This window comes from Bos mutus, chromosome 9 (assembly GCF_027580195.1).
Source record: "Bos mutus isolate GX-2022 chromosome 9, NWIPB_WYAK_1.1, whole genome shotgun sequence".
NCBI classification, from domain to species: domain Eukaryota; kingdom Metazoa; phylum Chordata; class Mammalia; order Artiodactyla; family Bovidae; genus Bos; species Bos mutus.
The window spans coordinates 99,116,044-99,188,132 of record NC_091625.1 but is presented as its reverse complement, the minus strand read 5'-3'; positions in this window follow the sequence as shown (position 1 = coordinate 99,188,132).

Genomic DNA, 72,089 nt, shown 5'->3' with positions numbered 1-72,089 from the left:
CTTCTGGATCGGAATGCCTGAAAAGATGACCTTGCTAAAACATAAACAGTCATTTACTGGCAAGTACAGACGAGAAGAGGAACCTGAGGGCCTCACGCAAATTCTGAGCATGTCGCCCGACTCAGTTGTTGATGACTCTGCTGAAAAGGAGACAACAGATGTGGCATTTACAACCTGAAAAATTCCCTGAAGTGATCTTCCTGGCTCAGAGATTTATGGGTCAGTGTGAAATTTTTATCTTCTCTCCTCTAAGTCAGTTTAGAGACTCATCATAAGCAGCAAAACCATCAACCTAATAAGGCAGCTACTTTCTTTCTTCCTCCCTCTTATTTTTATTCATATTTCCCCCCACAGCACACCTCACTCCTCAGGACTGGCCCCCAGTGCCCAGCAGCAGCCATGACTATGTCTTCACGAAAGAAGATGGATAAAATATTACCATAACCTCAGAGGCAGGAGCAAAGCCCTTATTAGAATTCAGACCTACAGCTGGAAGTTCCAGCATGGGGCGGGAGATAAAGTTCCCCATTGTTAGCACACAAGTGCCTCAGACTTCCTGGCAACGGCAGTGAATTACGCAGTCATTTATGCAGCCCTTCAGAAGCAGTCCACTGTTCCCAACAAAAAAGGCATTCAGGAAGAGAGAGATGGCTCCCCGGCCCCAGAGAGCTGGCTTTGGACGGTGAATGGACGCTGGGCCTCCCAAGTCAATGGCCCCTGTGGGAAAGGCAGTGATGTCACCGCGAATGCATTTTCAGGGTTCTGCCCTGCTCTCCCCTGCTCTCTCCCCCTCTAGGCCGATGTCCCGCTTTATTTTTCTCCTTTTTCTCTCTCTTGCTGATTCCCTCTGGATTCTTTGAGGCCATTCTATTTTTTCAAAGTTTAGAGCTCAAACCCCAGCAAAGGCCCACGACAGCATGACTGCCATGGCAACACTAGGGCTTCTACACTTCAGTTTTGGCATAAAAAGTAGAAAACGCTCTAAAGGGAGGGCAAGGGAGAAAGTGGGGAGGAAGCCAGTATGTCCCCCGTGGGGGCGGTGTGGGCCAGGAAAGCAAGGCGCAAGGAGCAGGAACATGTGAAGGGGCTTTTGGGAGACAAATCTGTAATTCTTCGCATCCAAAACTCAAAAACAAAACAAAACAAAACAAAACCTGTGCTTCTGATGGACATGTAGAAATGCAGAGGAAGAATAACAGAGCTTCTGCAAGAAATAAGGTCATGCTTTTGAAAACTTGCGCAATGATACGGTGTAGAGGATGCTTTCAAAACTTCATCTAGCTTTCTCCAAAAGAAAGACAGGAAAGGAAAAGTCTCACATGATGTGTGACCCCGTGGAGAGGGAGCCGAAGACAGGCTGACGCATTTGAGGCTGCCCCAGGCTCTGGAGTCCCTGGGTGTCAAAGAACTGCAGACATAAGCTCTAAGGTGCTGTCGTGTCAACTCAGAATAGTCGGTGGGGAATAGAAAGGGCCTTTCATTCCCCTGCTTTCTTCTCCCAGAGAATACTTACCTTGAACTCCCACAAGAGAATAAATACATCATTTCTCTGATACGCTTTATGTCCCTTGTATCAAAAAGCAGATATTAAACAATCTGAAGAAAGCAGCTCCTAGAAAACCCAAACTTCTGCTCCCATGAAAACCAGGCCAGCAAACTGGGCTGTTCTGCTGTGAAGGCACCATCTGGTCACTCAGGGCTCCTTTTCGGTGTCTGCCACCTGATCTGTGTGAGCTTGCATCCAATTCCTGGGTCGTCCTTAGTCACTGCTTCTAATTCTCTCTTCTACTACTTCCCAAATATTTAATCAGCTGTGGTTTAAACACTATATTCTCCATTTGTAGAAGATACAATCTATTGGACCCAGAGCCCCCCTCCAAAAAGCTGCAAGACTAGTCAAGGAAGATAGAGCCCTCAAGAGGGGATGGATTGTTTGGGGGCATCTGCTAACAATGGGGCATGACTGCTCAGGGGCCTGCCCCAGGGCCTGGCCTAGACTCCCTGCCAACCACCTTCCAGTCCAAGTTCTTCCCTCCAACCCCCTTCTTCCGTTGTGTCCCTGGAGAGCCTGGGGTCTTCACTACAATCTGAAGGTATCTCTGGGCTGCTCACCCTGTCCCTCCCTCTGAATTTCCCCATAATTCCTTGCATGCTATTGATATTGGCTGAGTTCTTCCAAGTCATGTGTGGGCATTCAAACCCCAGGACTTCAACAGAGGTAATCAAGTTAAAATGAGGTTCTTAGGTTGGCTTTAATTCAGTATGACTGGTGTCCTTATAAAGAAGGGACATTTGGAGACAGACATGCACAGTGGGAAGTTAATATAAAGAGGCACAGGGGAGAGGGGGCCATCTACAAACCAGAGACAGAGGACAGGAACAGATCCTCAGAGAAGCCAACTCTGTAGAAGCCTTGATCTTGGACCTCTGGCCTCAGAGCGGTGAAAAATGATATGTTGCTGTTGTTGAAGCCAGCAGTCTGTGGTACTTTCTTATGGCAGCCCTAGTAAGCTACTATGCGTGCCTGGTTCTGTTCTGAAAACTGCTTCTTGGAAGACCTGAAGTCACACATATGGTACCAGGAGTGTCTGGGGCAAAAAAAAAAAAAAAAAAAAAAAACATAGGCAGTAAGTGGAGGATTGGAGACTGACCAACCACCGTGTTGGTGTTAGACCTCTGGCCTCCACACCCGAGGGAATTTCTGTTCTTTCAGGTTTTGGTGCTTTGCTCCCCAGGAAACGAGTGCAGCCTCTGAGACTGCAGAAGGGCCAGCTCGGCGGCGGGGTGGCAGAGGAGAGGCCACCGCAGAGGGGCCGTGAGAACGAGGAGCCACCCCAAGGCCAAGGCACTTGGTCACACGAAGCCCCTTCTTCTAAGCATCTCCTCAGGAAGAGCAGCTCACAGGGGCGGTGAGAGGCGCTCCCCAAACACACACGAAGAGGTGGGTCTGTGCACTGTGGGGGATCCCTCCACACAAGTGTCGGTGGAACACTGGAACGGAGCTGACAGTTACCTCCAGTCTTCACACCTTCAGATCCACCCTTGTGACTATGTCCAGGTCACGTGTCCTGGGCCACCCCCCAGACAATGACAGAGCATGGCCAGGCACCAGGACGAGGGCACTTCTGCCACCACAGGCTTCCTCTCCCCTTGGGCTTGACCTCTGCTCAGGACTCCCAGTGACCGCTGAGCCTGGCGCAGACTGCGCCTGTGTCTGAAGCTCCTCCACCCACTTTGCTTCCTCCCTCCCCTCTGGCAGATGTCAAAATGGCATCACCGTCTGAAGCCTCTTCACCTTCTTCCGCCCCTTCCCCTCCCCTTACAGACACACTCATGTTCATCTCCTGAAGAAGTGATGCTCTCTTGGCATTTGCTTCTCAGAAGACCTGAATTAACCCAGGAAAGAATTTCTATAACACTGTCACTCATAAAAAGGATCTCATTGTAAATCAAATTCCTTTAAGCTTCAGAAAAACTGATCTCACCTCTCTTGATTTAGTCACTCAGGAATACACAGAAATAGCTAACACTCCAGGGCTCAGAGCACTAAGAAGTGAACACAACCAGGTTGACAAGCTGTGCCCACCTTCTGAGTTCTCTTGATTAGTTCTATCAACCAAGTTCCAAAATATAATTGGGCAGCTTCCAACTGGGGCTGCAACCAGAGATTCTTTGGGGACTGTGGTCACTCACTGCCTTCTAGGGTTCATTATTACACTAGGGTATTGTGTATCTGCTCAAGAAAGTAAAAACAAGAGAGAGAGAGAGAGATGGCACTCAGTTTGCACTTTTTAAATAATCTACAATGGTCGAGTGGCAGCAAGCACCATACCTCCTGCCATAGGTCAGCTTAATTGATGTAGAAAAGTCCACAGCCAACTTTCTGTTTGATTGCTTCCTGGTGACATGTTGCTCTGTGTGATAAAAATTATAGGAAAGTGACATTTCTCTACCCTCTGGTCTTCTAAATCTCACAGAGGGAAATTCGTGGGTTTGTGGGTGTGGGCTCAGTCACTCAGTCACGGACTCTTTTCTACCCCAAGGACTGTAGCCCACCAGGCTCCTCTGTCCAGGGGTTCTCTCTAGGCAAGAATACTGGAGTGGGTTGCCATTCCCTTCTTCAGGGTATCTTCCCAACCCAGGGATCAAACCTGAGTCTCCCACATAAGGGGCAAATTCTTCACCATCTGAACCACCAGGGAAGCCCGGGCTTAAGAAAGGTACGTGCTATTTCCTTATGCCAAGTTTGGAAACCATGAAGCTGAAAGCACCACTTGCAATCCCATGAAAACTCTTTTGGGGATTTGGGGGAACCAGACCATGAACACTCTTTGGGGACTGGGGGAGCCAGAAAACAGCACTAATGAATGCAGATGAAGAGAAGGGCTGATTACCGTAATTACTAACATTGTAGGGAGGAACAAATGCTGACTAAGTGCTTTTCCATTAAATACGTGGGTATCATGGCTTCCAGGAAACGTGTGAGGCTCTCGTGGAATTAAAGAATTATCCCCTAGTTGGGGCACATTTCACAGCAGATTCAAGTAGACTACAAAGGTACTGGCCAAAGAACTAAAATTAGAATTTCAAAGAGAAAGAGATTTTGTGCCAAACAGAAGATTTTGATATAGGCCTTGAAAAAAGAGTAGGAATTCGATAATAAAATAAGAAGAGCAATCCTGAATCCAGATGGAACTCTCACTGACGCTGGCAAGAAAAGAGACAGCATGCTTTAGGACAGGAAGCCTGTTGGTTACCTGGGCGTTCATTGACGTTGACATGTCAAACTAGAAAAACTGAAAACAGACAAAAAGTCCCACAGATGTCAGACTTTATTTAAATAAAGTGTCTTTTGAAAGGAAATGGTGTGGTCATAAGACAATGTGGCATTTTAGGATGGTCTCTTTTTAAAAATGAACACTTATTTGATTGCCTATATTTTTTTTAATTTATCTGTTTGTTTGTTTTTAATTCTGTGGTGGTTTGGTCAAAAGATACTAGGCCAAAAAAAAAAAAAAAGATACTAGGCCAGCTTACTCAACCTGCTGCCCAGAAGCTGCCACTTCCAGGCTTGAGCTTCTCTCAGCCAACACTCAAGCAAATACCACCAGGAATGGCAAAGGGTTTTGTTTTGTTTTCCTTTTTATATATTTAGAAGAGGACACTGTAAATATACTATTCATTTCACTAAGTGTCCTTGTTTTATGTGACCTACACCTACCTTTATTTTCCACTTTTCCCCGTCATAATTTTCATCTCTTTATAATCTTCATTCATTCTGATTTTATTATTTGTATTTGATCATTTTCTGTGTATGTGCAAACATACAAGCACGTTCACACATTTTGTCTTTGAGGGCACCATTATGTAGAAAATAAATAAGCCATAAGGACCCCTAGTACAGCACAGACAATATAGCCAATATTTCCTAATAACTGTAAATGGAATATAACCTTTAAAATTGTGAATCACCATGTTGTACATATGAAATTTATATAATATTGTACAACTATACCTCAATACAAAGTTAAATAAATAAAATGAGATTTATATGAAAAGACAGAGGCAAATTTTGCAATAGAAAAGTGGGAGGAATTAATCTACCCAATTTAAAAACTTACTAAACAGCTACAGCAATCAGCGTGAGAGGTAGACACAGAATAAAGAAATCAGACATAGATCCACACCAATAGGCCCAACTGATTTTTTACAAGTACGAAAACAAGAGAAGGAGGTTAGCTTTGTCAGTAACTGCTACCAGAACAACTGGATAACCATAGGCAAAAAATAATAAGAAACTTCAATGTAAGCCTCACATCTTATACAAAAATGAACACAAAATGAATCATAAACTTAAGTGTAAAATGAAAAATTACAGAGCTATCCCCAAAGTGAAAAAATAGGACCCAAGGCTACATAAAAAGTGACTAGCCTTGACATGTAAAGCACATGTTTTCAAAGGAAAACAGGTAATATGCCTGATCAAAATTAAAACTTTTGTTCTACCAACGATCTTGTTAAGAGTACGAAAAGACATAGCTGGTTAAAAAAGGTTTTCCAAACCACATATCTGACAAAGGACCCCTCACTAGAATATATAAAAAACTTACAAATTCAACAGTAAATAAACACTCTAATTAGAACATGGACACAAAATGTGAATAGACATTTTACAGAAGAAGGAATTGACATGACAAGTAAGTACATGAAAAGATGTTCAGTATCATTAGGCATCAGGGAAACGCAAATTAAACGCAAATATGATATCACTACACACCTCCCAGAATGACTGAAATAATAACAATAAAATATAGTAAAATCACCAAAGATTCATAGCAGTTTTATTTCTAGCAACCCCAAACTGAAAACCACCCAGCCGTCCTTCAGTAGGTGAATGGTTAAACAGACAGTGGTCCATCCACACGTGGAATCCTACTCAGCATTAAAGAAGAATGCACTATTCATGCCAGGGATGACTTCAATGAACCTCCAGAGAATTATGCTGAGCAAAAAAAAGGAAATCCCAATAGATTACATAGCACATGATCCCATCCATAGAACATTCTTGAAATGATAAAGTTATAGAGATGGGGAGCAGGTTAGTGATTGCAGGGTTTAGGGACGTGATGGGTGGGGAGGAGGGGAAGGGGTGTGTAGCTCTTACAGGGAGCAGGAGAAACTCTTATGGTGAAAAACGCAAGTTCTGTGTCTTGACTGATGGTTACACAGATCTGCTCATGTGATGAAACTGTGTAGAACTAAATGCACACACACACACACACACACATACACACAGTTCATGCATACAGCCTGGTTGTCATACCCGTACCACAATCATGCAAGATATTACCATCGGGGGTGAAGGGTATACACTACTACTCTGTGGTTTTTCTTGCAACTTCCTGTGAATCTACAATTATCTCCAAAGTAAAAAATCCTTAACAAAATTCTAGCAATCAGAATCCAACAACACATTAAAAAGATCATACACCATGACCAAATGGGCTTTATCCCAGGGATGCAAGGATTCTTCAATATCCACAAATCAATCAATGTAATACACCACATTAACAAATTGAAAAATAAAAACCGTATGATTATCTCAATAGATGCAGAGAAAGCCTTTGACAAAATTCAACATCCATTTATGACAAAAACTCTCCAGAAAGCAGGAATAGAAGGAACATACCTCAACATAATAAAAGCTATATATGACAAACCCACAGCAAACATTATCCTCAATGGTGAAAAACTGAAAGCATTTCCTCTAAAGTCAGAAACAAGACAAGGGTGCCCACTTTCACCACTACTATTCAACATAGTTTTGGAAGTTTTGGCCACAGCAATCAGAGCAGAAAAAGAAATAAAAGGAATCCAAATTGGAAAAGAAGAAGTAAAACTCTCACTATTTGCAGATGACATGATCCTCTACATAGAAAACCCTAAAGACTCCACCAGAAAATTACTAGAAATAATCAATGACTATAGTAAAGTTGCAGGATATAAAATCAACACACAGAAATCCCTTGCATTCCTATATACTAATAATGAGAAAACAGAAAGAGAAATTAAGGTAACCGTTCCATTCACCATTGCAACGGAAAGAATAAAATACTTAGGAATATATCTACCTAAAGAAACTAAAGACCTATATATAGAAAACTATAAAACACTGGTGAAAGAAATCAAAGAGGACACTAACAGATGGAGAAATATACCATGTTCATGGATTGGAAGAATCAATATAGTGAAAATGAGTATACTACCCAAAGCAATTTATAGATTCAATGCAATCCCTATCAAGCTACCAACAGTATTCTTCACAGAGCTAGAACAAATAATTTCACAATTTGTATGGAAATACAAAAACCTCGAATAGCCAAAGCGATCTTGAGAAAGAAAATGGAACTGGAGGAATCAACCTACCTGACTTCAGGCTCTACTATAAAGCCACAGTTATCAAGACAGTATGGTACTGGCACAAAGACAGAAATATAGATCAATGGAACAAAATAGAAAGCCCAGAGATAAATCCACACACATATGGACACCTTATCTTTGACAAAGGAGGCAAGAATATACAATGGATTAAAGACAATCTCTTTAACAAGTGGTGCTGGGAAATCTGGTCAACCACTTGTAAAAGAATGAAACTAGAACACTTTCTAACACCATACACAAAAATAAACTCAAAATGGATTAAAGATCTCAATGTAAGACCAGAAACTATAAAACTCCTAGAGGAGAACATAGGCAAAACACTCTCTGACATATATCACAGCAGGATCCTCTATGACCCACCTCCCAGAATATTGGAAATAAAAGCAAAAATAAACAAATGGGACCTAATTAACCTTAAAAGCTTCTGCACATCAAAGGAAACTATTAGCAAGGTGAAAAGACAGCCTTCAGAATGGGAGAAAATAATAGCAAATGAAGCAACGGACAAACAACTAATCTCAAAAATATACAAGCAACTCCTACAGCTCAACTCCAGAAAAATAAATGACCCAATCAAAAAATGGGCCAAAGAACTAAATAGACATTTCTCCAAAGAAGACATACAGATGGCTAACAAACACATGAAAAGATGCTCAACATCACTCATTATCAGAGAAATGCAAATCAAAACCACTATGAGGTACCATTTCACGCCAGTCAGCATGGCTGCGATCCAAAAGTCTACAAGTAATAAACGCTGGAGAGGGTGTGGAGAAAAGGGAACCTTCTTACACTCTTGGTGGGAATGCAAACTAGTACAGCCACTATGGAGAACAGTGTGGAGATTCCTTAAAAAACTGGAAACAGAACTGCCTTATGATCCAGCAATACCACTGCTGGGCATACACACTGAGGAAACCAGAAGGGAAAGAGACACGTGTACCCCAATGTTCATCGCAGCACTGTTTATAATAGCCAGGACATGGAAGCAACCTAGATGTCCATCAGCAGATGAATGAATAAGAAAGCTGAGGTACATATACACAATGGAATATTACTCAGCCATTAAAAAGAATACATTTGAATCAGTTCTAATGAGGTGGATGAAACTGGAGCCTATTATACAGAGTGAAGTAAGCCAGAAGGAAAAGCATCAATACAGTATACTAACGCATATATATGGAATTTAGAAAGATGGTAACAATAACCTGGTGTACGAGACAGCAAAAGAGACACTGATGTATAGAACAGTCTTATGGACTCTGTGGGAGAGGGAGAGGGTGGGAAGATTTGGGAGAATGACATTGAAACATGTAAAATATCATGCAAGAAACGAGTTGCCAGTCCAGGTTTGATGCACGATACTGGATGCTTGGGGCTAGTGCACTGGGACGACCCAGAGGGATGGTATGGGGAGGGAGGAGGAGGAGGGTCTAGGATGGGGAACACATGTATACCTGTGGCGGATTCATTTTGATATTTGGCAAAACTAATACAATTATATAAAGTTTAAAAATAAAATAAAATTTTAAAAAAAGTTTAAAAATATAATTTCTAATCGGCTATAGCCCAGAACAAAATTAAGTGTTTGAAAAAAATAAAACAAAATATGACACAAATGAATATACCTATGAACTAGAAACAGACTCACAGACAAAAATCAGTTTCCCTGGCCCCTTCCTTCACTATCCGGATGAAGTAAGTCTGGAGTGAGGTCCAGTAACGCATATTTCTGACAAATATTCTGATTCCAGGCACGTCCTGAGAAGGATTGCTCTAGGCTTTTCTAGTTCTTCACTTTGGACTTTCTGGCAGGACTATCAAATTTGACCAGGATGCTGAGTCTGTGAGGTATGACCTAAGAATTCTTCACAGAGTCCTTTTTACCCATAAACAAATATATCAGCTTCACGGTAATGAAAAGAAGCCCTCAGGCCCATTTCTTATCTAATACCCCATTTTTGGGAAAAGAATAAAGCAGTCCTTTTATTTAGCTGAAACATTTTCCCCATTAGAACCTTAAAAACAACACTGTTTTACAGACTTCTTATTATGGTGTTTTATGGTATGTGGTCAAAATTTCAATAAACTTTCTTAAGTTCTATTCCTGGCTGAAATTACCAGTCATCTCTTGAATATCTGTGTTCTAGAGTTGAGGAGAAAAGTTTATCTTTTGAAACAGCCAATGGGATTTAAATTTTAGGAACTACTTTTGCACTTCCCTACCAAAATCCATAATGTAAAGGAATGGTTACACTACTCGAGGAGCTCACAGCTATATTTCATCAGAACTAGAAGCTTGCAGAACAGGTCCATTCTCGGGTAATGTGCAAGGTCAACAGGGAGGGGATGTGTGTCCTCAGAGACAGGAGGGAGTTTTCTCCACAACGAGGCACAGCCTAGGGTCCTGACCCAGCCCAGGGGCTCCAGGCTCTGCGTACAGGGCTATCCATTAGATGGTCATCTCTCCTCTTGCATGATTGGAACCCTTTGAAGGCAGGGGCTGGTGGCATTTCTGGTCGGTATCCTAGTACTTAGCAGGGCAGGTACCATAGGGTAGATGTTCCACATTACTTTTAAATGAGTATAAGTGAAAAAAATGTGAGAGTGTGTGAAAAAGCATTTTCAAGGATAAACCCAGAGAGAGAGACTCTGGAAGGCCACGTGATCCCATCCTCAGTCACAGAAGGAGAAGCACTTAGCACAATGACCTCAAGGCCTGCACTAGAGCTGGAACGTGCCTGGAGATCTTCCCTGTCGTTCTCAAAGATTTCATTCTCAAAAGATTTCTCATCTGTGGTTTTCTTCTGTGTTTTATAGTAGCATAAAAGCAGTCAAAACATACTAACAGTCAAAGATACATTCACATACTTAAATATTGCTTATAATTTCGTCTCTCACATTTGATTGTACAGCAAGATTAGACAAGCCATTAAATATGTGTGGTCTCAAGAATTGATTTAAAGTTGTATCAACACAAATTTTAAGAGAAAAGTGACAACAGACTCGACAATGTAGATCCCCACCTGCATGGAACAAAGAGCCGAAATTTAGCTGAGAGTCGCTCTCCATCTGTGCATTTTAACAGAGTACAGCTACATGTACAAAAGGCAGCAAGAAAGGGAAAGGAAAGCCTATTAATAAGTAAGAAGTAGCTCAGATAGTAAAGAGTCCACCTGCAATAAAGGAGATCCAGGCTCAATACCTGCATCAGGAAGATCCCCTGGAGAAGGGAGGAGCGACTCATTTCAGTATTCCTGCCTGGAGAAGTCCATGGACAATGGAGCCTGGCAGGCTACAGTCAGTGGGGTTGCACAGACTCAGACGCGACCGAGCAACTTTCCTTCTTTCCACGTTTCTAGGCATGGGTTCTCAGAATTTCACAGAAGAAAACACTTTCCCTCAATACCGCTTTTAAATTGATAAATTCACCAAACTTCTCAGATAGAAAATTTGTTCTAGGAAAAGCTTGATTTTAGCACCTCTCTACATTCTTTTACTTGATGAAAGTTTCTAAAGAGATATATTAAGACAATTTGTCATCTGTACACAAATAAAATTTTAGATATATTTCTTTTTAAACTTTTCCTTCTTGTTTCCATGGAGAAGGGAAACGCTACCCACTCCAGTACTCTGGCCTGGAGAACTCCATGGACTGTATAGTCCGTGGGGTCACAAAGAATCAGACACGACTGAGTCACTTTCACTCACTCTCTCTTGCTTCCTACCGTGATCTTTTGTTTAACCAACAAAGGAGAAAGAAATAAGACTTTTTCCAAAACCACTAGCCTTTCCACTACAACCATGAGCTTTTCCACTACAATGTCACTTTTTAAAATATCACCTCCCCAGTGGTAAGTGCTGAGGAGATGTGGAGTATTGCTTTGATTCTACTTCTTCTGCAAAATTAAGTTAATTCTTTAAAAATTAGGTATCCAGTGGTTCTTAACAGAGCACAATGATTAAAACAAGCCGTTAGTCCGATGATTTTTCCCCTGCTTCTAGAAAAGAATCAGAGTATTCTAAACAGAGAGTGCTAATCCTCATGGCCCTTATGTAAAAAGCGCCTGCGGCCGGTGAAGGGTTACTGACCCAGAACAAATAAATTCATAAGCTTTAATAATCACATTTGGGTCACTTTATTTTAAAGCATGACATCAACAGCTTCGGCCATCCTAGTGCACTGGATAGCTGTGGCCAGATGCTGGGAGCTCCCTGGCACAGCAACGATCTGTGAAGGTTCTCAGAAGTTTTTCATCTTAGGAAAGTCTCTTCTGTCTTTTTGAAACCGGTTGTCGTCTTCTTCCCTCTCCAGTGCTTTAGGCCAACAAAGCCTCTCAGCATTCCTTTTGCAGATGACTGGGAGATTTCATGCGGATGAACAGCGACGAAAGGAGCTTGAGCTGGGCAGGCGTGCATCGCCGTTCAGCGTGACTCCTCAGGAAGAAGGCGCAGTAGAGACCCAGACCCGGGTCGATCTGTGGGCAGTGACGCGGCTGGAGGCGCAGCCGGAAACCGCAGGGCGCTGGGTCGGAAGTGCCAGGGCATCATGTCATTGAATTGGGTTTGCATGATTACTGAAGGGCCCGGGTTATGCACGCTGGATGAAGTTCCCGGAATGCTGGGGAATGGAGAAAGCTGGGGGTCAGAGAAAGGAGCCCTTGGCAAGGCGCGGGATGGAGGGATGAATAGGAGGGAGGAGGCGAATCTGCACTGATGGCCAGGACTCTGGCCTTGTGTTCGTGCAGATAAAATCCGCTTCACACACTGCGTTCTCCTGACTCTCCACTAGCCTGGGACCCAGGCATCCCCAACATGAGAAACTCCAGGTCCTCACAGTGTCCTGGGTGTTGGCAGGTACAGCTTCTGTTCTCCAAACCACAAGAGGAGAAATATTAAAATGGAGGAAGGGAGCAAAATACAGGCATACTGTAAAAAAAAAAAAAAAAAATCTGTGAATGTTAAAATATTTTTACAGCCCTAGCATGTTTTAGCAAAAGGAAGTGGGGAAATGCTATTTCCACTCCCCCCCGCAACAGGCCTTTAGATAGAAATATTTTCTTCATTTCTCCAGAGGCTAATATTTATTTAACTGGGGTTTTGTAAACTGAAATTAGAAGGCCTAATAGTGAAGAAATGAATTATATATACACATATATAGTAATTTTTATGTATGAAAGGATACAGAAAGTGGATTAAATGCATTTTTGCAGAGAGTATTATTTTTACCCTAAACCCTGAAGTATACATTGATAAGATGGAACTCTTCCATCACCACAGCAGTTATCCACTTTAGGAAATTAACACTGATTTACCACTTTTATATAACCTACTCTGATTTTTGAAATTGACCCAATAGTGTCCTTCAAACTGTTCCATCCAGGACAGGATCCAGCATGAGTCAGTTATTGTATTTAGGTGTCTTCAACCCTTTTTCATCCAGATCATTTCTTCAGACATTTTTTATAACCTTGATTTTTTTTAATTTTATTTAATTTTTTTAAATTGGTAGAAAAATTGCTTTACGGTTTTAAGTTGGCTTTAAATTGAATTTTTTTGTTACAGTGTCCCTCCTCCAATTTTAAACAGAGCATTCTTCACATTGTCGTGTGATGTTTCTGCAGGACAGGACTCAGGATGTTGGTTCTCAGCTAGACCAGGACAGAGGAGCTGCTGTGTCCTTCTCAAGGCCTCGTCCCTGGGGGCACACAGCCTCCATCTGTCCCTCAGTGATGACAGCTGCAGACACTCAACCAGCGTGGTATCCAGTGTCTCCACTGCATGGTTACCTTGTTTGGAAATGAAAAAGAATGTTGCAAGGAGCTACTTGATGCTTCTCATCAAAATGTCTTCCTGTATCTGTCATCCATTGGTGATTCTTGCATGATCCACATTTCATTTTGATATTTGAAAAGATGTTAACTTTGCAAGTCTGCCGTAGTCTCCACATTTTCCTATTGGCACATGACATTCTGCTGCAGAGAAGAGCTAGCCCTTCTTCCCTTTTAGTTTGTTTGCTTACTTGCTAACCTATTTATTACACTCGTGAGTTTGGCGCTCAAGGTCATATCAGGTCTGAAATAAATGAATAACTTCTGTGTGTTTTAGATCTCATAAAATAAATTATATGCACACAAATATAAAGCGTGTGTTCACCTGTGTATGCGTGTGCATCCACCCAAGGATGGCGAAGGAACACTAGAGGAATATGGATCATGTTGGCAGCACCACAAAAAATTACAAAGAGCCCGTCGAGTCTCATGGATGGCATTCTACCAATTTAAAAAATATATGTCGGCATTAAGTAAAACACATTTAGATTATTATCAGACTAGACAACTTCCAGGCTGCTCAAAATATACAAAACTGGGGGAAATGAAACGGTTGCTAGACTGTCTCCCATAGCGACTCATGGAGGATGCTTCTGAGCAAGACATTAAAATCCCCATGATTATTATTTAACATTTATTTGGTACCGTAAAAGCACACAGAGCTGTGTGGTAAATAAAGCCGTCCTAGCCCATAACACTGTGCCCCGAGGAACTCAGAGCCATGAAGGAATGGCCTAATTGGGCAGAGCCGCATGTGCCGTGGGAGAAATTTCTTCAGTGTATACTGCTCTCATGACATACTTAGGAGGTTGCAGACAAGGTTTGTTTTGTGGTTTTAATCACTATCATGTTCACCTCTTTTTTGACCCGTGGACTGCAGCCCACCAGGCTCCTCTGTTCATGGGGTTCTCCAGACAAGACTTCTAGAGTGGGTTGCCATTTCCTACTCCAGGGGAGATCTTCCCGACCAGGGCTTGAGTGTTATCCCACTAGATGTTGAACACACAACTCTGGGTTTCTTTTCACTTTACTTTTACAGTCTCCCTATTTTAACATTATTCTTATATATGAGATGTTCTGTTGGAAATGTTTCAGGGGGGACTCAGGGAGATTCAGTGAGGGGTCCTTGGGACTCACCAAGCTAAAAGGACAGTTCATTAGATCTGGTTATGCCATAAATTACATTTGTTTCCTAAATATCCTTCCTTTTTTTAAAAAAGGGATTAAAACCCCTCTCTTCATTGTGTCCTCCTCCACCAAGAAGACTGTTTCTCTTACAAACTGGATCAAATTTCTACACCTTATTTTTCCATCACTTCTGCTGTGCTTAGAATCTTCTATTTTCTTATCAAGTGCTAGTATCAAGTGCTTCGTAGATGTTCGATAGTCTAGATGGATATAGATATTAATGCTGTTAGGAAAATGCTAGTGCTTAAAATTGCATAATCTATATACAACTATAGAACAAAATCCAAAGGGAAATAATACAAATAAAAGCTGTTTTGATCCCTTCTCATGCACAATTCTAACTCTTAAGTGCCATTATTGTAGAACAACTTTTCTTGGATTCTCCAGCTTAAGGCTCTAAAAATCATTTTTAAAAGAAGTCAGATGTGTATCAAAAAACCAAAATATAATAAGAGGGGATGTAGATAGTTCTTAGTCCTTAAATCATGAAAATACACATTTCAATGCTAATTTCAGGCCAATATTCAAAATTATATCATTCATTCTGACTGTTTTATTATTAAATACCTGATATTCTGAAATTATCTCCTCAAAAGGCTTAAAGGGACTTCCATCTCTAGGTGCCCTGGATGACTTTGATATTTTTGATAAAACAAAATACTGGAAGATAGATAATATTGAGTCACACTGTTGCACTGGCATAGAAGAAGGAATCTGCTGAGCTCTGAACGAAAATGAAAGCAGAAACCTGGAGAATAAGCAGGAGCCAAAGTTGGCTTTGCCTGGGATTTCATCAGAAACCTGGAGGCCTTGAACATCTGCTTCAATATGAAGGAAGAGAGAAAACGTAGGCCTGACCAAGGTGAGGAGTCTCCAAGCATGCTTCTCCTCATGAACCTGAGATCCTCAAGGAATCAAACCACTGTCCAGAAGGGAGATTGCTTGACTGCAATTTTGGCACTGTCTGGTTGGAGGGAAAAGTATTTGTAATTTCACACAATGTATAGCCCCACGTCACAATATTTGTGTGGAAGGAAGGAAGGAAAAAAAGAAATAAAGAGTGAATTTAAGGTTGTTTCAGGTTGTCAGGATACCAGGCCACTGGCAGAAGTAGGTCCAAATCCCAGCTGAGTGAACCAGGTAGGAGACATTTACACACATAAATCCAGGGGAAAGAGCTGACATTTGCGTAAGCATGAAACTCAGGCAGAAAGAAAGACACCATGTAGGAAAGCCAGCTGAAACTGTAGACAGCAAAAGAGAATCCAAAATGGGAATTATCAGAATATAAATTTTGTCTCATATGTTTAAAGAAATAAGAGCTTGAAACTATAAACAAGCAGCAAGAGTTTATTCAAAAGCATGAAAGTTTTCAAAAGAATAACATCATAACTTTATCTTCTACAAGTGAAATTAGAATTAAATGAATGCATTAGACAGAAAATTGAAGAAATTTTTTTTAAAAAAGAAGAAGAATTAGTGAACTGGCAGATAAAGAATGTAGCCACAGAGAAAAAATGATGAGGACTATGACACGGAGATTGAGCCACAGGAAAAAATGTGAAAAGTTTTGATTTCATTTAACTAGAATTCCAGAAGAAGAAAATAAAGAAAGGTTAAGAATCACTATTTAAAAGATAATGACAGCAGCGAAAAAGTTTCAGGGCTGTTGTGATGTATATCCAGGAAACCTATTGAGTTGCAGTCAACGTAAGTGAAATTCATAAAATTCATACTTATTTTTGTGAAACTGTGGAGCAGCCAAGGAGGGAAGACAATGAACTAGCCCCCAGGCTGACGAATGATTTCTCAATGGTAAGAACAGAAGACATTGTTGTTTAGTTGCTAAGTCGTGTCCAATTCTTAGTGACTCCATGGACTGTAGCCCACTAGGCTCCTCTGTTCATGGGGTACCCCAAGCAAAAAGACTGGAGTGAGTTGTCATAAGTCAGAGTAATTGGCCTCTTCAAAGTGCTGATAGAAAATAGCTGTCAATCTAAATCCCTATGTCTTTCAAGAAGGGAAAAATAAAAATATATCCAGCTAGTCAAAATCGAGCTTGTCACCAGCAGGGTCACTAAAGGACATTCTCAAGGGTGCATGTGAAGCAGAAGGAAGGTGACTTCGGTTGTAAAGTCTGGGATGTGTTGGTGAAGGGTACAGTGATGGGATGTGGGGACTTTCTGACCAGGATTTAAAGCCCCTCCATAGAACAGCTGCCTGCCTGAGACTTGTGTTTAGTGTTAAATGACTTAAGATCTTTAAGAGGTTAACAGTCTGGGGGCACCTAGAATGCCCTACCTATGTATAAGTAGGAGGAAAAGAACCTAAGGAACCTTCAGGAGGCACCATAAATTATGTCTAAGAGACGTCTCAAAAGTGCTGTTCTGATACCAAATCTGTGATGCTCCTTTCAAACCTGATCCCATCTTTGCCAGCTGGCAACTCTGTTCTTCCAGTGGTGAATAAACTCTACTCCGCCTCTTTATCTAACATTCTATCAGGAAATCTCATTCACTGTGGTCTCCAAAAATACCAAGAGTTGGACCTCTTACTGCCGTCTTTTCAGGGCCACGTTCATCTCTGCCTGGAGTGTTGGGGCTGCTTCTGCAGTCAGCCTGGATCTTTCCAGCCAAGCCAGCTGTTCCAAATATAGTAGCAATTATACGTGTAGTCTTTTTAAAGCTTACGACAGGCCATGGTCCTTGTCTGTCTGACATTCTAGCCACGCCCATTATACCCTTGAGAAGCCCGAATCCCTAAATTACCCCAGACCCTGAATTGTCCAGCCTCTATCACCTCCCTGACCTCTCCCAAGGCCTTGGCCTTCCTCTTTCCACACAAGCTTCCTTGCTTTTGTGATGTGTCTGAACACCATGTTGGCATGTTCTGAACTAAAAGACTAACCATTGCCTCTTTCTGGAAATTTCTTGCCCAGTTATTGCCCTGACTCCAGATAGCTACCTGATGGATCAACTGACTGAAACCTGCAACACCTCCCCAGAACTTCCCCACCTTTTTTTGTACTGTTTCCCCCATGACACCCATCACTATTACAACAGTATATAGTTTAGCTATTTATTATGCTGAGTGGCTATTTTCTGTCTTCACTTTTGTTAAATATACTCTATACATTCAGGGTTTTGATGGTTTTGTTTGCTGGCATATGCTAAGCTATGGCTGAATATTTTATGACTGAATGAAAAGCTACAACCATTTTACTTAAGACTGAGACAAAAATAAGGGAATATATAGCAAAATAGATAAATAAAGAAATTAAAGGTAAAATGAATAAAAGAAGCCAAATTGCTGTTTTTAGCAAATATGATCATCTACAGTAGTCTCAAGAAATCTATAGGGAAATGACTACAATTAGTAAGAGAACTTGACATAATTGCTCTACACAAAATCAATACACCAAGGTAGAATTGCATTTCTATTCTATGACTGAAAAGTTATTTAAATCATTAAAAAGAAAATATTTTAAGTAGAAAAGAAAAACATATAGGACTTTCAGTTCAGTTCAGTTCCATCACTCAGTTGTGTCCAACTCTTTGCGACCCCATGAATTGCAGCATGCCAGGCCTCCCTGTCCATCACCAACTCCCGGAGTTCACTCAAACTCACGTCCATTGAGTTGGTCATGCTATCCAGCCATCTCATCCTCTGTTGTCCCCCTCTCCTCCTGCCCTCAATCCCTCCCAGCATCAGAGTCCTTTCCAATGAGTCAACTCTTCACATGAGGTGGCCAAAGTATTGGAGTTTCAGCTTTAGCATCAGTCCTTCCAATGAACTCCCAGGACTGATCTCCTTTAGAATGGATTGGTTGGATCTCCTTGCAGTCCAAGGGACTCTCAAGAGTCTTCTCCAACATCGCAGTTCAAAAGCATCAATTCTTCAGTGCTCAGCTTTCTTCACAGTCCCACTCTCCCATCCATACATGACCACAGGAAAAACCATAGCCTTGACTAGACAGACTTTTGTTGGCAAAGTAATGTCTCTTCTTTTGAATATGCTGTCCAGGTTGGTCATAACTTTCCTTCCAAGGAGTAAGTGTCTTTTAATTTCATGGCTGCAATCACCATCTGCAGTGATTTTGGCAATAAACTAAAAAATTTTTTAAATTAACATTCAGTTTCAATACCGTCAAACCAAAGATGTATAAGAAATTTAAAAACAAATACTAAAGAAAATCTAAGTTAAAGATGGGCGACTATAGTGTCTCAGACAGTAAAGACCATCTGCAATGCTAGGAGACCTGGGTTCGATCACTGCCTGGGTCGTGAAGATCCTCTGGAGAAAGAAATGGCAAGCCAACCTAGTATTCTTGCCTGGAGGATTCCACGGACAAAGGAGCCTGGTGGGGGTGGGGGCGGCTACAGTCCATGGAGTCACAAAGAGTCAGACATGACTGAATGACTAACTTTCATTTTCACCTTCAAATGAAAGATATGGCAATTTTAAAATGAAAACTCAATATTGGACATATAATTAATGCTGCACAAACTGATGTATCAGTTTACTTCAGTGACTCAGTCATGCCTGACTCTTTGAGACCTCCATGGACTGCAGCACACTCGGTTTCCCTGTCCATCACCGACTCCCAAAGCTTGCTCAAACTTGTGTCCATCGAGTCAATGATGCCATCCAACCATCTTATGCTCTGTTGTCCCCTTCTCCTCCTGCCTTCAGTCATCCCCAGCATCAGGGTCTTTTCAAATGAGTCAGTTCTTCACATCAGGTGGCCAAAATATTGGAGTTTCAGCTTCGGCATCAGTCCTTCCAATGAATATTCAGGACCGATTTCCTTTAGGATTGAGTGGCTTGATCTCTTTGCAGTCCAAGGGACTCTCAAGAGTATCCTCCAAAACCACAGTTCAAAAGCATCAATTCTTCAGCACTCAGCTTTCTTTATGGTCTAATTCTCAGATCCATACATGACTACTGGAAAAACCATAGCTTTGACTAGATGGACTTTGTTGGCAAAATAGTGTCTCTGCTTTTTAATAGCCTGTCTAGGTTTGTCAGGAGAAGGCAATGGCACCCCACTCCAGCACTCTTGCCTGGAAAATCCCACGGATGGGGGAGCCTGGTAGGCTATAGTCCATGGGGTCGCTAAGAGTCAGACATGACTGAGCGACTTCACTTTCACTTTTTACTTTCGTGCATTGGAGAGGGAAATGGCAACCCACTCCAGTGTTCTTGCCTGGAGAATCCCAGGGACGGGGAGCCTGGTGGGCTGCTGTCTATGGGGTTGCACAGAGTTGAACACGACTGAAGCGACTTAGCAGTAGCAGCTAGGTTTGTCATAGCTTTTCTTCCAAGGAGCAAGTGTCTTTTAATTTCATGGCTGTAGTCACCATCTGCAGTGATTTTGGAGCCCCCTCCCCCCGCAAAAAAAGAAAAAATCTCTCACTGTTTCCACTGTTTCTCCATCTGTTTGCCATGAAGTGATGGGACCGGATGCCATGATCTTAGTTTTCTGAATGTTGTGTTTTAAGCCAACTTTTTCACTTTCCTCTTTCACTATCATCAAGAGGCTCTTTAGTTCTTCTTCGTTTTCTGCCATAAGTTTGGTGTCCTCTGCATATCTGAGGTTATTGATATTTCTCCTGGCAATCTTGATTGCAGCTTGTGCTTCATCCAGCCCAGCATTTCTCATGATGTACTCTGCATATAAGTTAAATAAGCAGGGTGGAGACATACAACCTCGACATACTCCTTTCCCAATTTGGAACCAGTCCATTGTTCCATGTCCAGTTAACTGTTGTTTCTTGACCTGCATACAGGTTTCTCAGAAAGCAGGTAAGGTTGTCTGTTATTCCCATCTCTTTAAGAATTTTCCTGAGTTTGTTGTGGTCCACACAATCAAAGGCTTTCACATAGTCAATAAAGCAGAAGCAGATATTTTTCTGTAACTCTCTTGCTTTTTCTATGATCCAGTGGATGTTGGCAATTTGACCTCTGGTTCCTTTGCCTTATATAAATCCAGCTTGAACTTTCAGAAGTTCATGGTTCACGTACTGTTGAAGCTTCACTTGGAGAATTTTGAGCATTACTTTGGTAACATGTGAGATGAGTGCAATTGTGCAGTAGTTTGAACATTCTTTGGCATTGCCTTTCTTTGGGATTGGAATGAAATCTGACCTTTTCCAGTCCTGTGGCCACTGCTGAGTTTTCCAAATTTGTTGACATATTGAATGCAGCACTTTCACAGCATCATCTTTCAGGATTTGAAATAGCTCAACTGGAATTCCATCGCCTCCACTAGCTTTGCTCGTAGTGATGCTTCCTAAGGCCCTTTTGACTTCACATTGCAGGATGCCTGGCTCTAGGTGAGTGATCACACCATCGTGATTATCTGGGTTCTGAAGATTATTTTTTGCACAGTTCTGTGTACTCTTGCCACCTCTTCTTGATATCTTCTGTTTCTGTTAGGTCCATACCATTTTTGTTCTTATTGTACCCATCTTTTCATGAAATGTTCTCTTGGTATATCTAATTTTCTTGAAGAGATCTCTAGTCTTTCCCATTCTTTTGTGTTCTTTTTTTTTTTTTTTTGCACTAATCACTAAGGAAGGCTTTCTTATCTCTCCTTGCTATTCTTTGGAACTCTGCATTCAGATGGATATATCTTTCATTTTCTCCTTTGCCTTTAGCTCCTCTTCTTTTCTCAGCTATTTGTTAGTCCTTTTCAGACAACTATTTTGCCTTTTTGCATATCTTTTTCTTGGAAATGGTCTTGATCACTGGGTCCTGTACAATGTCACAAACTACTGTCAATAGTTAATCAGGCACTCTATCAGATCTAATCCCTTTAATCTATTTGTCACTTCCACTGTATAATCATAAGGGATTTGATTTAGGTAGTATCTGAATGGTCTAGTGGTCTTCCCTACTTTCTTCAATTTATGTCTAAATTTGGCAATAAGGAGTTCACGATATGAGCCACAGTCAGCCCCCAGTCTTGTTTTTGCTGACTGTATAGAGCTTCTCCATCTTTGGCTTCAAAGAATATAATTAATCTGATTTTGGTATTGACCACCTGGCAATGTCGATGTGTAGAGTTGTCTCTTGTGTTATTAAAAGAGGGTTTTTGCTATGACTGGTGTGTTGTCTTGACAAAACTCTGTTAACCTTTGCCCTGCTTCGTTTTGTACTCCACGGCCAAATTTGCCTGTTACTCCAGGTATCTCTTGACTTCCTACTTTTGCATTCCAGTCCCCTATAATGAAAAAGATATCTTTTGTGGCTGTTCTATAAGGTTTTGTATGTCTTCATAGAACCATTCAACTTCAGCTTCTTCAGCATTACTGGTCAGGGCATAGACTCGAATTACTGTAATATCAAATGGTTCTTTGGCTTGGAAATGAATCGAGATCATTCTGTCATTTTTGAGTTGCATCCAAGTACTGCATTTCGGACTCTTTTGTTGACTATGAAGGCACTCCATTTCTTCTAAGTGATTCTTGCCCACAGTAGTAGATATAATGGTCATCTGCGTTAAATTCACCTATTCCATTTCATTTTAGTTTGCTGATTCCTAAAATGCCAGTGTTCACTCTTGCCATCTCCTGCTTGACCGCTTCCAATTTACCCTGATTCATGGACCTAACATTCCAGGTTCCTATACAGTATTATTCTTTACAGCAGTGGACTTTACTTCCATCACCAGTCACATTCACAGCTGGGTGTTGTTTTTCCTTTGGCTCCATCTCTTCATTCTTTCTGGAGTTATTTCTCCACTCTTCTCCAGTAGCATTTTGGGCACCTACCCACCTGGGGAGTTCATTCAGTGTCCTATCTTTTTGCCTTTTCATACTGTTCATGGCGTTCTCAAGGCAAGAATACTGAAGTGGTTTGCCATTCCCTTCTCTAGTGAACCACATTTTGTCAGAACTCACCACCATGACCAATTTGTCTTGGGTGGCCCTACATGGCATGGCTCATAGTTTCATTAAGTTAGTCAAGGCTGTGGTCCATATGATCAGTTTGATTAGTTCTGTGATTGTGGTTTTCATTCTGTCTGCCCTCTGATGGATAAAGATTAGAGGCTTATGGAAGCTTCCTGATGGGAGAGACTGACTGTGGGGGAAACTGGTGTATAATTTCAGTGCAATTCAAAAAAATCTCCCAACAGAGTTTTCACAAACTTCATGAACTATTTCTAAAATTTAGAAGGAAGACAAATGACCAAGGATCACCAAGGCATTTTTGAAGAATAATAAGGTGGAAGTAATTGCTCAACTAGATATTATAGTGTAATATTAATTAGATTACAAATGTTTAATAAAAAAACTGTCATAAAGATGAATTGTTAAATAAGATTAATTAAAACAGATATAAACCCTAAAGCAGATTTAAACATTCAGAATGCCCAGAAACAAACCCATCACTGTGGCAAAGATCCATCCTGGAGGGTGCAGGGCAGATGAGTGGGAAATGGATGACGTCTACAGCAAACAGTTAATTCATCTTGAAAAACAAAGATGTTTGCCCTGAACTTTTTTAGGAAAAATGTGAGACAGTCTTACAGTCTTTAGGTAGCAAAATATTTCTTAAGCAAGACCCCTTCAAAAGGCAGAAAATATTGACAATTTTGACTACTGTAGAATGAAAAAGCTTTTATTCATTAAAAGATGATACTGTCAAGCAAAACGGCAAGCCACAAATTGAGAGAGGATATTTTGAGCACTTAAAATGAATAAAGAACTGATATTGGTAGAATTAAAAAATATTTTCACTAATCAATAAGAAAAACACAAACAATCCAATGGAAAAACTAGCCCCCAAAAAAGGACATGAATAGGTATTTTCTGAAGTGGAATATGAGTGGCCCGCATTCTATGAGAGTCATCTAGAGTATGAATTGGGAAAATAGAAACGAAGTCCACAATTTAAATCTCTTCCTCTTCCAACAAACTGTCAAAAATTAAAGTCTGATAAAATCAAGTTGGAGAAGATATAGAAGAATGAGGAAGCATACATGCATGAGTGTAAATTGGTAATGTATGGGATTGGTCATTGTACCAATAAATGTAAATTGGTACAGTATGGGATTATCTTGAAAAACTGAACATGCTTATGACTAAATATTCCTCCAGTGAAAATACTGCCCATGTTACCATGAAGCTGTATAAGAATGTTCTCTGAGTTCTTTTTAAGCAAAGGAGGTAAATAATTGGAATGCCTATCAGTAGCAGAACTGACAGATCAGTTGCAAAATATCTCTTTAGTAGAATATTCCAAAGCAGTAAAAAATAAATTAATAAATTAAGCAGAGCCACATACATCACTGTGGAGAAATCTCCAGGACATAATGTAGAGAAAAATAAGTCACACAGGAGTCCATGTAGTAAGACCCATTCACAGGTAGTTCAAAGCAGGCACATTCAACAGAATTTATTGTTTAGGAATGTATACATAGACGGCACTAGAACAATAAAGAAAATGAATTGGTTTCATTTTCACGTGAAATTCAAGACAATGGATACCTCTAGACAGGATGCAAAGTCAGGGAGAGGCATAAAATGATTAGGTAAAGTATTAATCATAATCTTTTTAAATACTAGGTCCTTAGTACAAGTTTGTTTTTCTTTTAACTTTATGTAATCTATTATGTCCTCTCTTTGTGTCTCATAACATACTTGCTTTAAAAAGTCAATGTATCAAATTTATAAGCTGTCAAGCTGTCATGTGCTTTTAGGTTATAACATTGGCACAGAATAAGCTTATCTTTTTCATCTGACTTGATGCTGTGTCTTTCCTTAGACATCCAAAATAACATGCTAATCTCAGCCCACGTCCACAGATTAAATACAAGTGAAAATGTCCAGTCAGAGGTCCACTTCTGGGTTTTAGTGTTCTTTTTGGAGCATTTACTGAAACAAAGTTCTCTATGACATGAAAATAGATCCTGGATTCTAACTGGAAAGTTCCCCATCAGTACCAAACTAGACAACTAGAGATAAGCATGTACCCGTGCAGTTTTCCAAGGTACAGGTCAGTCTTCTAATTTCAGTTTCAAAATTTTGTGTTACTGTGTGAATCTGGCCCATGTAAACTAGAAAATGGTTAAAACCGTACTTTTGCAAATTCAAGACATGTTATTCTCAAATGCCAACATGAAAAGGTCAAAAAGATAAAAACATGAACAAAACGTGGGCAATATATATAAAATACATAAAATGAAGATGCGTTCTAATACTTCTACTTTATGCAAGAATGCTGTTGCTAAAAGTTATGTGTGCCCTTTCTACAAATTAAAAGTTAAATTATAGGACACTGTCATTTACAAGTTTACATTTTTTTAGGCGATTACCACAATTCTTCATCATTAACTGACAAGATATATAAGTAATTTTAGCACTCAAGAATGATCTCTGAAACACCACTGGAATTTTATAAGTCAATATAAAATGGCACTAATATTAATTCTATTAAATATTTTACTTGCAAATCAATTTACTCATGTTCGCTTAGAGCAAGTGGCATAATGCAGTTGCAAATTGTATTACAAGTAGATTTTCTCTAAATAATCATTCTCAGTTCCATGCCTCAAACTAAATAATCCTGAGATGTTTGCATTTGATTATTTGGAAAATAATAATTATAACAATTATAGTATTTCCTGGGGGACAAATAATCTAGCAAATTAAATCCAGGGAAATATAAATACGTCACCATTATCTTTTAATATTTGTGAATGGAATCAGGGAATACAGAAGCTATTATTCAATAAATAAATAAGTATGGACTTATTGTTAGCACTGAACGGTAACCATACAGATGTGTCCAGGGCTATTTAATAAGGTTCCTTGTAATTCCATAGCAAAGAATTAATGAGGAGATTTGTGTTAAACCAGGATCTGACCCTGAATAAAACAATCTTTATTTTCAGCTTCAACATAACAACATACTGTTGCTTAAATATGCTTGTGGATTTACTAAACTGTTATCCTTGCTCAGACGAAAATGAAAGCAGAGGGAAGTTGTGTGGTTTTTAGAACCATGAAAACAGACTAAAATGTCTCTCATCCCAAGGATCTATGCTTCAGGCACCTCCTCTCCAAGTCTGTGTCCAGTTAAATTGCAAAGCTTGTGTTAGTCGCTTTGTCACGTCCAGCTCTTTGTGACCCGTGGACTGTAACCCACCAGGCTTCTATGGCCATAGGGTTCTCCAGGCACAAATACTGGAGTGGGTAGCCTTTCCCTTCTCCAGGGGATCTTCCCAACCCAAGGACTAAACCCGGGTTTCCCTCATTGTAGGCAGATTCTGTGCTGTCTGTGCCACCAGGGAAGCCCCAAGTAGCTTATGTGGTCCCAAAACAAATAGACTATCCCAAATCTTTGCAGTGTAGCCAAAGGTTCAGGGATGGTTCAGGGATTATCTCATAAAACCAGGGTCAACATCGCACAAGCTCAAAGTCACTCGGTTGATGAACGTAATGGATGAAGTATGGTGAGTAGAAGCTGAAACCTTGTCATTTCTTTTCACACCACAAGTACTTCCCTGTGGTCACTTTTTTTTTTTTTATTGTCTATAAGGTATCTATATGTAAGCTTTATTAACTCTTGGAATGTCCTGTAAGAGGCAATATTTTCCATCAATTCATATATCTTATCATAAGGCCAAACCTAAGATGTAAATCTTGTAGAAAGTGAGGCATCAGTTAGCAAGAAGAATAGTTTACAGAATGGTTATCACTGAATTTTTTTTTATTTATTTTTTGGCAGGGGAAGGGAAGAGACTGAGATGCCCTTAAATAAGTCATGTGGGTGTGAAACTATTCATACTGTGAATAAGGTCAGTCAAGGGTTAGCCTCATGTCTCAAGCTCATTTCAGTGCCACTCAAGGAAGAGATGGGACACAACCCCCCACCCCACTATGGCCTTGTCACCTCTACTTCTGTCAGCTGAGAGGTTCTAATACGGGTAAAGATTTGTGAGTGCATATGACTTCTTAATTTACCTGGCTGTACTTCATCATTCCTCTTGATGAAGTAAGCAGACTGGCACACATTCTATTTTTTATTTCCCACCAAATAGGTCACCATCTGGCTTTTATTAATTGAACGTTCAATTGTTATTTAACCGTCTATACCCCTGAAGTTGCAAGAAGTAACCCAGGGTAATTCCATTTACTCCTTACCTGGTTTCCCCCTATGGTGCTGTCTTGCAGATATGGATGGACAGAGTTGATACAGAACATTTGCATCATTACAAGGATCCCTAATGTCGATGCACTCCCCTTCCTGTCTCCTCTGTCCTTAGCTCCTGGCAACCACAAATGTACTTTCTGAATAGTATTGCATGTTTTGGATATAACAAATTTTGTTTAGACATTGATGCATTGACAAGCATCTCTATTGTTTCCAGTTTGAGGTTGTTCTGAATAAAGCTATGTTGAGGATTGTAGATAAGCTGTTGTGTGAATGCATGCCTTTATTTCCTTGGGAAATAAAATATTCCCTAAATATTTCTCTCAGCTTTAACCTTGTTTCCTCTAAGCTAATGGAACCTCTTCCTTCCCCTTTACCAGGGTAGCTCTTCCTGTTCATTCAGGACTAAAGTTAAATCACTTCTTCATGAATCACACGTGTACAAAGCTTCCTGAGATATACCACAAATTTGCATAAATCCCTGATCAGCAAGACAGGCTTAGGCTCCCCCCCTGTGCTCAGTGCCTACTCTCTACCCCAGAAGTGCATCTTAATGTTCTGGATTACCTAGTTATTTGACATTCCGTCTCTACCACTAAGTTCATGATCAGTAGAGACTCATGTGGCTTACCTTTGTGTGTTAATCGCTACCATTCACAGTTCCTGGCACATAAAAGGGTCTCAGCAAAGCATACTGAATTCAAAGAGAACTGAGCCCACCGGCACATAGAAGCTGGATTAGACATAGTAACCACTGAATCGTTACTCTCAGACCTGGAACTATCCTGCCTCCTGGAGCTCTTAGGAGCTATTGTTATCCTTTCAATAGATACTACCTCTCATTTCTGTTACAATAGCTCTAGCTTGGTTTTAAAAATACTTCTCTGTGGTAGTATGAAGAAGGGTCTAGAATGTTCTCTCCTCTCCGGGTGGACTGTTTTCTCAGAAGAGGGAATACGGCCGACAGTGACTGAGCTGATAAGCCACAGCTCAGGTGGCCATGAGGGAAGGGGCATTCAAGTGCCAGCTCCATCTCAGGAAAATCTCAGAGAAGTGGCTGGATTGGGGTCAGCTGGGGTCACATAACAATTCCTGAACTAATTACTGGGATAAAAGCCCCTAGAGTGGTGGGGGCTGGGCAGCTAGGATTGGAACAGATGCGCTTGGACAGGACAGTTCCCACAAAGGAAGGGAACCACTTCTCCCGTCAGGGGGGAGTCAGAGAGGTCAGAGGAACCTCAGAGGCCCACAGGTAACTACTTATTGCCTTGACTTCACTTCACTGCATCCCCTCCTCAATTCTTAGCAACCTAGGAGCCCTGTGTTGGTGGGATAAGGAGGACAACTTGAAAACATACAATACATAAAGCCGCCTCTTTCATGTGTATGGGGCTCAGGAGGTTGAGGAAAATATTTTTGTTTCCCCTAAAAAAAATTTAGTCTGATACAAGGTTTTCCAATAAATTTTATTATGTTCCAGAAATAGAAATCTTAAAACTAGAATTTTGACTTGTTGGTCTTATATATCAACTAACACAAGTGCTTAGAGTCTTAAGTCATTTCCTAGGTAATGGAGCTCAAACTGCACCTCATATAGTCATCACTTCTAGCTTTTCTGTAGCACTGATTCCCAGCTTCTATGTGAAGACTTTGAATGATGAGAAACTCATTGTTTTGCAAACAAACAGAAAATAAAAACAGTCTACTATGACAGCTGTAATTATTAAGGATATACTGCTTACGATAAGTCTACTTTTTCTTTCTCACTCTTACCATCTATTCTTCTCTAGTCTACTCTCTGCAGTATTACAGAATAAATGTTCCATCTTCCACATGACAACATTTGACTATTTGAAGACAGATACTTTGTGTCCTCATCACCCTCTCTTTTTCAGGGTAAATATCCCCATGTCTTATTGTTATGGAATCATATAACAAAACTTATGATCAAAACAGCAGCTTGGTAGTCTTGACACCACCATATGAATTTTAAAAATACACTAGTTAGCCTTTGTGATTTTCATCACTTTGAAAGTCATGCCATGCATTGACTTACAGTTTTTAGAGAATGATTTTATTTGAGTTGCAAAAGCATATCCTTCGACCAATAAGCGCCCCCCAGTTCCAAGCAATAAGCGCCCCCCAGTTCCAGGCCATCGCATGTGTAGAAGGATAAATGCATATGTCACATTGTATTTGGGGATTTGAAGATTAGGATCTTCACACAGCCATCCCTGGAAACTCTTACACGTCTCTTCTGCGTGTAGTAAACGTGCTACGGTTTAATTTCGTTTGAGTAAAAGGTCGGTCATTGTTCGTGTCCCTCGTGCTTGCATTGGTTCACACATCACATCAACCCGGGAGAGTAAGTACCCTTCCTCAGGCCAACAAAACTTGATAAATTGTAAAAGCCTTCCAGTGGGAGTCTTCCCATCACCCAGTGGCAGTAATAAATCAACCAAGCAATGCCATCCAGAAGTCATTTCATTATGGAGTGTGCGCTGAGGAAATGACTTTCTGCATTAAGCAGAAAGCATTGCTTACTTAGGAGGGAAGGGCTATTATAGTCAAAGGAAAAACTTGACCTTAAAGTACTGCTGCCTCCCTTGATGTCTAATTGGCGTTTAAAAAATAATCATTGTAGACAATATATTGGGATCTTTTCCGCTTCCGTATGGATCCTGATGGAAGCACTTTTTCCTAGGCCCTGTGAGTACAAAGCTGCAGCATCACCTCTTGCTTGGGGTCTGTAGGAAGTCCTCCTTGCCTGTGAGCTCCTACAGCCATGTTCCCTGTGCTGTCCCGCCCAGGGCTCCCTGCCCTCCCTCTATACTTCTTGTGCTCCTGCAAAACTCTCAACTCTTTTTTTTCCTGCGTGCCTTTCCACTGATTTTTTTTAAAAAAACAAAACCGAGAATTATTACTGCATCCTTAAAGATCCTGCATCATCTAGCTCTATCTTCATCTGTGATGTGACTTTCTCTGTAGAGTCCCATAGAGGTGAAAGGTCATCTCATGGCAGCATTCCAGAGAGCAAATAAGAGCCCCGCGAAGCCTCAGCCCTGCGGAGTGGACTTCACCAGGCGCTTTCTCCACTTGGCAGCTCTGCCTTTCCTCTGGCTTCTCCATTCCTGGGGCTGAGAAACTAAGTGCACTCCGATCAGAGAAGAGGGATTAAGTCCATCCTCCCAGAGGAGGAGGATCTAGGCATACACTTGCAATTCTTCTGTGAGAAATATTTGTCTCTTTCCATTTATTTTTTTACATAATCATTTCTTTATAAAGCATGGGCTCAAGGATATGTATTATTATTTGGATATTATCTAAGACAAATTGTTTTTGTTGTTGCTCGGTTTCTACTAGCTGCTTTGGCTACTGGAAATTCCTTCAAGGTGTCTTTGCTCAGTTTAGTTAGAGTCTCTGTCTTTTCTTTAAGCCTTTTCTCAGACATGTATATTGTAAATATATGCTTCCTGGCTATGGCCTTTTCTTCCATTCAACGCAAGTTCTGAATTTTAATTAATCCCAATGTATACACCCATTTAAGGTCTTTTTTTTTTTAGTCAGAAAACTAGAAATAGAAAGAAACTGCTGTGATCTACACCAAAGGATGTCTACAAATAAAATCATACAACTTTCAAACTTAATGGTTAAATATTGGAAACCTTCTGCTAGGTCAGGAACAAGAAAGGAATATCCACCATCACCACTTAACACCATGAGTGTAAAAAAAGGTCGTTGACAAGAAGTGTATATTTACAATATACATGTCTGAAAAATACTGAACACTGTACTGTATCCTGGCCAGTAGAAAAAGAAGGAAAAGGCACCATTAAAGTTGAAAAAGAAAAAAAAAGCCATTATTTACAGATGACATGTTTATGCATGCAGAAAGCTAAAAGAATCTACTAAAGAAATAACAAAAATAGCAAGTGTGTCGGAGAAGGCAATGGAACCCCACTCCAGTACTCTTGCCTGGAGAATCCCATGGACGGAGGAGCCTGGTAGGCTCTAGTCCATGGGGTCGCTAAGAGTTGGACACAACCGAGCAACTTCACTTTCACTTTTCACTTTCATGCATTGGAGAAGGAAATGGCACCCCACTCCAGTACTCTTGCCTTGAGAATCCCAGGGACGGGGGAGATTGGTGGGCTGCCGTCTATGGGGTCATACAGAGTCGGACACGACTGAAGAGACTTAGCAGCAGCACCAGCAGCAAGTGTATACAACAATGTTGGTGAATAGAAGGTCAATATATAAAAATCAACTTTATTTCTATATAATAATAAAAACATATGGAAAATAAAAATTTTAAATACCACTTACAAGAGAATGAAAAATTTAATAACTAAAATTTAAAACAATTTAATGACATCAAAATATAACTAAAGAAAATGAAAGATTACCTAAATAAGTTGAAAGGCACACCATGTTGATGGATGGGATACCTCAATATCATTACTCAATTATCCTTTAATTCAAAGATTCAATGAAATTCCAATAAAAATCCCAGAAGGTTTATTTTACAGAAATTGTAAAACAACTTAATTTTAAAATCTACGTACAAACAAGAAAGATCTATGCCAAGCCAGCATTCATAAAGAGTAAACCTGGAGAACATACAACCCTGACGTCAATATGGGGTGGTGGTGGGTGAGGGTAGACACACAGACCACCGTAGTAGACAGAGAGCACAACAGGGTCCCGAGCACAGTCACCAGGTCTTTGACGAAAGTTCCATTGCAGCCCATTTGGGAAAGAAAGATCTTGCCAATCAATTGTAGCGCATTAATTAGAAGTGGAAAAATGTCTTGATCTCCGCACCTAACACTATACACCCAACTAATTTGAGAAAAAAAGATAATCTAAATAAAAAGTTAAAACAGAAACTAAAAACTAAAAGAAAAGCAAACAATATCATCATGATGTGAGGGGCAAATATCTTTTTATTAAACAGCACTCCAAAACCACTAATCATAAAGGCATTTTTTTTCCTGAAAAAATGTATTTCTGAATATCTTCTTGAATTTTCTCAATTGTGTATCATGCACACATTTTGTTTTGGTAATTCTTTATCCTTTTGCTTAGAACTCAACCTTTTACTTAAAATTTTAAAATGAGATCTGACTAAATATTACTTAATATTTCTTTCTCCTCTAGTACACTATAATTCCAATATATTGAAGAAGATCGTTCCCCCTCTAAGCATTTAATTTTTAAAACACAAGATTATAAGATGGTATTTAAGTAACAGGTTCAGTTATAAAAGCCTTCGTGATTTTGAATGACTAAAAGCTCTTCTGTATAACAGTCACACTTTTCAACTGCTAGCAAATTTGCTAGTTACCAAGTGGAAGACCATTTCTGTTCTGTATTTCTGCTTCATGGGAGATGTTCTCAATATCAAGAAGGTATTTCAGCTACTGAAATTCCAACTGTATCCCAACAATGGGATAAAATATTCCTAACTAAGATAGGTTTAGTACAGAGACCAATTATAGAATACTATGGGCCTGTATTCATCATCATTTGAAGAGTTAACACACTTTACCTAAATGATGTTTCCCTTTTGATCCTATATATAACTGACTTATTAATAGAATAATTGTAAAAACACTTTCAATACTTAGTGAAGTGACTATATAAAGAGCAATGCTAAAAATTGTATTATATGCATAATCATATACAAATCATATACAAAATTCTGAGTAATATACATCTATTTTCAGCTTTTTATATCTTTACAAAACTATATATATAAACAGAAAAACAGATGTAGAAGGGATGGAAGCCAGAAATTTATTTAACTTTGCTCCTTGGCATTTCAATGTAGGCAATGAAATAGGCACTTTACTCAATGATTCTGATGTGATATGATCTCCAGTGTTACATGGAAACTAACACCAATACAAACACATAAACTACAAAACTCTGAAGACTTAGTATTATATATATATAGGTTTTCAGTGAGGGTGTTTATGTGTGTTAAAGGAAGCAGACAGCTTAATGGGCTTGAAAAAGATATTGGTGGAGTATTCTTATTTTGGTCCGTATAGCCAAAGCTATGTTTTACCAGTACTCATGTACCAGTGTGAGAGTTGGACTGTAAAGAAGGCTGAATGATGAAGAATTGATGCCTTTGAACTGTGGTATTGGAGAAGACTCTTGAGAGTCCCTTGGACTGCAAAGAGATCAAACCAGTCCATCCTAAAGGAAATCAGTCCTGAATATTCAATGGAAGGACTGATGCGGAAGCTGAAGCTCCAATACTTTGGCCAGCTGATGCAAAAAGCCGACTCATTAGAAAAGACCCTGATGCTGGAAAAGATTGAAGGCAGGCAGAGGAGGGGACAACAGAGGATGAGATGGTTGGATGGCATCACCGACTTGATGGACATGAGTTTGAGCAAGCTCCAGGAGTTGGTGATGGACAGGGAGGCCTGGCCTGCTGCAGACCATGGGTCACAGAGAGTCAGACATGACTGAGCAACTGAACAACAAAATTCTTATTTAGAAAAAAATGTAAATAGTATTCATTGGTTCAGTTCAGTCGCTCAGTCGTGTCCAACTCTTTGCGACCCCATGAACCGCAGCACACCAGGCCTCCCTGTCCATCATCAACTCCCAGAGTCCGCCCAAACCCATGTCCATCTAGTCGGTGGTGTCATCCAACCATCTCATCCTCTGTCGTTCCCTTCTCCTCTGGCCCCCAATCCCTCCCAGCATCAGGGTCTTTTCAAATCAATCATCTCTTCGCATGAGGTGGCCAAAATATTGGAGTTTCAGCTTCAACATCAGTCCCTCCAATGAACACCCAGGACTGATTTACTTTAGAATGGACTGTTTGGATCTCTTTGCAGTCCAAGGGACTCAAGAGTCTTCTCCAACACCACAGTTCAAAACCATCAATTCTTCAACGCACAGCCTTCACAGTCCAACTCTCACATCCATACATGACCGCAGGAAAAACCATAGCCTTCACTAGACGGACCTTTGTTGGCAAAGTAGTGTCTCTGCTTTTGAATATGCCATCTAGGTTGGTCATAACTTTCCTTCCAAGAAGTAAGCATCTTTTAATTTCATGGCTGCAGTCACCATCTGCAGTGATTTTGGAGCCCAGAAAAATTAAGTCTGACACTGTTTCCACTGTTTCCCCATCTATTTCCCATGAAGTGATGGGACCGGATGCCATGATCTTAGTTTTCTGAATATTGAGCTTTAAGCCCACTTTTTCACTCTCCATTTTCACTTTCATCAAAAGGCTCTTCAGTTCCTCTTCACTTTCTGCCATAAGGGTGGTGTCATCTGCATATCTGAGGTGATTGATATTTCTCCCGGCAATCTTGATTCCAGCTTGTGCTTCTTTCAGCTCAGAATTTCTCATGATGTACTCTGCATAGAAGTTAAATAAGCAGGGTGACAATATACAGCCTTGACATACTCCTTTTCCTATTTGGAACCAGTCTGTTGTTCCATGTCCAGTTCTAAACTGTATACAGGTTTCTCAAGAGGCAGGTCAGGTGGTCTGGTATTCCCATCTCTTGAAGAATTTTCCACAGTTTGTTGTGATCCACACAGTCAAAGGCTTTGGCATAGTCAATATAGCAGAAATAGATGTTTTTCTGGAACTTTCTTGCTCTTTTGATGATCCAGCAGGTGTTGGCTATTTGATCTCTGGTTCCTCTGCCTTTTCTAAAACCAGCTTGAACATCCGGAAGTTCACGGTTCACGTATTGCTGAAGCCTGGCTTGGAGAATTTGGAGCATTACTTTACTAGCTTGTGAGATGAGTGTAATTGTGTGGTAGTTTGAGCATTCTTTGGCATTGCCTTTCTTTGGGATTGGAATGAAAACTGACCTTTTCTAGTCCTGTGGCCACTGCTGAGTTTTCCAAATTTGCTGGCATATTGAGTGCAGCACTTTCACAGCATCATCTTTTAGGGTTTGAAATAACTCAACTAGAATTCCATCACCTCCACTAGCGTTGTTCATAGTGATGCTTCCTAAGGCCCACCTCACTTCACATTCCAGGATGTCTGGCTCTAGGTGAGTGTGAGTGATCAGACCTTTGTGATTATCTTGGTCATGAAGATCTTTTTTGTATAGTTCTTCTGTGTATTCTTGCCACCTCTTCTTAATGTCTTGTGCTTCTGTTAGGTCCATTCTATTTCTGTCCTTTATTGAGCCCATCTTTGCATGAAATGTTCCCTTGGTATCTCTAATTTTCTTGAAGAGATCTCTAGTCTTTCCCATTCTATTATTTTATTCTATTTCTTTGCATTGATCACGGAGGAAGGCTTTCTTCTCTCTACTTACTATTCTTTGGAACTCTGCATTCAAATGGGTATATCTTTCTCTTCTCACAGCTATTTGTAAGGCCTCCTCAGACAGCCGTTTTGCTTTTTTTGCATTTCTTTTTCTTGGGAATGGTCTTGATCCCTGTCTCCTGTACAATGTCACGAACCTCCGACCATAGTTCATCAGGCACTCAGTTTGATTATAAAAGCAATACATGCTTCATGAAGATAATTTTAAAAATATAGTATAGTGAATAGGCCCCCATCATTCTACCCTCCAGAGATCATCACAACCACACATTATATATCTTTCAAGTCTTTTTACTTTAGGTGTGATTTTAAATTAAAAGATAAAATATTATTATGAAATTTGGTGTGTAAAAAATAGGTATGTTAAGTCTCAGAGCGGGTAAAAAAAGAAGAATTAGAATTAGGGTCAATATGTAAGATTCCATTCAGGGATAAACTGAATAGCATTATAAATCCTTTTCATTTTCCATAAAACACCTCATTCATTCCACGCAGTTTGAAACTCATTTTCATTTAAAATTGCAAAATGATGAAAACTGAATTATTCAAACTTATTTGTTTTAAGAATCACTTCAAGATGATGATATCAAAGCCTTTCAACAGGAAAAAAAAAAAAAGATCCCTCGTGTTGGTGACATAGCACATGTGCTCTTTGACCTCTGACATCTTTGTGATCCAGTCATGGCTCTTCCTCTCCTTTGAAGGGTTCTACCTGTGTGAGACCTCAACTCGTGCTCTCGATCTCCAGCCATGAGACCCTTGAACCCTCCGAGAGGCCACTTAAGGTCTTACTTTCTGACGTATGAATACACATCGTCACTCCATGCGAGCTCCAGAGTTATTTCACTCTATATTCAGGTCCTGCCCACCACGTTTTTGGAAGCCAGTTGGACACATCAGAAGGCTGAGCCCAAGTTCACCATCTCCTATCCCTACTTTGCAAACAGTAACCTGAAAACAAGAAGCCCACAGTCCCTAATTGGCCAACAGCTCCACATGTCCCAAAAGAAAGTAACAGTGTTAGTCAGTCAGTCATGTTCAAGTCTTTGTGACCCCATGGACTATAACCCTGAAGACTCTTCTGTCCATGGAATTCTCCAGGCAAGAATACTGGAGTGGGTAGCCATTCCCTTCTCCAAGAGATCTTACCGATCCAGGGATCAAACCTGGGTCTTTTGAATTGCAGGTGGTTTCTACTGTCTGAGCCACCAGGGAAGCCCAGGAACAGCCCAAAACCAGTATTCTATACAATGACTGAAGCACAGCTCTCCAGGCTCGGTTCTTCCAGTTCTCATAGTCCCAGGCTCCATACATCAGTGTAAGAATGCAGTTTTGAATCAGTGAGTCAGAAGACCTTTTGTCCTATTTCAGTGATAATTTCACACGTGATAATTTCAGTTGCCTTTTCACTGAAGAAGGTGACAAAACACAACTCTGTTTGAACTGAGAGCTGCATCCTCCTCTGAGCTCATTTGTCATTTTTTTTTTTTTTTGGCATTTTTACCTTAAATGACAATAGCCCCATCACTGCCCATAATGCAGTCAATCAGGTAACCATCAGCAAATGGACTGCAACAAATGTTCTGTCCAACGGATCTACCTCTCCACTTTATTCAGTGTTTTAAAAGTTTTGTAAGGACAGCATCTGGCAGAAATGCCTAATCAGGGTGTTTGGAGTATCAACCATTTTAACGCATGTGCACCCCACCGTCATTCCCACTGGCCAACACGTCTGCTCTCTTGGGAGCGCGCCTGGTAGGGTTGCCCATCCACTCATCTTCTTCTGGAGGAGAATTCCCTGTTTCAAGTGCCGGACCCATCTGGCACTGCTGGCGCCTTCATGATTTTGAAAGTGCTGGGAAATAGAGCATAAAAACCAGGCGGGCTCCATTAAAATGGAAAGCCCTTGGGCTCATCCCTCAGCTGCCTCTAATAGCTGATGATCAAAAAAAAAGTTTCCTTTACAAAATATTAACCACAATACGCTGATGACACTTTGCACGACACGCGGAATATAGTGGGGGTGCCTGCAGATTGCAAACAGGACCCTCGGCAGAACTTCTGAACTCTATCAAGAGATGTGACTGGAATGTGAGGGCCCTAATGTTGGCTCGAGGCCTGGATCCCTGTCACAGGAACACCAGGAGCGAATAACTCGAACGGGAAATTTTGTTGGACACACTTAATCTCCCCCAGGATAACGGATGGCCGATGGTGGCACCACGCCAGGCTCCTGGGGCCCTCGGAGACTTTGTAGGCTGTGCAGCATCTGATGACACCACTACTCCAGGCTCTGTGGATTGCAACTACGACTTTCTCAATTTATTTTTTCCGTTCCTCCCTCTCAGCGACGTGAGAAGAACGTCTGAAAGGTCATGTTTTCAGACGTGCACCATGTCTAGAGTTGGACCATAAAGAAAGCTGAGCACTGAAGAATTGATGCTTTTGAACTGTGCTGTTGGAGAAGACTCTTGACAGTCCCTTGGACTGCAAGGAAGTCCGGTTGGACTTTAGTCCATCCTAAAGGGGATCAGTCCTGGGTGTTCATTGGAAGGACTGATACTAAAGCTGAAACTCCAGTACTTTGGTCATCTCATGCAAAGAGTTGACTCATTGGAAAAGACTCTGATGCTGGAAGGGATTGGGGGCAGGAGGAGAAGGGGACGACAGAGGATGAGATGGCTGGATGGCATCACTGACTCAATGCACATGAGTTTGAGTGAACTCTAGGTGTTGGCGATGGACAGGGAGGCCTGGTGTGCTGTGATTCATGGGTTTGCAAAGAGGCAGACACGACTGAGGGACTGAACTGAACTGAACTAAACTAATGTGGATGTAAGGAAACATAGTTGCCAACATCATAGAAACAGGTCCCTCTCCTTAGGAGCACCTGATAATAATAACTAAACACAGGAAGATGAAAATGAGAAAAAAAAAAAAAAAAAAAGCTCATGAGTTAATAGGACACATGCTTATTTTAATTCTAGTCCATCACAAAAATTATTTTAAGTGATGTGCATTAAAATGTTAACAAATTGTAGCAAGTTTTTAAAAATAAATATGCTGAATATGCCATTGTTCAGTTGCTCAGTCATGTCTGACTCTGCAACCCCATGGACTGCAGCATCCCAGGCTTCTCTGTCCTTCACTGTCTCTCGAATTCACTCAAACTCATGTCCATTGAGTCAAAGATGCCATCCAACCATCTCATCCTCTGTCATCCCCTTCTCCTATTGCCTTCAGTCTTTTCCAGCATCAGGATCTTTTCCAATGAGCTGGGTCTTTGCACAAGGTGGCCAAAGTATTGGAGCTTCAGCTTCAGCATCAGTCCTTCCAATGAATATTCAGGGTTGATTTCTTTTAAGATCAACTGTTTTGATCTCCTTGCTGTCCAAAGGACTCCCAAGAGTCTTCTCCAGCACCACAGTTCAAAAGATTATTTCTTCCCTGTTCAGCCTTCTTTTTTTTTTTTTTTTTTTTTTTATCAACTTCAAGTTTCATTTTATTTCCAGGGTACTAAATTTCTAACATTTTAAGTATACAATATGGCCTTCAGAAGCCTCTCAGATTTTTATTTTTTTTTTTTATTTTTTTATGGAATTTATTTTTTTATTCTTCCAATTTTATTTTATTTTTAAACTTTACATAATTGTATTAGTTTTGCCAAATATCAAAATGAATCCGCCACAGGTATACATGTGTTCCCCATCCCGAACCCTCCTCCCTCCTCCCTCCCATACCATCCCTCTGGGCCGTCCCAGTGCACCAGCCCCAAGCATCCAGCATCATGCATCGAACCTGGACTGGCAACTCGTTTCCTACATGATATTTTACATGTTTCATTGCCATTCTCCCAAATCTTCCCACCCTCTCCCTCTCCCACAGAGTCCATAAGACTGTTCTATACATCAGTGTCTCTTTTTGCTGTCTCATTGGTTATTGTTACCATCTTTCTAAATTCCATATATATGCGTTAGTATACTGTATTTATGTTTTTCCTTCTGGCTTACTTCACTCTGTATAATAGGCTCCAGTTTCATCCACCTCATTAGAACTGATTCAAATGTTTTTCTTTTTAATGGCTGAGTAATACTCCATTGTGTATATGTACCACAGCTTTCTTATCCATTCATCTGCTGATGGACATCTAGGTTGCTTCCATGTCTTGGCTATTATAAACAGTGCTGCGATGAACATTGGGGTACACGTGTCTCTTTCCTTCTGGTTTCCTCAGTGTGTATGCCCAGCAGTGGGGTTGCTGGATCATAAGGCAGTTCTATTTCCAGTTTTTTAAGGAATCTCCACACTGTTCTCCATAGTGGCTGTACTAGTTTGCATTCCCACCAACAGTGTAAGAGAGTTCCCTTTTTCTCCACACCCTCTCCAGCATTTATTATTTGTAGACTTTTGGATCGCAGCCATTCTGACTGGTGTGAAATGGTACCTCATAGTGGTTTTGATTTGCATTTCTCTGATAATGAGTGATGTTGAGCATCTTTTCATGTGTTTGTTAGCCATCTGTATGTCTTTTTGGAGAAATGTCTATTTAGTTCTTTGGCCCATTTTTTGATTGGGTCGTTTATTTTTCTGGAGTTGAGCTGTAGGAGTTGCTTGTATATTTTTGAGATTAGTTGTTTGTCGGTTTGCTTCATTTGCTATTATTTTCTCCCATTCTGAAGGCTGTCTTTTCACCTTGCTAATAGTTTCCTTTGATGTGCAGAAGCTTTTAAAATTAGGTCCCATTTGTTTATTTTTGCTTTTATTTCCAATATTCTGGGAGGTGGGTCATAGAGGATCCTGCTGTGATGTATGTCGGAGAGTGTTTTGCCTATGTTCTCCTCTAGGAGTTTTATAGTTTCTGGTCTTATGTTTAGATCTTTAATCCATTTTGAGTTTATTTTTGTGTATGGTGTTAGAAAGTGGTCCAGTTTCATTCTTTTTTACAAGTGGTTGACCAGATTTCCAGCACCACTTGTTAAAGAGATTGTCTTTAATCCATTGTATATTCTTGCCTCCTTTGTCGAAGATAAGGTGTCCATATGTGCGTGGATTTATCTCTGGGCTTTCTATTTTATTCCATTGATCAATAATTCTGTCTTTGTGCCAGTACCATACTGTCTTGATAACTGTGGCTTTGTAGTAGAGCCTGAAGTCAGGTAGGTTGATTCCTCCAGTTCCATTCTTCTTTCTCAAGATCGCTTTGGCTATTCGAGGTTTTTTGTATTTCCATACAAATTGTGAAATTATTTGTTTGTTCAGCTTTCTTTATGGCCCAACTCTCACACCTGTACGTTACTGGAAGAACTATACCTTTGAAAAAATGAAGCTGATGAATACATGTGCTAAGCTCCTTTGCAGTAATTAGCAGAGGGTAAATGATCTGACTCTGAGTGCCTGATCATAGAAAAAAACATAGAAATGGTCTTTTGAAATAAGCACAGCTTTTTTCTCATACTAGGATAGTAAAGAAATTTACATGTTAGTCCCTCATACAGAAGACTTGTTGAATTTATTGAACTATGTCCTCAAAAATGTGTCTATGAAAAATGCAAAAATAGTTTGTCAGTATTTCTTCTGAGCCCCATCAATTGATGTCAATGGCATGACACCAAAGCACCATTTGGTAAGAACTAACCAACTGTGAGCTAACACAGTGCATTTAGATGCTGATGTGCTTGTTTCTTTGAAAGGACTGATGCTGAAGCTGAAACATTTTGGCCATCTGATGCGAAGAGCCGACTCACTGGAAAAGACCCTGATACTGGGAAAGATTGAAGGCAAAATGGGAAGCAGAGGATGAGATGGTTAGATAGCATCACTGACTCAATGGACATGAAGTTGAACAAACTCTGAGAGACAGTGAAGGACAGGGAAGCCTAGCATGCTGCAGTCCATGGAGTTCCAAAGAGTTGAACACAACGTAGTGAATGAACAACAAAAACAATGCTTTTTCACCCAAGGAAAAAAAAAAAAAAACTATCCAGAAGATTAAAGAAGCCACTCAGTTGAAACAAGGACCATGTAATGTCTGTTTCACCTAACGAGTGAAATGTTAGTGAATGTCCTCACCTAACTAGTGCCTTTTATGACAAAGTTCTCTGAGCAGAGGGACACACAAATGCACAAACACACACAGAGGGTGACACTATTGGCTTCGGAGAGCAGTCTTCAAACAAGAAACCAATTTCACATGTATTGGCTATCCAATACATAGGCTAACTTCTAAGACTCAAGAAGCTTACAAAGCAGAATAAGAAAAAATGAAAAAAATAAAAATAAAAATCTGTGAATCATTAGAAGACTAGAGAACTACTTAAACTCAACTGTTTCATTTTTTAAGCAAAATCAAAATAATTATCTGTGAATGCTTTTGAGAACAGACCTTTACAAAAGTGTATTTGGAGCTAAATATTTGTATCTCACATTATATACAGCAGAGACGAGCTGCTACAATAGACCCATTCTTAATCAACTTCCATTTAACTGACTTGCCAGAAACCCATGCTCTCAATTTCACTGTAAAAACAATCTGGTTGATGTCTGTGATACATGTGAGTGTTCATGGCTCTGCTATCCTCTCTCCAGTTGAACTGTTTACTCTAAAGAGTTCATTGTGTACACTCCCAATCTTGATTACAATAGCTGAACTTGTAATTGAAATCACTTGAATAACTATTACAAAAACCAATACTATGTGAGCCCCCAAAAGAAAGATTTCTATGAAATTGAATTGAATGCTCTGTAGTACTCTAGAAAGTACTACAAAGTTAAATTATTAAAAATAATTGTTCTCAAATAAAATACGGAAAAGGCAACTACGAAATACCAGGAGAGAAAAAAATTATCCAAGGTTTCTGTGTTCAGATTAAATCACTAATGTCTTGAGCTTCTGAGTCTTTAAGGAAACCAGATGTGGAAATTATTCACAATACACTGTGATTATAGTTTATGTTAAAAAAAAAAAAAGGGACACCAGTCAATGGCCTCTAGGCGATATGTGCATATGAAAATAACCTCGTAGTTGGAGCTGTTCTTCAACGTTCTTTTATAATTCCCCACTGACGGTCCTTCCACCGTCGGTTCATGTCTCTACTGTCCTACCTGCGTCTTAGCAACAAATTTCTCAAAAAGTTGAGATCACTACGTATTTCTAGGTAACTCTGGCCGAAGACAGAGCTGGCTTTCTGGGTGTCCAGAGCAGTTGTGCAGCATCATGTGCTGATAAGGGCCTCACGATTGGTTTGATGAACTGTTGCCTTGTCTGGAAATAGCCTTACTTTTGAACTTGATTTTTTCAAGTGGAGTCAGACGGTACCTCAGAACTGCGACTGTGGGCCTACGCATGCACAGGATGGAGCCCACAGAGAACCCCCGGGCGCCTGCACAGGCCACTGGCCAAGCACAGTGGTACCTGTCCTGAAGCAGCCTGGGATGCGATGGACCCTCAAGGAGGTGGCCAGGTTGGGACTTTTGATCAGCTTGGTGGCTGAAATGGCAGCCACAGCTGTGGGAGGCAGAGATGCTGCGCTTGGGGATGGCCTGGGATGAAGGCTGGGGGACCAAGTGCCCGTCTCTCTGGAAGTGATTCCTGTGGCAGCTGCACAACCATCAGCTTTCCATCCTGAGCACCTGGACAGGAACTGCCAGCCGAATTTGTCAGAAAATTATCACAAAATACAGCTGTGCACGATCAGTTCAGTTCAGCTGCTCAGTCATGTCCAACTCTTTGCAACCCCATGAACCGCAGCACGCCAGGCTTCCCTGTCCATCGCCAACTCCTGGAGTTTACTCAAACTCATGTCCATTGAGTCGGTGATGCCATCCAATCATCTCATCCTCTATCATCCCCTTCTCCTGCCTTTAAGCTTTCCCAGCATCAGGGTCTTTTCAAATGAGTCAGTTCTTCGCATCAGTTGGCCAAAGTACTGGACTTTCAGCTTCAACATCAGTCCTTCCAATGAACACCCAGGACTGATCTCCTTTAGGATGGACTGGTTGGATCTCCTTGCAGTCCAAGGGACTCTCAAGAGTCTTCTCAAACACCACAGTTCAAAAGCATCCATTCTTCAGCTTTCTTTATAGTCCAACTCTCACTTCCATACATGACTACATAGTCATCATCATAATGCTTACCAGGAGGTTATCAGAATTTTTTTAGAGTTTAGTGTCTCTGGTCTTGAAAGCTAGTTCATTACAAAGCAAGTATCCACAAGCTTAGGAATAGACATTACATTTTAAGAGCAAATACTATATGGAAAAGAAGCCTGTGAAGCTTCACACAAACCACTTATCAATAAGGGAGACAAATCTTTCTTCCTTGCAATTGAAGCTATAGTAATAAAATTCATAAACACAAACTTTGAATTATATACAAATAATGAAATCACTTTCAGTTTCCTCTACAACTCCCACAAACTTCAGAAAATGTCAGAGTAAACATTAAAATGGCATTTTATAAATTTACACTTAAATTCAAATTTTCACAAAACTGATTTGTATGAAGAGTTAAATCTTTTTAGAAAACTTGTTCATTGAGAATAATCAATTCTAAATATACAAATATTTATATTTGGGAGTGATTTATCAGAAATATACTCCAATGACATTACAACTAAAGTTACATCAGCAAAAGGACCCCTCTCAAATTAAAAAAAAAAAAAAATCAAAAATTGCTTGAGATCTGGCATTTACCATGAGAAATTAATGTCATTTTCAATTACAGGTATACTTTAGAGATATTTCAAGTTTGGCTCCAGAGCATCACAATAAAGTGAATATCTCAATACAGTGATAATAAACACAGTTTATTTTGGTTTCCCAGTACATATAAAGAACTTCCCTGGTGGCTCAGATGGTAAAGGATCTGCCTGCAATGCAGGAGACTCAGGTTTGATCCCTGGGTCAGGAAGATCCCCTGGAGAAGGGCGTGGCAACCCACTCCTGTATTCTCGGCTGGAGAATCCCATGGACAGAGGAGCCTGGTGGGCTACAGTCCACAGGGTCGCAAAGAGTCAGACACAACTGAGAGACAAACATTAACCCGCATGTGCATATAAAAGTTATGTTTCTACTATATTCTATTAAGTGTATAATATTGTTATATCTTTTAAAAGTACATACCTTAATTAAAAATACTTTACTGCTAAAGAATACTAGCCATCATCTCAGTCTTCAGGCAGCTGTAATCTCTTTGCTGGTGGAAGGTCCTACCTCGATGTTGGTGGCTCCTGACTGATCAGGGTGGCGGTCGCTGAAGATTGGGATAAACACGGCAACTTGTTACAATAAGACAACAATGATGTGTATGGCATCAGTTGACTTTGCTTTCACTTGAACACTTTAAGGCCACTGTAGGGTTATTAATTGACCTATTTTCAATTTTCGTGTGTTTCAGGCACCAGAGAGGCCCAGGAAGATGGAGAGACATGAGGGAACGGGCTGGTCAGTGGACGAGTCAGAACAGACACATTTACCAATTAAATCCACCATCTTTTATGGCCCAAGAAGATGGAGAGACATGAGGGAAGGGCAGGTCAGTGGAAGAGTCAGAACAGACACATTTACCAATTAAATCCACCATCTTTTATGGCCCAAGAAGATGGAGAGACATGAGGGAAGGGCAGGTCAGTGGAAGAGTCAGAACAGACACATTTACCAATTAAATCCACCATCTTTTATGGCCTTGATTCATGACGCCCCAGAATAATTCCAACAGTAATTCTGAAGATCACTGATCAATCACAGTAACAAACATAAGAATGAAAAAGCTTGAAATATTGTCAGAATTAGCAAAATGTGACATGGAGACATGAAGCGAACAAATGCTGTTGGAGAAATGGTGCTGATATATATGCCTGACCCAGGGTTGCCACAAACCTTCAATTTATACAAAACACAGAATCTGTAAGGGGCAGTACAATGAGGTGTACATGCACAGCAATTGAAAATGAAGTTTCAGTGATTCTAATACATGACTTTACAGTAAAGTGAGCTAGAAAAATCGTATGATCCATTCATGTTGCATTAATAAAGTGGTATTTACTGTATTATACAAAATATCACCAAAAGTGTTATTTTTAAGACGGGTATGTCCACTCTGTGACGCATGTATCACTCTTACCCCTATTTTAAGTACTAAAATATTTTAAAGAGTAAAACTTATTACTTTTAACTACATTTTCCCCCTGCTTTTTGAACAAGAGGTTTTCATGGCTTTATTTTTTATTGAGCCTCATAATTTTTGTACCTGGGCCTACCAATAAAATTGCTGTTTCAATTTCTTAATACTACTTGAGCTCTTCTGGCTATGCTTTCTCTCCAAAAAAAAATAAAGTCACTTATTAGCAATGTTTTACCAGGTTTATTAGAAAAGATTTTGCGGCTGTAAGTATCTCTTTTTGTAAAGGAGGAATTTTTATTTTAAATAATGGACTTTTTTTTTCGAAAGGTTGTCATCTCTTAAAGACTATGGATGGTTCTTTGGAGGTTTCCCGCCCCCAGTGGTCACTGACACTAACTCCCTGGAAAGCTTCCATTGTTTCTGGTGAAGAGAGCAGCTGTGTATTATTGATATAAAGACCCTCGGCAAGAATGCTTTTTTAAAAGCTGTGTATCCTGAAAGAGTTCTTCAGATTCCTATGGGAAAAAGAAAATTAGTCAAAGTGCCTTATTGAGCCCCCAAGAATTTTCCCAAGAATTGAGCCTCTTGTCTACATCAACCTGTGACGAGTGCTGCTTTGTTAGAGCCAAAAAGACAAGTGTTAATCCGATAGAGGAGCTAAAAATACTAAACCCTGTCAGCTTCACCCAGGGCCTCAAAAAAAAAAAAAAAAGTGCATGGTGATTGATAGGATGAACAACTAATTTCAAATGGGAAAAACGTGAAACACAGAGTCAGCACACACTTTCTTGGCTGCAAGAAGCAGCGGTGTCCCTCCAGACTGCCTCTGGCTGCCCCGCCGCCCAGCCAGGCCCGGCTGCAACTTGCTCCTGTATCTCCAGGGATGGGGATGGAGCGGTCTCCAGAGTGGCCGCCTGTCTGGACATGCTTCCCATGTGCTGGACAGTCAGGTGCGTCCCTGGACCCATTCGTGCTCACGGGTCAAAAGGTTTTCTTTCTCTGTCCTAATCATTAAATAAACAAATTCCCAGACCTTTCACTTCTATTAAAGTCATTACATGAAAATAACTGCTGCTTAAAAAAAACAACCCCTGGTTTACCAGAAGGACCTATTCCTATAGCAGGCCAACTTCATTTTTGATCTGGATTTTTGCTCCTAAGGAAATAAAACATTTACACGAGTCTCTTGGAAAGGTTTTCACCCACAAACTCATTTTTGAGACTTAAAGACAACGGCTGTCAGATGAACCCACTAATTTCACACATTTAGCAAATGTGCATTCTCACTAGATCTGCTTGAGAATCTTTTCCATCACATGGGAAGCAACTCTCAAATTCTGTTTTAACTATTTTTTGTTGTTATTAAATATTATTGTTTACACTTTGGGGTTTTATAAAGAGAATCCTGTTCACTGGCACTTTAATCTTAACATCATCTTTTGGCACAAAAATTCATTCTCTGAGTTACTGTCCTTGGTGAGTTTGTATCTTAAAGCATTTGTAGAAGCAAAGCCCCAGGCAACTTCTTACCCCTCTGCCTAACCTCAGTCCTATCAGGACACATTTTTGCAAATGATACAAATAAACAGAAATCTCCCATAGAAATGGTTTCAGGCTTTTAGCAGGAAAGAAGAAGACTAATATTACAATAATAAAATAATTTAATCTCATAATATCATTAAATAGGTATTTGTAACTCCAAATTAAGGTAAGCAAACTGAGGCAAGCAGAACTCATATAATTTGCTTCAAATGACAAGGTGAAAGGATCAGAATTTGAAGTGTTTGTGTATCCCTACCCCACTGGATCTATGCTAACCTTCTGGATGAGCATAAGCACATTATATGATAAGACAGCATGATTAGCAGGGGTTAGTCAATCTTCATATGAAAATCTATACAATAGATCACTTTAAGTAGAAGATCTTTCAATTTATATTATGTTTGAAAAAGACTCTGATGCTGGGGAAGATTGAAGGCGGGAGGAGAAGGGGACGACAGAGGATGAGATGGTTGGATGGCATCACCGACTCGATGGACATGAGTTTGAGCAAGCTCCGGAAGTCAGTGAGTACAGGGAAGTCTGGCATGCTGCTGTCCATGGGGTCACAAAGAACTGGACATGACTGACTTGAATTGAACTGAACTGAAAGGAGTTAATTAATAAAAAAGATTGGGAATATGGGTCCTAAGCTCTTCACTGGGCCTTTTATATTCTATATGCTATTTTCTATACTTGGAAGAAAGTGAAATATTTGATAGAAGCACATGAGATGACTTGAGAAATGTATAATTGAGGTAAAAAATGGCTGGTTGAAACTTCCAGCATTTCTCAAACTTTAGAATTACCAGTAAAGCTTTTCTAGAATGCATATGTCTTATTACCATTTCTGAAATGAGTCTGCACTGTTAAAAAATCCCTGGAAGATAATTCTAATGGAAGTGCCCCATGGGACACACTTTGAGAAATACCAAACTAGAAATTAAGTTAGGGAGGTTGAACAGAACAGAAATGCTAATGAAAATATGGTAGCAAAGGAGCTCCCAACTTTCAGAACCCAAATAGAAACCTAGTCTCAAATCCCCATTAGAGGCCACAGGTAATAAAAACCACATTATTGCAATCTTCCTTTGAATAACAAATAAGCTATGAAAAACAAATAAGCCTGCTTTTAAGGTTTTGAATGTCTGTTCATAACTGGAATGGCATAATCCTCATATAACTCATACAGTACCATAAATGTCAGGTTATTCACGTTGATGAGTTTCTCCCCATTAAAATTCTTTCTTATTCTAAGACAGGACAAAATAATTCCAGCTACAGCTGTTGCTTGTCTTTCACCAGCTACACCATATACTTTACTGAATACTACTAGGTGGTAGGGCTTCCCTGAGAGCTCAGGTGGTAAAGAACCTGCCTGCAATGCAGGAGACCCTGGTTCTATTCCATGGGTCAGGAAGATCCTCTGGAAAAGGGATAGGCTACCCACTCCAGTATTCTTGGGCTTCCCCTGTGGTTAAGCTGGTAAAGAATCCTCTTGCAATGCAGGAGACCCTGGTTCCATTTCATGCGTTGGGAAGATCCTCTGGAAAAGGGATAGGCTACCCACTCCAATATTCTTGGGCTTCCCTTGTGGCTCAGCTGGTAAAGAATCCTCCTGCAATGCGGGAGACCTGGGTTCAATCCCTGGGTTGGGAAGATCCTCTGGAGAAAGGAAAGGCTACCCACTACAGTATTCTGGCCTGGAAAATTCCACGGACTGGAGAGTCCATGGGGTCGCAAAGAGTCGGACATGATGGAGCGACTTTCACTTTCACTAGGTGGTAAGTACATTCTCTTGTTTAACTTTCCCAATAACCCATTAAGTTTGTGACTATCATTCTTCCCAACTTATGGATGAAGAAGACTGCAATCAAGTTCAATGGATACCATGTCTATGCTTTTACTTCAGTTCAGTCGCTCAGTCGTGTCTGACTCTTTGCGACCCCATGAAACGCAGCACGCCAGGCCTCCCTGTCCATCACCAACTCCCGGAGTTCACTCAGACTCACATCCATCAAGTCAGTGATGCCATTCAGCCATCTCATCCTGTTGTCCCCTTCTCCTCCTGCTCCAAATCCCTCCCAGCATCAGAGTCTTTTGCAATGAGTCAACTCTTCACATGACGTGGCCAAAGTACTGGAGATTCAGCTTTAGCATCATTCCTTCCAAAGAAATCCCAGGGCTGATCTCCTTCAGAAAGGACTGGTTGGATTTCTCTGCAGTCCAAGGGACTCTCAAGAGTCTTCTCCAACACCACAGTTCAAAACCATCAATTCTTCGACGCACAGCCTTCACAGTCCAACTCTCACATCCATACATGACCACAGGAAAAACCATAGCCTTCACTAGACAGACCTTTGTTGGCAAAGTAATGTCTCTGCTTTTGAATATGCCATCTAGGTTGGTCATAACTTTCCTTCCAAGGAGTAAGCATCTTTTAATTTCATGTCTACAGTCACCATCTGCAGTGATTTTGGAGCCCAGAAAAATTAAGTCTGACACTGTTTCCACTGTTTCCCCATCTATTTCCCATGAAGTGATGGGACCGGATGCCATGATCTTAGTTTTCTGAATATTGAGCTTTAAGCCAACTTTTTCACTCTCCACTTTCACTTTCATCAAGAGGCTTTTTAGTTCCTCTTCACTTTCTGCCATGGTGTTATCTGCATATCTGAGGTTATTGATATTTCTCCTGGCAAACTTGATTCCAGCTTGTGTTTCTTCCAGTCCAGCGTTTCTCATGATGTACTCTGCATAGAAGTTAAATAAGCAGGGTGACAATATACAGCCTTGACATACTCCTTTTCCTATTTGGAAACAGTCTGTTGTTCCATGTCCAGTTCTAACTGTTGCTTCCTGACCTGCATACAGATTTCTCAAGAGGCAGGTCAGGTAGTCTGGTATTCCCATCTCTTTCAGAATTTTCCACAGTTTATTGGGATCCACACAGTCAAAGGCTTTGGCATAGTCAATAAAGCAGAAAGAGATGTTTTTCTGGAACTCTCTTGCTTTTTCCATGATCCAGCAGATGTTGGCAATTTGATCTCTGGTTCCTCTGCCTTTTCTAAAACCAGCTTGAACATCTGGAAGTTCACAGTTCACGTATTGCTGAAGCCTGGCTTGGAGAATTTTGAGCATTACTTTACTAGCTTGTGAGATGAGTGCAATTGTGCGGTAGTTTGAGCATTCTTTGGCATTGCCTTTCTTTGGGATTGGAATGAAAACTACCTTTTCCAGTCCTGTGGCCACTGCTGAGTTTTCCAAATTTGCTGGCATACTGAGTGCAGCACTTGCACAGCATCATCTTTCAAGATTTGAAAGAGCTCAACTGGAATTCCATCACCTCCACTAGCTTTGTTCATAGTGATGCTTTCTAAGGCCCACTTGACTTCACATTCCAGGATATCTGGCTCTAGATAAGTGATCACACCATCGTGATTATCTGGGTTGTGAAGATCTTTTTTGTACAGTTCTTCTGTGTATTCTTGCCACCTCTTCTTAATATCTTCTGTTAGGTCCATACCATTTCTGTCCTTTATCGAACCTATCTTTGCATGAAATGTTCCCTTGGAATCTAATTTTCTTGAATAGATCTCTAGTCTTTCCCATTCTGTTGTTTTCCTCTATTTCTTTGCATTGATCACTGAGGATGGCTTTCTTCTCTCTACTTGCTATTCTTTGGAAATCTGCATTCAAATGATTATATCTTTCCTTTTCTTTTTTGCTTTTTCGCTTCTCTTCTTTTCACAGCTATTTGTAAGGCCTCCCCAGGCAGCCATTTTGCTTTTTTGCATTTCTTTTCCATGGGGATGGTCTTGATCCCTGTCTCCTGTACAATGTCACGAACCTCATTCCATAGTTCATCAGGCACTCTATCTATCAGATCTAGGCCCTTAAATCTATTTCTCACTTCCACTGTATAATCATAAGGGATTTGATTTAGGTCATACCTGAATGGTCTAGTGGTTTTCCCTACTTTCTTCAATTTCAGTCTGAATTTGGCAATAAGGAGTTCATGATCAGAGCCACAGTCAGCTCCTGGTCTTGTTTTTGTTGACTGTATAGAGCTTCTCTAACTTTGGCTGCAAAGAACATAATCAGTCTGATTTCGGTGTTGACCATCTGTTGATGTCCATGTGTAGAGTCTTCTCTTGTGTTGTTGGAAGAGGGTGTTTGCTATGACCAGTGCATTTTCTTGGCAAAACTCTGTTAGTCTTTGCCCTGCTTCATTCTGTATTCCAAGGCCAAGTTTGCCTGTTACTCCAGGTGTTTCTTGACTTCCTACTTTTGCATTCCAGTCCCCAATAATGAAAAGGACATCTTTTTTGGGTGTTAGTTCTAAAAGGTCTTGTAGGTCTTCATAGAACTGTTCAACTTCAGCTTCTTCAGCATTACTGATTGGGGCATAGGCTTGGATTACTGTGATACTGAATGGTTTGCCTTAGAAACAAACAGAGATCATTCTGTCGTTTTTGAGATTGCATCCCAGTACTGCATTTCAGACTCTGTTGTTGACCATGATGGCTACTCCATTTCTTCTAAGGGATTCCTGCCCGCAGTAGTAGATATAATGGTCATCTGAGTTTAATTCACCCATTCCAGTCCATTTTAGTTCACTGATTCCTAGAATGTTGACATGCACTCTTGCCATCTCTTGTTTGACCATTTCCAATTTGCCTTGATTCATGGACCTGATTTTCCAGGTTCCTGTGCAATATTGCTCTTTACAGCATCAGACCTTGCTTCTATCACCAGTCACATCCACAGCTGGGTATTGTTTTTGCTTTGGCTCCATCCCTTCATTCTTTCTGGAGTTATTTCTCCACTGATCTCCAGTAGCATATTGGGCACCTACTGACTTGGGGAGTTCCTCTTTCAGTATCCTATCATTTTGCCTTTTCGTACTGTTCATGGGGTTCTCAAGGCAAGAATACTGAAGGGGCTTGCCATTCCCTTCTCCAGTGGACCACATTCTGTCAGACCTCTCCACCATGACCCGCCCTTCTTGGGTGGCCCCATGGGCATGGCTTAGTTTCATTGAGTTAGACAAGGCTGTGGTCCTAGTGTGATTAGATTGACTAGTTTTCTGTGAGTATGGTTTCAGTGTGTCTGCCCTCTGATGCCCTCTTGCAACACCTACCATCTTACTTGGGTTTCTCTTACCTTGGGCATGGGGTATCTCTTCACAGCTGCTCCAGCAACGTGCAGCTGCTGCTCCTTACCTTGGACGAGGGGTATCTCCTCACCGCTGCCCTTCCTGACCTTCAACGTGGGATAGCTCCTCTGGGCCCTCCTGGGCCCGCGCAGACACCGCTCCTTGAAAGTGTGGTAGCTCCTCTCCACAGCAGCCCCTGACCTTGGCTATGGGGTAGCTCCTCTGGGCCGTTCCTGGGCCTTCGCAGCCTGGCACTCTGAGCCGCTACCCCTGACCTCTGGACGTGGGGTAGCTCCTCTTGGCCACCGCCCTTCGGGCATGGGGTCCTCCTGGCTTCTGCCCCTGACCTCGGATGTGGGGTAGCTCCTCTGGGCCACGCTTACTGCGCCGGTCGCAGCCACCCACGCTTAGTGCTCCAGTCGCAGCCAGCGATGCTTTTACTTACACCACCTCAAAAGAGATCCCAACTATTTTTGTCCATTATTTTATTGCAGGTTAACTAAGTCTCAAAATACTCAATACAAATAATACCTTGAAGACAAAGGGCCAGCCAGAAAGGAAAGGGACTTGAGTGTACCTGGTCCTGGCAGGTCAGCACTCAGAGGAAGGTACAGAGGACAGGCACCAAGGAACAGCTCTCTGTGAATGAGGAGTAAACTCCACACTGTGCTCAGTCGCTCAGTCGTGTTGGAATCTGTGACCCCATGGACTGTAGCTCACCAAGCTCGTCTGTCCATGGAATTCTCCACCAAGAGTACTGCAGTGGATTGCCATCTCCTACTCTAGGGGATCTTCTGCACCGAGATCCAACCCTTGACAATTGTGTCTCCTGCACTACAGGGAGATTCTTTGCCACTAGCACCACCTGCAAGGGCAATCTTTACACCAATGAGTGAGAAACTGTCTGTGGGGCTGTGCCCATGTCAGAGAGCAGAACCTGGAGGCAGACCTGCTCCAATCAGCCAGCAAATACACCAGCCTGTAGGACCACCGGGTCACATGGCAGCGTCTCAAACATCTCCGCCTTTTGGGGGGGAGCACAGCCTGGACATTGCTTGTGTAGAACCCCACTGCCCAGCCATGTCTGCCCACGTGTGAGCACCAGCAGGACACCACCCACCGCCCCCCCACCAGGTCACCCTTCCCATGTTTTCTTCACTGCTTCCTCAACTTGAAGTTGAAAGAGATTGCTGCAGATCTGTAGGTCCACCCCTGTTCACCCCCTCTCCCGCCCACAACTTTGATAGGACCTCCTTCACTTCATCAGGCCCCTAAAGAGCATCTGAGCAGCATGACGCACCTGGTACGTAGGGACAGAAGGAGGTGGGACCCTGTTACCCTTTCGGTTCTCCCCAGAACCCCTCAGCATAATCCTTGCTTAGTTCCTCTAGGAAGCAGGCTAATGTGTTTCATGTGAAAAATAAGCTTTTCTCCACAGGGTCAAGTAAGCCTGACTCCGTGTCCATAGATGGGGGATGAGTGATCCCCCTTGCATCTGAGGGGATCACACTCAACCCCTGTGCCAGCTCTGAACCACACCAGGGAATGCAGCTCCCACCTCTTTAAAAGTCTCACAGTATTTCCTGGACACAAAAGATAAACCCCGTGGAGTTTTTTCCTGCCCTCGTTTTCCTATTATTTCCTTGTTATCTAGGGATTGCAGAGTCTTCAGATTGGCATTACTAAATTCAGCACAGGATTTCATCTGATTTTCATCTTAAACTCCTCAAACAGCTTTATCTGTACAGAGAGGTTGTATGAAAATGATATGAAAGATGTCAAGGCATTTGCTGATCAAATAGGTAATTTGCTAAAAGTAGACTTCCATAAAATCTTTCTATCTATTTGTGGTTTCAGAAAACCCCTTGGTTTTTCTTTCAGAGCAAAAGCTACCAATACTCATCAGAAGCCAGTTCATCTCAAGGGTGTGATCGTTCTGAACCATAATGACAATAGTCTCCTTCCTCCAAATTGTGCTTCTGCTTACCCTGCAGTCATGCCCCATGGAGAGGGGCTTCAAGGTAGACCAGAAGGCTCTGCAGTATTCTGCCAGATACATGGTGAACTTGACCTAAGTCTTGGAAGAACATCTATATTGTGTTCAACTGTCTCACTCATAGCTACATAGGGAAAAGCACATTTCAGTGTTGAAAGTTCACCTTAACTAATAACTGACAACATTTTTATTAAAGTTAGGGTGTATCTATACACATATATATACACACATATAGTTATATAAACACAGATAAAGCTTCTGTGTGGGGCCTAGCACACAGTATATGCATTTCCCACCTATTTTATTATAACTGCATCAATTCCATTAGACATATATAATTGATATGTTCGTGCTGTAGAGGAATACAGTTTCCTGCTTTGTGGCTTCAATCATTAAATTTTGAGGAAAGAAAGAATATATACTAGCTATTATTATTACTACTACCATCATCATCATCATTTTCCTGTTAATTATGTCTCCTGAAACATTTCTCAATGGAAACTGGAAACATTCCCCCAGAACTTCTTTCCTTTTTTATAAAGCCCCGGGTAGAGTTTTTAATCAATACTGAAAATGAAACCTCAGCTTTCTGCAGGCCTTGATATTTTAGGACTCTTTGACAAATTCACCACCTTCCTACTGATTGTTCTCTTCCCCAGCATTATTCAGAAATGCCAATTAGTTTCCTCTGAAATCCAGCTGGTCTGATAGAAACTTGTGAATGTCCTTGTTTCCCTTGTGATGCCTATGGATTTCTTTGCGTCACACAAGGAGATTAAATGAGGCCTCCAGAGAACTCATGCTACCTCTAGATTTTGGTCAACCAAGAAGATGTTCTCCTGGGGACCCATTAAAAGACCAGAGTGTTAAAGTCCAGAGCCTAGCTGCTTGATAAGGAATGGTAGCTGCTTACTCTCACAACAGTGCTTGCCCTGTAATCTGAATTCTGTCCTACACAGAATGGCATTTGTCCTGCAGCCTCATATTATCACTCCCTTATGAATCCCAGAAGGGACTATGCTTTCCTTCAGCATCTCTTTGGACCAATTTAAAAGCTGAGATCACGAACCTTCCTTTTGTCTTTCCAAGTAATGATTTTCAAAGCCACTTACTTCATTTTTCATTTGACATGAAAGGAAAAACAAGTGCTGTTTAAAATACTGGTTGGACAGGTAATAAAATCTGTGACTCATTAAATCCATACCTGATTTCCTGAGGCTATCCCAAGTCTGAGCAGCTACATGCAGTGAAGCAACTTGACTGTCTTTACCCGTGATTGTTGTCTAATAGTGCAAAGCACTCCTCAGTTTCCCTGATTACATTATGCAGAAAGATTGCATCAAATGCATCCTGTGTTTTTGGATAGTTGTAACCTTTAAATGAGTCTGAGTGAACTCTGGGAGTTGGTGATGGACAGGGAGGCCTGGCGTGCTGCGATTCATGGGGTCGCAGAGTCGGACACGACTGAGCGACTGATCTGATCTGAACCTCTAAAATGGTGGTACCTTGGATCATGTGACGAGATCTTGCATTTTGTGCATTACCCACAAAACCATTTAGACAATTTCAAAGTGCCCATCACAGGCCGGTGGGAACTGGAGATCCCTTCCCTGGCCGCTGTGGTTTTGGAAACCCATCTCTGCCTCCCCCATCCCCCTACTTGTCTGTACTCTCTTCTGACAATTTCCGTGACTTATACCACTTGTCATCCCGGCCCAGCTTCCCACCACGACGAATATTCTTTCTTGTCTTTGCCAGTGTTTTACTGCAGACAGGAATAGGCACGCTATAATTTCAGAAACTAGACATACATAAAGTTTGGAATGCCCAGCCTTTAAGGATAATTCTTACTTATTCCTTCACATCCTTCAAGTGGATCTCTGAAGGAACCAGCTTATTTCTCAGTACAGAGTCAATTTTCGTGGCTCACCCAAATTACCCAGTTTACCCTTCCCTAGTTTGAATTTGCATTTCTTCCGTAGCCCAAGAAGTCTATGCTCACGTTTGAAACTGGAAACTGGTCTCTTCTCCTGGGTCCTCCTTCATCACATCATTTTAGAAACCTTGTATCATGTAGCATCTAGCAGGAGTTCAGTAAACATTTGCTGAATGTTCCAGGACCTGTAAGTTACATCATAGAGCAGGCACAAACAAAATAATGGTTGGGTTGGTCATAGCACTTGAGAAAGTTAAAGTCCCTTTCATGCAAGACACAAACATCCAGAGACTAATGTAGCAAATGGCAATGGATCTAAATAATACCAGATGTGAAAGATGGGAAAGATCAAAGGGAGCTGAGGACCTCTAGAAATATTTTGTGAAAAGGAATAGATTTAAGCCAAATTTGATCATATTTTGATGGGTGCAGAGGAGATAAAAATTCAAGGGAAGAACAATTCAAAAACCAGAGAGAAGCAGAAAGTAGTTTGAAAACTAGTTATTTAACTTACTAGATGTCTAACTTTGGAAACAAGCTCCCTTATTCTCATTTTTCTCATCTCTTAAATAAAAACAATAGTGCTTACTTACATTGTGGGTAGTTGCGAGTAGTTAATAAGGTAATTTACGTAAGATTTAACACAATGGCCGGTAATTATAGTAAATAGTAACTACCATTGTTGTCACTGCTGCTGCTTTTACTAACAGAGATAAGTCTTTAGACAAGGAACACTACCAGCCTGATGAATGAAATGTTTCAAGCAGACCACAGAGGAAAATAAAACCAGTGAAGTAACATGGATGTGAAAGTACTTGAATGCGACTGAGAACGCAGAAAATTGACTCTGTAAGCATGAACTTATTATATGCTCTCGAAAAAGAAATAACACTGTTTCTACCTGAATTGTTTTTTAGAGTGAACTTTATGACATTGAATATAGGGAAAGAATCTTACATTATCTGAATATCTGCTAAGTGATCGGTGTTTTGACTCACACGATCACATTTATTTTCTTGTAGCTAGAACAAGTGCTAGGATTAAAATCCATGCATGTATGATCCCAAACCCAGTGTCTTTCTAAAATGCAGTGCTGTCTCCTTACCTGAAGGTCATTTATCAGATCAAAACTTGAGCAGGGATCAGTAAAATTTCATGGGACACAGACACATCCGCTTGTTCTGCACTGTCTACAGTTACTTTTGTACTTCAACACCAGAACTGAACAGTTGCAAGAGTCATCGATTGGCAAAGCCGAAAGGTATACTAGCTGACCTGCTATAGCAAAAAAAGTGTCCCTATCCCTGAACTAAAGTGTGATCATACCCTTCAAAACCATCTTGCCTTGTCTACACCTTCTATTACTTAATCCAAGGGCATTTTCTAACCTGGTTCATCCTATTTCACTGTAAAAATTCTTGAAAGAGCCATACTGATCTCAACATAAAGTCCAACCTTTCTTGAGTAATACTTGGAAGTTGTCATAATGTCTCTGCTGACTTCTTTCGCTTTCTTCCATGTTACCTCCTCCCTGCGACCGTCCCACCTGCAGATTTAGTCCTACCTTAGTTCCTGTCTACTCATGATGTTCTCATCCCATTTCAGCCTGTTACCATTCTCTCTGTCCTTCAAAGTCCCCATCAACGTCAATTCCTCCAACCAAACTCTCCTGCCCTACCTCGTCTCCAGTCAGTCGCAATTCAAACCTCTTTGTTTTAAAACTTATTTTCACATGTCTCATTTCCCATTAGACTATAAGTTCCTTGAGGGCAGATCATTTTTGCCACTCACACGATTAAGAACAGTAGAGGTACATTATACATTTTATGTGTATTGATGATATTGATTTCATATGGTAAGTAATATAAAGTCATATTTACTTTAACATAAATATAAAATATGGTCTTCCCTGGTGGTCAGATGGTAAAGAATCCACCTGCAATGCAGGAGACCTGGATTCAGTCTCTGGGTTGGGAAGATCCCCTGGAGGAGGACATGGCAACCCACTCCAGTATTCTTGCCTGGAGTGCATTGAAGGCCTGTCCTTACTGCCCTCTTTACAGCTCCCTCCACTGCTCTGCTCTGCCCTCAAGGAGCTTACAGTCTAACAGGGGAAATGAGATATGTAAAAATGCAGCAAAGGCCTGGAGAATCCCTATGGACAGAGGAGCATGGCGGGCTACAGTCCATGGGGTTTCAAAGAGTTGGACAGGACCAAGAGACTAAATGGGCTTCCCTGGTGGCTCAGAGGTTAAAGCGTCTGCCTGCAATGGGGGAGACCTGGGTTCGATCCCTGGGTTGGTAAGATCCCCTGGAGAAGGAAATGGCAACCCACTCCAATATTCTTGCCTGGAGAATCCCATGGACGGAGGAGCCTGGTGGGCTACAGTGCATAGAGTCACAAAAAGTCAGACACGACTGAGCGACTTCACTTCACTTCACTTCACTTCAAGAGACTAAACACAAATATAAAATACAAAGATTTTCACATTCCTAAACTATATTCACTATTTCCTCTACTTCCCAAGGAGTCTAAGGAAAATTTTAATATAGCCTCTTGGCATGTTTTAGCTTGCCTAGAATTGTCCCCATTGTCTTAATAAGGAAATATATATCCTTAAAATCACTAATTGTACTGGACCAGGTATCCTGTTTCTCTTTCCAAATAACAGTAGAGGTGACAAGCATGAGGCCATAGGTCATGGGGAAGATTTCCTCTGCAAAGCTATGATAACTGTCCATCCTCGATAGTAACCCATTCTTGACCAACACCTAAAGCTAATCATCCTTTATTAAAAATATTGGTACAAATAAGAACTGTATTGACAAGCATATTTATCATCTAACATCCTCATTTTTATAACATTTTATTTAACACCTTGCTGCTGCTGCTGCTGCTGCTAAGTCACTTCAGTTGTGTCCGACTCTGTGCGACCCCATAGACCAGAGCCCACCAGGCTCCCCCGTCCCTGGAATTCTCCAGGCAAGAACACTGGAGTGGGTTGCCATTGCCTTCTCTAACACCTTGCTAACTGTATTCTATTTAAGAGTTTATTTTCTTGGATCTGAAATTTCTAAAATTATACTCTATTCTTATGATTTTGCTGTTTATAACTCTGAAAAACAAATGTATCATATTCAGTCAAATTTTCCCACACTGACCAAAGGCTTTATATAAAATGTTTATACATTAGAAAACATTGTAAAAAATATGCTTATTTTAGTAAAAATCTATACATCCAATGGACTTCCCAGGTGGCACAGTGGTAAAAAATCTACCTGCCAATGCAGGAGACTCAGTAGACATGGGTTCAATCCCCAGGTCAGGAAGATCCCCTGGAGGAGAAAATGGCACCCCACTGCAGTATTCTTCTTGCCTGGGAAATCCCATGGACAGAGAGGCCTGGCAGACTGCAGTCTGTGGGGTCACAAAGAGTCAGACATGACTGAGGACAGTACAGTAGATTGTATATTCAGGTACCCAGAAAAGTAGAATTTTTAAATTATTTAGCAAGAAAATCTACTTGTCTTCCGGTTCTGCTGGCAAGGAAATAGAAATACATTCTTTAAACACACACACACACACACACGCACACACACACACACACACACACACACACACACACACACACACACACACACACTCAACTTGGGCTAGGAAACTGTGGGGAAAGGGTATAAGAAGACTTTTGGAGACTTGGAAAAAGGAGTCCCCACACCAGTGATAGTTGCTTTCATGCGTGAGTTTGACTAAGCCAAGGGTTGCCCAATTATCTAGCTAAACATTATCTCTGAGGTGCCTGTGAGGATGTTTCTGGAAGAAACATCTGAAGCATCTGAATTGGTAGGCTGAGCAAAGCAGATGGACCTCCCCAATGTGGATGGGATTCATCCAATCTGTTGAAGAGCCTGAAGAGGACAGAAAAGACAGAGATGCTTGAATTCGAGCTCTGTCTGACTGCTGAGCTGGTCCATGGATCTCACATCCTTGGTGCTCCTGGTGCTCAGGTCTTCTGACCCAAAACAGAATCTGTGCCATCGGCAATCTGTCTTGCAGGTCTTCAAACCATAGCCTTGGCTTTCCTGGGTCTTCAGCTTGAAGATGGCAGGACCTGGGACTTCTCAGCCTCCATAATCATGTGAACCAATATCTTCTAATAAATGTCTTTGAAAGATATATGGATATCCTATTGATTCTCTTTCTCTGGAAAATCCTGACCTATAATTCCCAGAGTTGCTAGAAGCCCAGTGAACCTCCTGTGAGACCCTGACTGCTCTTTTGAGGTTGGACCTTGTCAGAGGGTCTCGGTTGATGTAATACCAGAGACTCCAAGACACAAAGGGAACTTGGGACTCTTGATAAGGTCTTGACTCAGGGGCCAGGCTCACCCTACAGGAGGCCTATAACCAATCACTCACCATGAGGTTGAGGCTGAACCCCTCCTGGATGTGGACTCCCATAATTGTGGGCCTGTCTTGGGGGAAATTGGTGTAAATTTCAGTAAAGGTCAGCAATTTTGGGGAGTCCAGACCAACAGAGGCACAGAGTGAACCTTCTGTACAATATCCAGTGCCGAGGTCCAGCCCCGGCTGATCCAGGGATTTCAAAGTAGGGACGGCGTCGGCGAGGATCAGAATACAATAGCTTCAATTAGATATTAATTAGAGATGTAAAGAGTAATAGAATGAGGATAGCCCAGCAGGAAAATTCAGTGGAGAAAAGAGGCTGAGTAGCTTGGTTTATGCGGGAAACCAATAAAACTTCAAGACAAGAACCTTGCACCACTTACAGAGGCTGCAGGCGTCCTTCCGTTCTCCCGAAGGAGAGGAGACACTGAGGCCTCCCGGGTCGAATCTTAGAAGCCCAGGCATAATTAGTAAGCATGGCGGGCTCCGAGCTCCAGATGGAGACTCAGCCAGAGTTTGAGAGAGAGAACAACATGGGGAGACCAGTATTTCGAGGAACTGATCCCAATTCTTTATTTTCCATGGTCTACTTTTATACACTGAGATGTTATGCAAAAGTCAGGGGTCAGCAGTCCTGACTTTTGTCAAAGTCAGGTGCTTCATACAAATGTATACAGAGGTCTTAGGGGTGTTACATCATCTTCTGGCCAGGGGGCCTGCTGACAATTTATGACCCTCTCCTTGTGACAGCGGTCAGTCAACCAGGACACTTATTTCTCCAGGGGTGATTTTTCTTAAAAAAGACTCCACCTTCTGAAGGTACCAGATAAAGTCACATTCCTATAGGGTGAGGGTGTAGTGGGTTTTAATTAAGGAAAGAATTTACTTAGCCTAAGATCTAATGTGACTAATATCAAAGGTTAATACTTATTTATTCTATATATTCATTAATGTGTGTAAGGGCAGGGGATGTGGAGACTTAGCAACAAACATTGGCTCAACAAATGAAAAACCCTTCACCAATACAATTTCTAATCAGCCCATTATACTTATACTAATAGTTTTCTAACTTCTCTAAAGAACCTGTTTTTAGAAGGTTTAAAGCATCTCGTGCCTCTCACAGTTGGGAGGCTGTGAGCAATCACATGTGGCTGGACAAGCCTGGCAGGCAGGCTAGAGAACCTTCAGAGGAGTTTGTAGGTTGAAACACTCCTATCACGCCCAAGAATTATCATTAACTGGAGCTCTAAGTTAACTCCTTCTCTGAAAGAGGTGGTGGGGGACAGCCCCCCGTAAAGTCAGAGGTGTAGGTGAGAGCACAAAGTAGTAAAGTAGGCAGGCTCTGGTTATGGGGGTAGATGCTCAAGAATTTCCAGGGGGACTCCTGAGGCTCGATCCCACCTTTGCATATGTCGAGCCTCCTTCCTCATGACCTTTGCCATGGGTGGAGGTCCTCACGCCGGCTCCCAACAACCCAGCTCACCGTACTCTCCCCTTATCAGATCTCCACACAGAGATCAGAGCAGTTCAGTCACTCAGTTGCATCTGACTCTTTGCGACCCCATGGACTGCAGCATGCCAGGCCTCCCTGTCCATCACCAACTCCCAGAGCTTACTCAAACTCATATCCATTGAGATGGTCATGCTATCTAACCATCTCATCCTCTGCCATCCTCTTCTTCTCTTGCTTTCAATCTTTCCCAGCATCATGGTCTTTTCCAATGAGTCTGTTTTTCCCATCAGGAGGCCAAAGTATTGGAGCTTCAACTTCAGCATCAGTCCTTCCAATGAATATTCAGGACTGATTTCCTTTAGGATGGACTGGTTGTATCCCCTTGCTGTCCACGGGACTCTCAAGAGTCTTCTCCAAAACCACAGTTCAAAAGCATCAATTCTTTGGTGCTCAGCTTTCTTCATGGTCCAACTCTCACATCCATACATGACTACTGGGACAACCATAGCTTTGACTAGACAAGACCTTTGTCAGTAATGTCTCTGCTTTTTAATAAGTTGCCTAGCTTTATCATAGTTTGTCTTCCAAGCAGCAAGCGTCTTTTCATTTCATGGTTGCAGTCACCCTCTGCAGTGATTTTGGAGCACAAGAAAATAAAGTCTCTCACTGTTTCCATTGCTTCCCCATCTATTTGCAATGAAGTGATGGGATCGGATGCCGTGATCTTAGTTTTCTGAATGTTGAGTTCTAAGCCAACTTTTCACTCTCCTCTTTCACTTTCATCAAGAGGCTCTTTAGTTCTTTTTCACTTTCTGCCATAAGGGTGGTGTCATCCACATATCTGAGTTATTGATATTTCTCCTGGCAATCTTGATTCCAGCTTGTGCTTCATCCAGCCTTTCTCATGATGTACTCTACATATAAGCTAAATAAGCAGGGTGACAATATACAGCCTTGTTGTACTCCTTTCTCAAGAGAAGCTCCATGCAGAGAAGCTACCGCCTGACCTGGGATGACTGGTGAGCTTGATCACCGTGGGCCTCGCCACAGTGGATACTCAGCAGCCAGACTGGCTAGGTCCTTTCTAGGATGACCGTGGCCGAATTACAAACGAAGGTTGATCTGCTCCCTGGTGGCTTGAGCTAGCCTTCAGGTTTTCCTGTTGTATTAAGCACTCAGTTCTGACACTGGGCTGACCAACTACCCTGAGGAAGAGACAAGAGAAAGAAGGAGGAAATGGAGAATGTCAAAGAGAAGAAAGTCAACCTTGCAGTAGGTGAGGTGGACTCCAGGAATCATTAATCTGAATATTAGATGTTGAATATACACATAAAAGCCCAAAGGGAAGTGTATTAAGTATTTTCTCTAAACTTAGTATTTTACCTAGTAAAAGCAATGTAATTGTTCTTGCCACAAAGCCAACAATTTTAGTGATACTACCCGTGAGGTGTTATTTTGGAATCACCAAGAATTTCTCCCTCCCTATTTAATGGAGCATGACATTCATCCTCCAGGCTGATTACTGATAATGGAATGTATACCACTGAATGTGTTACATTAGTAATCATTATTCCCACGTTAATTAGTACTTCACAGTTTACAAACTTTCAATCATGTATAATTTCACTTATCCCATCATATGTATGGGTAAGCTGAGGCTCATTCTCCCAGGGTCATTTCCAGGAGCGGGAGAGCCAGGGCTGAACCCACCTCGGGTGCTTGGCTATGCTTGAGTATCCTTGGGTGATCTGAGAAATGAAAAACAGGGGAACACACACATGCCATACCAGAGGCATTTTTGACCACCAACTAAAACCAGGCTTAAAAAGAGACAAAAGAAAGACCTGGCAAAGTGGGCAGGTATAAAAGAGCATGGGAAACCAACAGATAGGAAAAGAGGACAGAACCAAAGGGTTAGACAGCAGCAACTCCATGAACTTCACACAAGCAGAGGCTTCTGATATGAACCTGCGTGACAAAAGAGCAGACTTTCTCCATCCTGTACAGAATATTTTCTTCCATTTTTGACAGCTAGACAACCGAGTTCTTAAATAAATACATAAATAAGGTAAAAATTAGTGAGCTTCAGACTTTCATTTAGCACTAACGGGGCTTCTTTCAACAGATATCTCCTTTTTCATCTGTCAGCATTAAGAAAAGAGAAAGACTACCCATTCAAAAGCAGCTGCCATCCAATTAACATATGATTCCAAGCAATAAATCATATCACAGATTTTACTGACACCCCGTAGAACATTATCTTTCCAGTGACACCTGGCATGACCTTTAACTCCAAATGGTTAAAAGAGGCTCCAGTACAAAAATTCAGAAGCTGCCACAACTCCAGAGCATGACACATCCTTGCAAATTATGGGAGTGCCAAACAGAACATGGAAAGGGCATGCTTGCTTGAAATACAATTACTGTTGATTAAGCATCATCCAACATCTCATGTGTACACAATCTATTTTTAACATGCATATTTAAAATCCAGTTGAACTGGGTTTCCTTTATCAAGAGCTCATTATTCCTATCCTTTTTCTTTCCAGAAAGAAAAAATCAAATGTTCTATAATGCATTTCATGCAGAACACTGTTTTAACACCACAGAAAATTCCGTTAAATGTCAGAAGAATTTAAAGCTTCGTTGTTGAAAATCACAGGCTCAGGATGTTACGAGTATTTAGATCTTTGGAAACTTTAATAACCAATGAGTGTGAAAATCTTTTGCAAGTCCCTGTTTGGCTGTAGAATATGATATGATCCCAGTTTATTAAAAGAAACCAGCAATTATGCATGTGAAACAAGGGAAGATGTGGGATGCTTTTACTTGGGTGCCATATAAGCATGTATTCCCATGCATTTTCATACATTTCAAGAATATCAGCATGTATTTTCGTTCATTCATTCACTATGCTTAACAGCAATGTCTGTAGGGTTGTTAAAATAATTTGCAATATTGCATTATCCTCTGAGTACTTAAAATATTGAAAAAACACAGAGGCAGAATTTTTAATCTAGATAGGAGACTTCAACTCGGGTTAAACACACATACACATGTGTGTACTTGCACACATATGCTCACATACATAAACATGTGTGTACACACATGTACACACAGAGAAACATACATCATGCAGAGTTATCTAACACTGAGAATAGAAATTTTGGAAGACATTTTTCTTTCTGGTTAAACACTAGATTATTTTAGAAAGCATTCACATCCTTAACAAGTATTCACATTTTCTTTCAAGAATGTTCTAAGCCTCATGAAATACTGCCTTTCCTAGTCCTGCAATAGTTACAATGCTGAACGTATGAAGCCTGAGTGCAGACAGTGAAATACTTAACAAAGAGGTATTGCTCAGGCTGAATAATTAATCTCACAATTAATAAAAGCAAAAAGGTAGGAAAGAATATGATATGAAAAAGACATTTGAACTCCATACAGAAAATGCAAATGTAACTTAACAAAGATGGCAACATGACCAAAATCCAATGTCCATGCTATTTAATGTAAGTGCATTACAAATATAAATATATATATAAATGTGTGTGAGTACATCTGTGTATATGTACATGGAGGGAGGGGAGGAAGATTTCTATTTGCCAGGCCCTCCCTGGACATTAAGCACAGAGAAGTAAACACGACTATTCCTGCTCTTACAGAGCTCCTATGATCCACTGCTCACATAAACAGAGTGCTGAACAAGCACAAAGAATAATCCTGATGAAACGTTCGCCAACAATTATAACTATCCTATGTCCATGCTTAGTTGCTTCAGTCATGCTCGACTTTTTGTGACCCTATGCACTGTAGCCCACCAGGCTCCTCTGTCCATTGGATTCTCCAGGCAAGAATACTGGAGTGAGTTGCCATGCCCTCCTCCAGGGAATCTTCCTGACCCAGGGATCAAACCCAAGTCTCCTGTGTCTCCTGCATTGGCAGGTGGGTGCCTTACTACTAGCGACACTTGGGAAGCCTCCAATTATTCTATAGATCAGATATTTATTATATGTTATATATATATAAACTCAACAATAAAATTTATCTGGGAAAGCTTTATAAAACAGCAAATGTTACCTCCAATTTTGAAGGAGTAAGATACAAGATTTGGTAGATGCGATTGGAGTAGGCAAATGAGGAAAAATCTATCACTTGATATATTAGAGAGGCAAGAGATTTTGAGCTGTGTGCAAAAAGTAAATGCTTAAAATTACTGAGTCAGATACATATAAAAAGTTTAGGTAAAAGGAATAAAAACTCAGTTCATAAAAGGATCTCTTGCTTCAGTTCAGTTCAGTTCAGTTCAGTTGCTCAGTCGTGTCCAACCCTTTGCGACCCCATGGACTGCAGCACTCCAGGCCTCCCTGTCCATCACCAACTCCTGGAGTTACCCAAACTCATGTCCATTGAGACGGTGATGCCATCCAACCATCTCATCCTCTGTTGTCCCCATCTCCTCATGCCTTCAGTCATGCCCAGCATCAGGGTCTTTTCAAATGAGTCAGCCCTTTGCATCAGGTAGCCAAAGTATTGGAGTTTCAGCCTCAGCATCAGTCCTTCCAGTGAACACCCAGGACTGATCTCCTTTAGGATGGACTGGTTGGATCTCCTTGCAGTCCAAGGGACTCTCAAGAGTCTTCTCCAACACCACAGTTCAAAAGCATCAATTCTTCGGCACTCAACTAACTTTCTCTATAGTCCAACTCTCACATCCATACATGACTATTGGAAAAACCATAGCCTTGACTAGATGGACCTTTGTTGGCAAAGTAATGTCTCTGCTTTTTAATATGCTGTCTAAATCTCTGTTCTTACTTCCTCAATAATTATTGATATGTTTGACAGTAAAATATAGAGAAAGAACATAAGTTTTAGAATTAATTTAGTAATTATGACCTGGGAGAAGACTTTCTCTCCCTTCCTGGTGTGAAAAATAGGTAAACAATTCTAAATTAAGAGACACCTTTGAGAATCAAGTGAGATAAAACATATAAAGGGCCTAACATAAGGCTTGATACCTACAATACACGAAACAAATGTTAGTTCATTCACTTCTCTAAATATTAGCTCCCTGATCACTTTGGTACAGTCAATTCTTGGCCTAATTTCACAAACACAGCATAAAGCACTGGAACATAATGGTATTTGAAGACATGACTTTTATGTTTAAGATCCACACTGCTCTAATAAAAGAAAATTCTCCAAGTCATGACTTGATAAATCTGCTTTGCAACAGGCCCTGCAGAAATTAAATAAAGCAAATTGCACATGGTTTAATCACAGTCTAATGTATGTTCTTCTAGACCTCTGCATTAATGATTGTGCAGTATTTAAACACACTGTGTGTGGCTGGTATAACAGAGTTTCACGTCTGAAGTTAGCAGTCAGGGAGAAACTGAGCCCCTCATATGTTTTTTAAAACAATTCTGCTCCTTACAGTATGGAGCCAGATCCTCCCTCCTATTGACCCTTACAGTTTGGCCTATAATTTGCCCTTGATAATGGCACACATAACCCCTAATAAAGAGCTGTAATGTAGCTGAATAATCCTCAATGAAGCGGAAGGGGCTGAGGCAGGGAAGGGGAGTTTCTCTGGCCGCTCTGATCTCAAAGGGAGACTCACAGGGCTTTCTCGCTCCTTCCATGGAGCCAGGCAGGCTCCCTCCTCTCTGAAGCACTGTGCAGCCTGCCCCGACCCCACCCCACAGTCTACGCTCTTACTGTTTCCCAGGAGACAGAGGAGACAGGGGAGTTCAGTGTCTAAGCCAAGGTCATCTCCAGGAGAAGGCTGGGATCCACAGGCTGAGACATGAAAGGTCTGGAGATGCACAATGGCTTTCTGCCCTCACCCCCTCCCCTGAAGGGGCACCGAGCTTCTTCTGTGGGACTTTCATGAGACACTTGCTGTCAAAATTCATGTTCTTACGCATAGGTACTTGATCTCTGCAAAAACGGAGAAGCCTGCCTCAGTAAACAGCACATTACCAGCATAGCAATGAGTGAGAAACTCGAATTTTGGAAGCAGGATCTTCAAACTAGGAGCAGACAATTTAAGGGCAGGAACTACAAGATAATGAAAGAATTCTGACCTGCCTTGGCTTTATCAGCACTCACAGACATTGACTGTAGTATTTCTCAGGCGATAATAATACCCCACGGAGAAAGCGGTGGCACCCCACTCCAGTACTCTTGCCTGGAAAATCCCGTGGACGGAGGAGCCTGGTGGGCTGCTGTCCATAGGGTCGCACAGAGTTGGACACGACTGAGCAACTTCACTTTCACTTTTCACTTTCATGCATTGGAGAAGGAAATGGCAACCCACTCCAGTGTTCTTGCCTGGAGAATCCCAGGGACAGAGGAGCCTGGTGGGCTGCTGTCCATAGGGTCGCACAGAGTTGGACACGACTGAAGTGACTTGACATGCATGCATGCATTGGAGGAGGAAATGGCAATCCACTCCAGTGTTCTTGCCTGGAGAATCCCAGGGACAGGGGAGCCTGGTGGGCTGCCGTCTATGGGGTGGCACAGAGTCGGACACGACTGAAGCGACTTAGCAGCAGCAGCAACAATACCCCAACACATGGCGCTAAAGCTAAAGTACAGCATCAAGGCACGTTCAATCCAATTCCACAAGTGTTTATTAAGCAAAACATTATTGAGTCTCTATCATATGACTTTTTTCTATTTGCTCATGACTAATACATTCCCTGATATAATACTCCTTTTTGCTCACGCTGCTACACTCTGCTTAATTTGCCCTCCTTCCCACTTCATAGGTATTTGCTTCATTAACTACATGCAGCCAACCTGCAGGACTTCCCTGGTGCCTCAGAAGGTAAAGAATCTGCCTGCAGTGTGGGAGATCTGGGTTCGACTCTTGCATCGGGAAAATCCCCTGGAGAAGAGAATGGCAACCCACTCCTGTATTCTTGCCTGGAAAGTTCCATGGACAGAGGAGCCTGGCGGGCTACAGTCCATGGGGTGGCAAAGAGTCAGACACAACTGAGTGACTAACACATACAAACAACCTGCAGAGTTGCTAAAAGGCAGTATATTTTGGAAATACAGGTCCTTCTTGGAAAGCTCTATTTCTGAAATCCCTGGACACTTGTGCCTATTTTCTTTCTCAAAAAATGACTCCGTAGAAGACTGCATAAGACTCATTTCTCTCACTCACTCGTCATCCATTTATTCATCCATTTGTTCATCCATCCATTCATTCATTCAGCCAGTATGGATGATTACGATAGGGTAGGCTCTTAACTAGGAACTGGGGTCAGACGGAACCAGCAAGATAGGTTCTGACCCCTATGAAGTTGGCAGTCTATGGTTCCCTTTTGTCAATAGAGAGACTTCTGGGGCGCCCAGGACATTCTGGCAGGCTCACAGGGCACCGAAGCAGACCTCAAGAGCACACTCCTAGGGTTTCAAATAGGAATTCCACCACAGCCCCGGGAACTCGGGGACGTTATCTCACCCTCTGATCCTTGCTTACCTCATGGGTAATTATAGAACCTTCATAAGGGTGACAGGAGAAGTGAAGTAATAATTCAAGCGAAGCACCCACCGCCAAGCATGTACGTGCTCAAGAAATGTGAGCTACTATTATTTTGTCTCTTTTTTTTTTTTCAGCTGAGGATTGAAATTTTTTTTTTTTTTTAGACCCAGTACTGGGATGACAAGCTGCCAGCCTCCCGCCAGCTGCCACTGCTCATAGCATGCATACATGCCATACTTCTTCTATGCCATAGTGCTGATTAAAAATAGATTTTCATTCCCCACAGGACAAAGCTAAATCTGTGCACCTGTGCTCTCCCGTTTCACTAGGTAAACCCTGTCAGCTCCCTGACAATATGCTCTTCACATGAGTCTTTGTCCCTCCCCCTGGATCACGCAGTCTGCAGCCACCAGAGGGACTCAGGACCATTCCCCTCGGAGCAGGGCGCCTTGCTCATTGGACGAGAGCTACGAAGTCGCTTTTGCCACAATTGTCATAAACCTATTTTATTAGTTCTAAGAAATCAATTGCAATTTTTAAAAAACCTCCAAGAATCATGAAATCATGAGAGAGGCTGTCTGGTATTCAAATTTTTCCCAATACAAACTCTTTGGGGTCAGGGAGGAGGGGGGTGGGGGGAGCTAGGACATTGTTGGCTCAGGCAGGGGACATTCCAGCCTTGCCCCATGCTCGGACACTGGGTTCTTTATTCTAAAATTAGAATGCCCTTGGCATTTCTGGGCATTTACTGTCCTGCCTTCCATCTCTCTCCTGTGAATTCTGCTTGCGTTTATTTTAACTTACAGAGACAATTTAAAAAGCTTAACCTGCAGTAGTTTTGTTCGACTCAGTCTAATGATTAGCAGTGAGAGGGAACAGTCTAATGATATTACTATGGTTCATTAGAAGTCAACTATTTCAAACTCTCAAACTAGATTCCAAACGTCCTGAGAAGGAATTGGGTCTTTTTCAACTTTCGACCCTACAGAGACATGTGTGTCACTTGGGAACACACAGGAGTGAATGAATGGGCAGAGGAGCACACAGCAAATCCATCTTCCCTGGTAGGAGCCCGTGGCCTCGGCCATGTGGCACTATGGTTCTCACTGCTTTCCAGGCCCAACAGAGCCAGGGGCTGGCTCCCAGGGACACTGTGAACCGCTGGCCGCAGGCGCTCTGAACTGCGGAACTGGGAGCTGATGGGGAAGCGAGAGGCTGGACTCGGGTCGTATCCAATCACAGCTAATCCTTAATCCAGGATTCAAAATCAGGAAAGGATTATGGCAGGGCTATATACTGTCACCTGCGTATTTAACTACTATGAGGAGTACATCATGCAAACTACCAGACTGGATGAATCACTAGCTGGAGTCAAGATTGCTGGGAGAAATGTCAACAACCTCAGATGTGCAGATGATACCATTCTAATGGCTGAAAGCGAAAAGGAACTAAAGAGTCTCTTGATGAGGCTGAAAGAGAAGAGTGAAAAAGCTGGCTTGAAACTCAATATTCAAGAATGTAAGATCATGGCATCCAGTCCCATCACTTCATGGCAAATAGAAGGGTGAAAAGTGGAAGCAGTGACAGATTTTATTTTCTTGGGCTCCCAAATCACTGTGGATAGTAACTGCAGCCACGAAATTAAAAGATGCTTGCTCTTTGAAAGGAAAGCTATGACAGACCTAGACAGATTATTAAAAAACAGAGACCTCATCTTGCTGACAAAGGTCCATATAGTCAAAGCTATGGTTTTTCCAGTAGTCACGTATGGATGTGACAGTTGGACCATAAAGACAGCTGAGCTCCAAAGAATATCGATGCTCTCGAACTGTGGTGCTGGAGAAGACTCTTGAGAGTCCCTTGGACTGCAAGGAGATCGAACCAGTCCATCCTAAAGGATATCAACCCTTAATATTCATTGATAGGATTGATGCTGAGGCTGAAACTCCAGTACTTTGGCCACCTGATTAAGAAAGGAAGAAAAGTCGCTCAGTTGTGTCTGACTCTTTGCAACCCCATGGACTATAGCCTATCAGGCTCCCCTGTCCATGGGATTTTCCGGGCAAGAATACTGGAGTGGGTTGCCATTTCCTTCTCCAGGGTATCTTCCTGACCCAAGGATTAAACCCAGGTCTCCTGCATTGCAGGCAGATGCTTTACCATCTGAGCCACCAGGGAAGCCACCTGATACAAAGAACTAACTCATTGGAAAAGACCCTGATGCTGCGAGAGATTGAAGGCAGAAGGAGAAGGGGGTAGTGGAGGATGAGATGGTTAGCAAGCATCACCAACTCAATGGACGTGAATCTGAGAAAGCTCCAAGAGATGGCAGAGAATAGAGAAGCCTGGCGTGTTGCAGCCCATGGGCTCTCCAAGAGTCGGACACAACTTAGTGATTGAACAACAACAGGAGCCAATAATGGAGTAACAGAGGCTGGACCTTCAGACCCAGGAGGACACACTCACAGGCTCCCCTTCTTCCCCCTTCTCCCAGTGAGTCCCTCCTCGCTTCCCAATGCCCCTCCTCT